Here is a 72,089-nt window from a genome sequence, read left to right as displayed (position 1 = left end):
AACGTGGCCTCCCCCACTCTTTTTTGACCCTAACGCCATTGATAGCTACGCGATGACTCGCCTGATGATGCGAGCCAACCTTCTACCTTCATTTTTCCTCGCTATTCTTGAAGACATGAGTGACAATCGGCTCACCCGCTGCAACCACCCATTCCTCTCCACCACCCCTCTCCAGGTTCGATTGAACCTTAATGGTTTCATGCGGAGCCGGTAATTTTTGAGTCGCTCCATTCAATTCCCTTCACCACCACCTTTCGATGGTGATGAGAACTAGCGATTAGCCACTGTCCAAATCCTGTACCTCAGCATGGCTATAAAATACATTTTTAAAAAAAGGAAAAAAAAAGCCCGCAACATGTCCACACGCAAGTCGCGGCATATAGCTCATAGTCACTGCATCTAGGGGTCCTCTAGTAGGCACATCCGGTGACCTCGATTGGCTGGCCCCGTTCCTAACCCCTAGCCCTTTTTGCCTCCCCACTTCACGCTTAGGGCACCCCAAGGGCAAGACACACCAAAGGACATTCATTACACTCGCTTATGGTTAGACTTGTCAACCTAAGCTACACACACCGTACCTCCCTTTGCACGAACAGGGTCCTCAAGTGTGGGACATTGCCCAGGCTTACCTAGGGTTAGACCCAACTCCCTATTCCACCATCACGAGCAACGAGCACTACACGGTGAGGTAGACACTCCCCTTAGGGTGAGCACTTTCTCCTTCCATGTACAACAAGATGCTGCAAACCACCAACTTCAGAGGCCCCCATCATCCATTCGACACAACTTGAGTCCTCCATCCAAATCATTACTGAAGCTTCCCAATCAAACGGGTCCCCCAACCTTGGCCCAAATTCCACCCTTCCACAATAGACACCTCGAAGTGCCATGGGACTGGCACCCGTCTCCGAGGGGGGTAATGTTAACCTCAGTTCAAGATTGTAGAAAAATGAATCAAAAAGCGGAAAAAGAATAGAAAAAGAGCAAAGGTGCAAAGGCGGCTCCTAAAAGCTAAGCTAAGGCAAAAGTGCAATTTTAAATAGAAAGTGCCTTAAAAACTCTAAAAACTCTTGTAAAAGAGTGCTAGGCTCCCTCTTATGCCATTTGTAAAGGAATAGACGGGTGTAGGCTTAAGGCATGAGGCAAGAAAAGGGAAATAGAAAAAAGGACCTTGCCACAAATGTCGATTATGTAAAAAGGGATTAGTGCCCATGGAAATCTAGGGCTTATATATAAAGTTCAAAAAGTGAATGGAAGCTCATTCTTTGGTGTGTGGCTAACAAGAGACCTCCCTTCTTTTCTTCTTCTCTTCTCTTTGTTTGTCTGTGTGCTCTTGAGAGAGGGAGTGTGAGAGTGTGAGGGAATGAGTGTGTGGGAGTGAGGGATCAAGAGGGTGAAGCTCTTCACCATCTCCTCTTCTCTTCTTCTCTTCTCTTCTCTTTTATCGCATACGTACGACTATGGAGGATGGAGCTTGATGGAGGAGGTTTGAGAATGCTTGAGCTAGCATCTAGGATCGTGGAGCTACCGGTGTGTGTGAAGGAGGAGGCAACTCATTTCGGCATCAAGGTAAGCTCACTACATTCTTAGGTTCGAGGGCGCGTTGGCTATGTGAGAGGTAGCCATTAGAGCTCGCTTGGAATGCTTGAAACAATAAGCTGTCTGTGGGTCTTGGCGATTGAGTGAGAGCTGCCATAGAGGCACCTGAATCCAAGATCAAGGTATGCATGTCATCATCCATATCTGCTACCAAGGCATGCGTATTGAAGAAAGAAGAGACAAGGAGTACATGACCACTGTCACTCTCATAGCTAACTACATTCACTTCTTCAATCTTGACACTGTTCTTCTTAGTTGGTCGACTATCCTTCTTCTCATCCTTGCTATCATCAATATTCTTACTCTTTCCTTTCTCTTTCTTCCACTTAAAGCATTCCTGCTCAAAGTGTCCTTTCTTGCCATAATGGTGGCACTCCACACCTTTCCCATGAGATTTACTATGTCCTTTGCTTTCAAATTTCCCCCTTTACTGAGACCTACCTCTAGTACGTAAAGCACTGGATGACTTGTTAGATGCATTGTTCTATCGATTCATCTCTTCCATAAGTAGAGAGCTCTCTACATTAGAGTACAATAGCATAGCATTCGAGTTGCTCATGGCTATCCTGAAAGTATCCTAGCTTTCAGGTAGACTATATAATAGAAAAGTAGCCTCAAACTCATCATCCATATTGAACTTCAAGGCAACCAGCTAGTTGAAAATGGAAATAAACTCACTGAGGTGTACAAACATCATTGTCCCCTCCATGCATAAATCCATCAATTTCTTTAGCCAATAGACTTTACTTGCAGCATTCTTCTGGGCATACAATTCCTCCAATTGCTTCCAAATGGTATAGACAGAATCGAGCCCTTCTATGTTGAATAACAAAGCATTGGAAATTGAAACCTCAATGGCCGAATGAGCCAGCTCATTCAATTTATCCCAATCCTCTTGCTCTATGTCTGTTGGTCATGCTCCTTTCAACTTAATAGGCTTAACCTATTTCTTTTACACCAAGAGATTGTAGCACTCCTTTTGCCAAATTGTAAAGTTACGTGCCCCTTTAAGCTTCTTGATGTGTATAAGATGATTACTATCATTGTTGCCAGCCATGATATTGACAAGCCAAATCTGTCAAAAAACAAGTGAGCAAGAAGAGATGCAAAGTGACCAACAAGATCTGCTATTCATTCAACCTAAAAATGAGTCATAAAGCATGTGCACCTAATGTCCAAGCATATATCAACAATATTAGTACCAAATTAGTACATAAGTACCTCAATGGGAACCATCCAATTGTCCAAAATGCCCTCTCTGTTATGGTACTTGCAAATTCTACTTTTCCAACCAAAGACAAAATGTCCCAAGCTCAAAGCATCCCCAAAATTATTCTCATGTATATGGCATCCAAGATAAGCATCTAGACAACACTTTGAGTACCTAGATAGTGCATGTATAACTAATAGGCATGTCATTCACAGACAAAATTGCATTTAGCCCCTACTATTAAAGCAGTGAATTTGCTATCAAAATGAGCAATTACAGTGCCAAATCCAGCTCCAAATTAGTATCAAATGGTAGCCATAACATCCCATGACAAGTAGGCATCCATTTGGGCACGTATAAGCATCAAACAACTAATGTTATTCAAGCATATGCATGAACTGTCAATGCTACCCTATAAACTATTTTGAATAGTCCAAGAAACTGAGTAAAATACTCCCAATGCCAATGCCAAGCTCAAGAGTGAGCTCTCAAGTATCCAATGATGGACTTGGAGTTGTCAATGATGAAGGAGATGATCAAGATAGTGGGCTGATTTGCCTGTAGCCAAGATCTGTATACACTGCCCTCAGAAAATAGCCATTGTATTGTCAATTTTAGACATACATACACTCCAAATCGGCTCACAGGCTCTTCTATAAAGTCATAGAGTCGAAGGATCTTTGTTTTCATAAAAAAGTGTTTGAATCTAAGTTTTCTAGCTCAAGTTATGAGCAAAATAGTGACATGTGGTCAATCTATCTAGAACTGAGATAGACTCATGACTAGTGATGTGATGGTCCCTAGCTAGTTGGGAGGGTTGGAAGGCTACAATGACTTAATGCTAATGTGGGGGGGAGGGTCCCAAATGACCCTCCCAAGCTCCCTCTTGAAGCTTAGAGGCAATGGTAATGCTTATGCTTCACGAGAAGCAAAGAGACATGGTTGTCCTATTTCCAACTTGAAGTGCTCTTCCAAAAGAGCTCAAGACAACTCAATAATGCCCCAGCTCTCCCCTAATGAGGTTCAGAGGTGCTCTGATACATCCCAAAGAAAATGAGATCAAGAGAAACCTCAATGAAGAGCTGCCATGGTTGCCATAGTTGCGAGCTTTCAAGCCAACAACTGCTCCCTTGCTATGCAAGCTCCTACTCTTGAATAACAAGCTCTAATACCAGTTTGAAGTGCGCAAATCAAAGAGAGAAAGGAGTTTCAATGGTGGATGCTATGTGAGAGAGAGAGAGAGAGAGAGAGAGAGAGAGAGGCACAATGTGTGGGTACAATAGTGTACCTCTTTTGGTTTTTTGGATAGGTATATAGTATGTAGAGTACAATACCGGGCAGTGGACACCAATGGCCAAGAACATTGCTCTTTGTTTCCAACAACAACAAGGGAGTAGCCCACACTAATAGTGGTAGCATAGATGGTGGAGGAGGTTATAGTAGCTAGAACTGGAATGCATCAACAACTTGATTTTAGAGGTGACAATATAATTTGGCAAGGAAATGAAAAAGAGATGGGAAAATGAGATTTGAGGAAGCAAACACCTCTCACATGCCAAAGCATAAAACTCAAAATCAACCTAGATGAAAGAGTACAAGAAACTTAAATTTAACCATCAAACCATGCAAGACCACTATCTCCAATTTCTTTAGAGGAAGTGGTGGTGGAGTCCAGACTTGCATACACCACTTGGCCCATAAGAAGCATTCCAACCCATATTTGTGACCAATGTCAAGGCTGCGGTTAGACAAGAAAAATGTAAGAAACCAATTAGAAACACAACACACAAGGCACTTGCACCTTCATTTTGGGGCATCATGGAGTGGTCAAACTCACGAGAAGATGCTAGTAACCAACATGGAATGTGGCGTCAATTCATGTGGTTTTGCAATGATAGTCTGGAAACACACATGAAACATATGTTCTTCCATTCAACGCATGCCACCTAAAGTCCCACAAATATGGCTAGTGGCCCATGGTACCATTTTGACTATAGAAGAAAATTGCATGTCACTGAGTGGTGGCTTTGTTTTGTATAAGGTAACATGACAAGTGGACATCAATGAAGGTTCACATAGATATGGGCAAAGTGTCTCTAAGGCTATAGGAAACAAGATAGATTCATCATCGACTCTAGATGCAATTGTGAAGGGTCACACTATGATGAAAACCTTAAAATTTGAGCTTTTCAAACTAAAGACACCCAATTCAAGTGTATTGCAAGAGGGTTATGATATGCACATTGCAAAGAACCCAACATGCATTTGTTGAGATTTCATGGACCAAGTTATAGAAGAGAAGGCATATTTGGCGTACAAGCACTTGTACTATGTGTACCTTTGAGTATTTAGAATGGATATAAATGTAAACATTTTTATACACTAATTCATGCTCTCATAAGAAAACTTGTCTCATTTTCGGAAGTAGACCTTTTCTAGCATCACCTGTTGTAATAAACCAGTTCTCACGGCAAATCAATTAATTGGAAATTCATGAAATATACCATTCTTTCAACTAATACAAGAAATAAAGCATGTTTGTAAAATAGCCATAGCCAAGATAGCTAAGCTTGAAGTAATATTGCCATGAAAGGCTAATAATCAAAGATGTAAGTTGCAACATGAATATTCACCTCATGTCAAGGTGGGACATGGTATGCACCCCATATCTTGGTGGCTAAGATCATGCACCCTCTTAGTTGGTGGGAGGAAGGAGCCTCAAAACATGTATTGTTGAAAACGACAAAAAGATACCTCACAAGTTTCATCTCCCCCTTTTATACTTAACCCTAGCCTCCTCTAGACTAAAGTGACTTATGATTTATTACAAGCCATCCCGGCCTAAAAGAGCTTTGTCCTCAAAGCTGAATTGGGAACAAATTACAAGGATGATTACAATGATACCTTGAAGCATTTGGAATTCATGCTGAAATAAAGCTTTGTGTTGATGAAGATCATGGAAGTTGATGAAGATTGACCACATAAATGGAACAAGCTGTTGTAAACTGTCCAAAACAGGATGTAGTACAAAAATGGATCATATTTTGAGCTAGAAGTGGCCATTTCCATGTTTGAGATATAGAAATATAGAGGATGACATGTAGTATCTAGGCATGCCTTCAAAATTGAAGTTTGAAGCCAATAAGACAATTTACTTTGTCACAGAAATTTAATACATCAAGTTGTTTACTACTCTGTTTATGAATTGTCCTCTTGTTGAAGCCATGGAAATTGTTCCAAATATAATGTTTGTCGCCATGAAGACTCTTCAATAGGCAGACCCTTCCATTTAATAAGGTATTCAACAAGAATACAGTTCCTTAGAACCTTCTCCCACTTGCCAATAATCTTCTCGGGCTCATAAATGATTAAACCATCATCCAAGGGAGTTAATTCTTCAAGAATTTGAAATTGAGGTCCCACATACTTTTTAAGTTGAGACACATGAAAGACATTATGGATTCTTGTGTTGGAAGGTAAGTCTAGTTGATAAGCAAATCCCCAACTCGCTTGATAATATGATAAGGGCCATAAAACCTATGAGCAAGTTTGTTGTGTCCTCCTTTAAGAGAAGCATAACGTGACTTGGGAACCTTCAAAAATACCCATTCATCTTCCTCAAACTCCACGTGTCTTCTTTTCTCGTCTGCATAGACCTTCATTGTCTCTTGAGCTTTGTGAATGTTGTCATTGCATTGCTTCATAAGGGCTTCCATCTTTTCCAACTCCTCACGAGCTTGTGGATTTACATCTTCATGAAACAATGCGGAAGGTACTTGTACTTTGTAGCCATATAAAGCTTCAAAAGGAGACATTCCAATGCTCATATGGTAAGTATTGTTGGAACAAAACTCCGCAAGATGGAGCCATTGGTCCCATGCATTTTGTGTCTCATGGCAAAAGTGTCTCAAATAAACATCTAGCCATTTGTTAACTCTTTCAGTTTTCCCATCCATTTGCAGATAATATGCGGTAGTAGGAGTCAAAAGGTCCCCATTGAAGAGAACAAACTTTTCCAAAAACTGCCCATAAACTTAGTGTCGCGATCGGACACAATCTTCATTGGCAAACCATGAAGCTTGAAAATACATTCCATAAATTGTTGAACCACTTGCTTTGCTATAAATTGAGCCTTTGTAGGGATGAAATGGGCTGATTTAGTCAACCGATCAACTACTACATAAATGCTATTCCACCCATGCTTAGTTGTAGGCAATCCCACAATGAAATCCATAGAAATATCAATGCACTTACCTTTAGGAATAGGAAGTGGCTGAAGTAAGCTGCCATGTAGAAGAGATGAGTCTTTATTTTGTTGACACAAAAGACATTGCATTACATAATCATTTACATCCCGCTAAATGCCCTTCCAATAGAAGCTCTTATGGATGTTGTCAAACATTTTGAACAACCCATGATGACCCGCTAAAAGTGAAGAATGCATCTCATGCAAAATACGGTCTTTGAAATAGGATTGTGGTGTCAATTAAAATTGGGATACTCTTCTCCTTTTCCTTGCTGAAATTCCTTCATCATCTTTGATTATTGCTCATCAAGCAAATATTCTTCTTAGATGTCATGAATCCAATCCTTATGTATGATTGAAATTGAGGATAAAGAACATGCCCACATACGTGATAAAGCATCCGTCACAACATTATCTTTTCTAGCCATGTAAGATATTTCAAAATTATAGCTTTGAAGAGTAGCTAACCACCTTCTTTGTTTAGGGGATAAATTTGGTTGGTAAGGGAAGTATTTCAACACACGATGATCACTTTTCACCTTGAAATGGCTACCATATATATAGTGATGCCACTTTTTGATAGCATAAAAATTTGCTAACATTTCTTGTCATAGCATGTAGTTGACATTCCTTGTCATCAAGCTTGTGACTTTCATAGGCTATAACTCCATGCTCTTGATACAAAATAGCCCCAACTCCTCGTCCACTAGCATCCGCACATATAATGAATTCCTCAGAGAAATCCGAGCATACAAGAATAGGTGCTGAAACTAATAGAGATTTCATCTCATTGAAACTCTTGTCGACTATGGAGTCCCAAAAGAAAGCTTCTTTCTTCAGCTTATCGATCAAAGGAGCTGCCACATGAGCATAATTTTTTATAAACCTTCTATATAAGGAAGATAATCCAGGGAAACCCCTTAAGGAAGTAGAATTCATAGGAGTAGGCCACTCTTTGGCACATTTCACCTTGTTAGGATCCACATGAATGCCTTGCTCTCCAACAATGTGACCCAAGTATTTCGCTTCATCTTCCATGAAAGAACTCTTTGACATTTTGGCAAAGAGTGTATGTCTTTTTAATGTGTCAAAGACCTCTCAAACATGCATCAAATGCTCAACTTTGGATTTACTATAGACGAGGATATCATCAAAGAATACAAGGATTGTTTTGAACAATAAAGGCTGTAATATCTTATTCATGAGTGCTTGAAAAGTAGAGAGTGCATTTGAAAGCCCAAATGGCATAACTAAGAAGTGATATAACCCTATTTCAGTCCTAAACGTTGTTTTATATTCATCCCCTTCCTTCATTCAAATTTGATAATAACCCGAATGAAGATCAATCTTAGTGAAAACCTTTGCATCTTTGAGCTCATCCAAAAGGTCATCAATGCGAGGAACCGGGTATCTATTCTTCACCATGGACTTGTTAAGCTTCCTATAATCAATGCACATATGAAAAGATCCTTTCTTCTTTACCATGAGCACAGGAGACGCAAACGGAGATTGACTTGGCTAAATTAAACCCATTTGCAACAATTCTTTAACTTGTTTTTCCACTTCTTCCCTTTCAAACTTTTACAGGCGATAAGGAGGTTTGTTGATGGGTTTTGTGTTGGGTAGCAAGTCAATAGGGTGGTCTACCTCTCTCTTTGGAGGCAAAGATGATGGTTATTGAAATAAATCTTTGTATTCTTCCAATAGCTTTTCCATTCTTGGATCCTTCTACTTTGAAGAAGATGATGGCTTATTTGATGACTACTCCATCCACTTTCGCAAGCAAAAGAGTGAATATGCATGATCGTGCATTGATTTCTTTACGCATCTTCTTCCTAGAGATGAGCTCCATTTGCTTTTGACCAATGCCCTTCAATATCATAGGTTGTCCATTCCATTGGAATTCCATTAGCATGTTTTGTAAATCCAAAGAAAACTTTCCAATGGTTTTTAGTCAATCGCAGCCAATGACAATATCTATGGGACCCATTTCCAAAGTGATCAAGTCCACTTCCATAACACATGAAGGAGATAGGGTAATAGGAGTGTGTAGGCATACTTCATTACTTGATTCATAAGCTCCATTATCAACTTGAATCTTCAATGATGCTTGCATTTGTTGAGAAAGCCGTCTCAATCTATGCAAAGATTTGGTATTAATGAAGCTATGGGTTCTGCACGTATCAATCAAAATATGAACTTTTCTATTATTGATCAGCCCTTCAAGTCTAAGGATATTTTCTCCTTTACAATCGGTCTAAGCATCATGAGAAATTGCACATACCACCCGGATCAAAAGGAAAACTGTCCACAATATCATAAAATTCATCATTATTTCCTTCCTCTTCATCATGCATTTCTTCAACCATAGGGTTTTCTTCTACCTAAAATACATTCCCCTCTTCACTTTCATCCTCATCGTCTCATCAATGATGACAAAGTTGAGCTTGCTATTTTTAGATTTGCATTTTAGCCTATGGTCTTGTGTGCACTTTTCTCCACACTTGAAGCATAACCCTTTTGCTCTCATGTCTCTAATTTGTTCATTTGCAATCATTTTGCTATAAGTGTTGTTTTGAAATCCCTTTTGTACATTTTCAGCCCTTGCAAAGCTATGTTTTGCTTCAGCCATTGGTCTATAACCATTTCCTCCACTTGGTTTTGATCCATAGACCGTTGGATATGTAGGCAACTTGCTATAATTACTGTTGTAGTTACTAGTTCCCTTGGTTTCTTGCTTATAAACATCCCTTTCCTGGCTGAAATGTGCTCCAATCTTTGAAGGTTGATTAGCTAATGAATATCCTGCACTTTTTGGTTGAACTCCCATTGAATCTCTTTTATATTTCTGCCCATACCTTTCAACATATAAAATGGCTTCATGAACTATCTTGGGCTGCATTGCACCTACTTCTGAAGAGAGGGTTGAATCTATTGAGCTGACCATAAAATGACTTATCTTTGTTGTTGGTGATATCATGAAATGACCTTCTTTTATTAAATCTTCCACTCTTATCATGAAACTCCAATTCTTTTTGCTTGATGGCAAATTGAGAGGGAAAAGATTTGTAGAAGGGGCCACATCCATGAAACTCCTCATTCTCCTCTCTTCTTATATCCTCCTCTTCTTTATAAGTAGCTTCACATCTTGGATTGAATTGAGGATGAGCATGGTGCTTTGATTATATTGGTGGCTAGTAATGAGTACTCCTCATTGTAGATGGCTCTCATTTCTCAAAGGTTGACATAATAGGCTGATCAATTCCCTTTCCTTTCATATTGGATGGCTGAACTGAAGTATTTTCAATATGAATAGTGGGTTCATTTGGTGTAGAAGATGTGGATTGAGTGTTCAAATCCTTGATGGCTGCTACTACATCCTCAAATCCACCTTTCATAAACTTGACTAGCTACTGAAGTCCTTCATCCACTTTGTTTGATGTATTCTCAATCTTCCCCAAGGATTTGGAAAGTTACTCATATTGATCATGCATCCCAATGTTCAACATACACATCTCTCTTGAAAGCATGTGCTCTTCAAAAAGATCGTGAGTCAAAGGATTTCCATCGTTACCCAACTGTGCACTATGGGCATCACCAACGCTTACATCATCATCTTGTTGGTCATGATTGAGGGCTTCATTAGTATTGTTTTGATCATTGATATATTCTCTAATATCTTCTTGAATGGTCTCCATGACTTGATCTTTTCTCTTGTGTTTGGCCATTAAGGATAGTTGCTATCAAAATGACTGTGGAGGAGAAAACTATCAATAACCTACTTAGTATTACACCAATGCCAATGATTTATTGACCTAAATGAAGCTTATATATCAGGGATATTCTAGATTTAGTAATATCTTAGCTTGCAATAGGGTATATAGGTAGAATGAACTCAAACAGTGTATCCAAGACAGCTTGTTTAGGTGCAGTCCACTATACCCCCTATCAGTAAATTGACCATAACTTTTGCTCTTGATGTCGATTACTAAATTTTTTAATTCAAATGAAAGCTTAATATCCCCTCTTTGAATCAAGCTATTAAGATCCCAATTTAGGTTATGATAGATTGTTTTGTAATAGGAATTGTGTACTTGTCCAGAGAATTCCTGCAACCTATTAACACCCTGTGGGAACCTTGTTTGACCCTGAAATGAAAATCATGTAGTACTTGTAGACCTCCAAAGCAATTAATAGACCTGTGATAGGCTGTAAGGCACCTATGAGTATCCAGTAAAAACATGCAACTGATAGATACCTGTGTGAAAAGACATGTAAATCTGCCCAATGATGTCACAAACTGCCCAAGTGGTCTTTCGTGGCCCACCACCTGTGGTGAGGGATAAAACGGTAGGACGGGCACCTAAATGAACTCTGAAACTCTGGAAGGTGTACAAAGTTCCTTCCGGGCCAGGTTGTACACCCCTACGAAGTCTTAAATATCAAGGGAGGGTCATCTCTCTTTAATCTTGCTATCTCATTCGACTTCGACCTTTTTCCTCGATCGGAATATACATGGCAGATCTAGTATTCTATCAATCAAAGTATGATATGCATGGTTGAATCAAGATCTTGCCCTTTCATGATATGTAAGAAAAAAATGGAATAGGAATGGATTGAAATGGATATGGGTAAGGATACCTACATCAGTGACTCACTGCTTTACAATTTAATTCCACTTACCGATTGATTCTTATTTTCAGGCATATTGCATTCCATCATAACAAGCCATTCAAGGTTAGGACTAGCACAATTTTTCCAACAAATGGAAGGGATTAACAACAATTGGCTGCTGATTTTTTCATTGGGTAGAATGAAAAGAATTCAACATGATATCATTCGGCCCTAAGTTGGGTCTACATACAATTCAAATGGTAATTCTTAGATGAGATTACTCTTAATTATCCCTTTTTAACAAATGGATGGCTTAAGCAATTAGAATTTTAAGGGATTAAGAGCAAAATTAAGAATTGCCTATTGTATTGTTGAAGTGGATGATTATGGAAGGTCCAATACCCATATGAGACTTGAAATTCTTGAACTCCCGCTTGACGTAGCCAAGAATACATTCAAATTGCAATTCCCATGATAAAATTGTAGCTCATAGATTCTAAATTATTTTCAAGAGAGTTCCAATATCCAAAATTTTGATATAAGTGACCCTTGTAGCCCAAATGTGGCTGGAATCTTGGAAAGAATTCAATGATGAGCATCCACAAAGGTAGAAGACTTCAATCCTTGATAAAAAACTCTTCCATTGAAGCTTTGAAGCTTGCATATGCTGTCCATACACTTGCAATGACAAGAAGAAGCCCTATTCTTGCAATATTGATGCAAGACCATGAATTCTTGATATAATTCCGTGCATAGAAGCTTTAGGATGCATCAAGAACCAAAACCCCCATCCTTCAAAGTCCAAGAATTCCAAAAATTCAAGTGGCTACCCTGTTTTTACTCCATAGCCACCATTCTTCGAAGCTTCAAGTTCAAGAATGCATCAATGTCGGTCCCTTGAGTGTTGAAGAAGCTCTAGGATACTTGTTAGAATAAAAGCCCATTGATCTGTGAAGAAATTTCAGAAAAAATCAATGCTGTCCTGAATTTGCCATAGCCAAGGTTTTGAAAGCTCAAGAATGATCAAGGAGTGTAAAGAAACCATGTATGCTTGTTGAAGACCTCTAGTAAAGGTTGCTGAAGCTTGGTATGCCTTGGCTTCAGCCAGACATGGCTAAAATTGTGGAGAAGTAGGGTTGGAAATTTAGCGCAAATTGCGCCAGCTGATCCTCCTATCCTAGAAGCTCCATTTCATTGATGCCAAGTGATAGGCTACTCTAGTTGAAGCTCATGGCACCATGAATCAAGCTTTAATGTCTCCTCAGTGGGAAATGGCCATTGGAAGAAGATTTCAGCAATTGAATCCATTGAGAGAAAGAAGAGAGAGAAATTATCCCCAAAAAGTAATCTCAGTTTAACCTATGTAACCCCACTTAGACTCCAGTTAGGGTCAAGAACTCTCAAAATGGACCTCCATTTGACCACGTCCTGCTATTTTGGCCAAGAACCTCCATCTTCCTCAAGATCTTCTTCAAGAAACCTCCAAAATTAGTCCCAACTTGTTGCAGAGATCTCTGACTTGTCACGGTTTGAACTGTACCAAACCCTGTGACCAAATCTTGGTGCTCCAATTAACTAGTTCATGTCCCAGTGACTAAATTCTCTATGAAAATGACTCTTCCCATGGATCAAAGTCCATGCTTTGATACGAATGTAATAAACCAATTCTCACAGCAAATCAATGAATTGGAAATTCATGAAATATGCCATTCTTTCAAGTAATACAAGAAATACACCATGTTTGTAAAATAGCCATAGCCAAGGTAGCTAAGCTTGAAGTAATATTGCCATGGAAGACTGAGAATCAAAGATGTAAGCTGCAACATGAATATTCACCTCATGTCAAGGTGGGACATGGTATGCACCCCATATCTTGGTGGCTAAGAGCATGCACCCTCTTAGTTGGTGGGAGGAAGGAGCCACAAAACATGTATTGTTGAAAATGGCAAAAAGATACCTCACAAGTTTCATCTCCCCCTTTCATACTTAACCCTAGCCTCCTCTAGACTAAAGTGACTTATGCTTTATTATACATGTAGTGTGACCAAGAAAAAATAAGAATTATGCTAGTTCTTTGCACAAATGTATTCTATTTTGTTAAGAAAAAACTCTAACAACTCATATTGTTAGTTGTGATGCAAAAATTGACAATCTTTTTGTATATTTCAATGTCTTAGTTTTTGGTATTGTAGTGTAAAATAAAATTTAAATCAAGCATATTTTATAAGATAGAAAGAACAGTTTTGATTTGTTGTAACACTCATTGTAAGATAATGGAATACAAATGCTATACATCTAGATCTAGAGAGCTCGCACAAATGCTTTTGTACACACACACACACCATATATATATATATATATATATATATATATATATATATATATATAGAGAGAGAGAGAGAGAGAGAGAGAGAGAGAGAGAGAGAGAGAGAGAGAGAGAGAGAGAGAGAGAGAGAGAGAGAGAGAGAGAGAGAGAGAGAGAGAGAGAGAGAGAGAGAGGGGGGGGGGGCAGGGGAGGGAAGGAGAAGGGGGAGAAGGTGGTAGTGACGGTGGAGCTAGTGGTGGTGGTGGAAGTGGAGGTGGTTACAACTAAGGGTGGAATAAGGAAACTATGTGGAAGAAAAATAGAGAGGTTGCCAAAAAACCTCACTCAAAAGCTCATTTCTTGCCCTTATCCCATTTGTAGATACCTTAAACCTTTTGAGGTATTAAAGCCCTATTATTGCTACCGCATAGATATTAAAGGAGCATTACTTAATTTCTTTATGTAGGTGAAATGTATAGTTTTTCCTAGGGCTTGGATCACCAATTTCTTTGTCATACGTGTCTACCCTTTTATGATTCAGGTGAATCTTAACCTCCATTGCTATTTTGATGGAGTGCGTGCCTTAATGTCCTAAGTTGAGATTTATTTGGACCACGGCCAACTAGAGTAGATATAATTATAGCAAGTTACTTTTTTTCAAAATATACATAATAGCCCCCCACAAGATAGGAGGGTATACATAATGGGCCCCCATAAGGTAGGAGGATGCCCAATGTGTGTACACCTTAATTGGCACGCGAGGCAATAAGATTTTGGCCCATGGTAGCCACCCCATCACTTATGCATGATAGTTCCCTTCTACAAAAATGCAATGACCATGTAGTTTGCTATAGAGTGGATCCTTATTCATCCACCAATGTCTCCATGCTAGGAGATTAAGAAGGGGCTTATAAAGAATGTGCATACTTTCTTAGCAAATAGTGCATGTCTATTACATGGTGAGATTTTTGAATATGTGTTCACTCATCATTTGGTATGGACAACACCTAATTGAGCTTTAATGGGAATCTAGTGTGAGTTCAATGGTTAGAGTCACAATCAAGCAACTCGAGGTGACATCTTCACTTAGGGGCAAGTTATAGCCTAATGGGTGAATGAATGTGGAATATCCCCGTAAATAATAAAATCTAGTTGTAAGGCCTTTGCATTTAAAAAAACATGATTAGATATCAAAACATCCATAAGGCAACACAAAACTAGTAGAATGAGTTTCTATTCTCAAGCTTCTAACCACCCTTATTCAAGCTTTTGATCTATGTGTCAATGTAGGAATAGTGGTTGTCCATAGGATGATGCACAAATAGTAAGAGATTACTTTCAACTTTTTGGTGCTAATTTGATGGCTTAGTATTGTTATCGATCCTTAATTTCTTCTTCTTATTAAAGGGTAGGGTCTAAGAGACCCTCTACTTTCTTCTTCTTATTAAAGGGTATGGTCCAAGAGACATGGGTTCCAAATCTTTTTTCATGGCAAAGGCATGTCTCTAATATCAATAGATACTCTTGTTTCCGCATCTCTTATTAACCAAGCTTTTAGAAAGCCTTTTTGTAAAAATTCCATTAATATTAAGAGATTACACATTGCTTTAAAGAGGCCCTTGTGATTACATTACCTTGTTTTTAAGGTAGAACAAATGTCATGCTTTTCTCCATAATAAAGTAGTTAATTGACCACGGTACATTTGCCATATGTAACCAAAAATGTAATGATCATTGAATATTGCCACAATTGATAGCCTTTTGTGATAAAGCCTTGTGATACACATGCATTATCTCTACATTTGCCTAATCTCACACCGTGCATAATACCATATATAGTAGCTTCAGATCTCCCACATCCTAAGGCATTATCATGCGAGGCCAACAACAATGGCATCACGCAATGACCAAATTGCCATTGCATTTGTAATCACTACCCACCACATTGCTGTATTGGTGCCATGTGTACCATCCATGGTTTCACACATGCACTATTGCCATCATGTAATGCATGTATCTAGTCCAACACAAGCACAATAAGTTTTTGGCAATTTCATATATTGGAAAAGAGGTTCTTATTTTCCCTCATGTTCCCTTTCAATGTTCAACGTGAGGTCCTTCCAATCTCACTAGCTAGGTGTGTAGTGCTTGGAAGTAGGCTAGAAGGTGATGATGTGGGAATTCATAATGTTGGGACTATAGTGGGAATTTGTCTAAAACTTATTGTGTACCAGCTCGGATGCCAGGCAGTAATAGTTTAGCCTACTAAGAACTTGTCCAGGGAAGTTGAGTACATTTGAAGGTGCTAACGGAGCTGAGAGAGAGAGAGAGAGAGAGAGAGAGAGAGAGAGAGTATGTTGTGTGTCTAGAGGAGTTTACATTTGAATGTGCTACGAGAGAGAGAGAGAGAGAGTGTGTGTGTGAGAGAGAGAGAGAGAGAGAGTGTGTGTGTGTGTGTGTGTGTGTGTGTGTGTGTGTGAGGGGGGCATGAAGTCTTTGCGGCTGTCTCTACTCCTAACACTGGCCGTGTCAGCTTGGTTGGCAGCTTCGCTTATTTACTCCATTGCCATCTCAGGGAGAGGAAGAGGTGAGTGCTGTGCATGCTACTATCATCATCATCATCATCCATTCGCACTCGTCTGTCACTCACGAGCTTGGCCTCTTGCAGGATACTTTTCTTCCCCATCGGTGTCGCCCGGAGATCGATCGGCTCTCATCACACTTCATAAGGCTTTTCAGCAATGTGTGGTGAGATGCACCTTGCTCGATTTGTTCTTCGGTAGCGTTCTCAAGCGCAACTAAATTGCAGCATATCTTCTGTTTGCCATACAGTCTTCTTGTTGCTGCTTTTTGATCAGTTAAAGTTGGTTAGTCGTCCCTGTTCTCACATTCCGTGGCTGCGCAGAAATCGAATGGCTTCGGGCTACATGCAGAATTCGAAGGACTCTGTCACTTGTCTATGAGTTTTCCTGCCGATACAGTGCCGAAATGGGTAATTTCACTGGCTTGCAGCTTCCTTACAGTTTTCGATTGGTACAAGTGTACGGATCCTCAGCTACCGGTTGCTGATCCTGTGAACCAGACCAACCCGAAAACAGGACAGCTAGAAGGCCTATCTTATGACTTCAACATCTGTGAAGCCCTAACCATGTGGGAGCAGGTTGTGACCTTCCTTTCTTCCTCTTTTCCTTTTTCCCATCACTATCCACGTATTCTGATGATGAAGCCACTAGGCATACAGTTGAGAATATGGGGTGATTTAGGATGCACGTTAGGATGGGTTTGGAACTTCCACTCCGCTAGTGTTTTGGTCTTCCGATAATAAAAATGTGACACGGAGAAGATATGTTTTCTATGTCCAGCAAGTGGCTTGCCATGTATGATGTCGGTAGAATGCTTTTGAGCATGCCTATAAAACATAAAAGAATGCACAAAATATAAAAGAAAGCCCTGCAACGCTGCACGTTGTATCATCCGTAATCTGTATATGATTTTGTCACAGGTTCGCAATACGAGCACGGTCTTGACGAGGGAGTACATCGATGCCTTGCCAAATGGTTGGAGCACCTATGCTTGGAAGAGAATCAACAAGGGTGTTCATCTGTACGTCTCTAACATCCTATGCCAAGCATTTTAACAAACGAAATTTATAGTTGATGAACTTCTTCAAAAATTCTCAAGGCAAAATCAATAGTGTGCTTATGTATAAAAACCTGTTCATTAAGACAGTCAGTTCAATGTTCATGGTGATCACTTTAGGGAAAACATCACCAATGTATTCAGAATGGTAAACTCAGGTAGAGAGCTGGATCTCTTGGTAGAGTGGCACTTGTGTTGCTAGAAATATAAACAAAGCAATTACTTATTATTGCTGCTTGTGTCCTGAAGTTGAAGACTTTGGTATTCATGGCCTTGTACCTTAGGAAGGGGATCAAGGACTTACGTTTCTACCATATATAATGTCTTCTTCTCACTCATGAACCGCCCCACCATGAAGCTAAAACACTTTGATATTTAAGGTTCAATACTTTAGGAGAGGGATCGATTATTGTCTTGCAACTCTGACATGGTAGCATCTTCCTTGGCAAGACATACACTTTTTGGTGATAGAAAGAGTCAAAACCTTGTTTGAAATGTTCTTAGACCATAGAGATATAATTAGTCAAAGACTTGGATATTCAAAATGGTGCAAGATGCCCATTTTAACGGTTAAAGAGTGGGATTTAATGATTTGGCGACTTTGTAATTATTTTCAAAGTTTGGCCTACTTTATAATTTAAAGCAACTCTTGGTCCTTAATGAGAAATCAATATCATTAGCATCAAGTCTTCTCTCCTCTTCAACATATCTGATCTAGAGTGATAGAGATCATCTTTTGGTGAGCCATCAAGGAGATTGCAAGTGCGGGATTGCACAAGCATGAGAGAGTGGTTTGAGAAGCATGGATTAGAATATAGAGTGATTGTGGCTGCATGAGAATGAGTGAAGGCTGATTGAGATTAATCATGATTGTCTTGGATTGGATAGGGATGTGCTTTGCAAATATGGAGTAGGGAGTGTGTTGGATAGTGCACGACTTCGGCTCTTAGAGCATGTACCTTGTATCTCTATCTATTACTACTATAATAGAAGACTTGGTTCTGCTATTTCCTCTTAAGTTGTGCATTTAGGATCTAGTGTCTCATAGTTGGTAGTAGAGCCAATTCTTGACAGTTGGTGAGGAGTGATTGGAGTCAGAGGAATCTAAAATATTTGGTTCTTCTCTTCAGTAGATTACAAGGATCCCCCCAACCCCCCCAAAAGAAAAGAAAAGAAAAGAAAGTAGACTTTGTATAAAGAGCTCATGATGGAGGTGGACCCATAGCATTTGCTGTGGGAGAGGTGACATGCTTGGAGGTGATATCATGTTGCTAAGAGCTTCAAAGATAAATGACTTCTTCTTGATTGATGGTCTCCTAGCTTTGAGGAAAGGTCATCTACATGGGGGCAATGGTTGGAGGGATTGGTGGTCCTTAACTCAATAGACGAAGAGTTTAGTGCAGCAAGCACTCATCTCGACACCAGGCCACCTAGCAATGAGAGGCCTAACAACACTTGAGTGTTCCCATCCCAAGTACGTGTGGAGGATTGGAATGGGCCAAGTGGGAGAGCTCACCTACCTCTACTCATATTTTAACTTCGTTTGGTCTTTCTCCATGGAGTGTCTTTGTTAGAGATTTGGTCACCTCTAGGATGGGCACATGCATGCATATGGCAGTTTAGGACAGATCATGTAGTTGTACCATGTTTAGGATCAAATCAATTAACAATTATGTAGTCGCTAGGGGTTTGGGTAGGATTTTGGGCACGCTAGATAGGGTGGACAGTTTATGCCACATGGTAGGTGTGTGAGTGCACAATCAAAGAAGGATTAGGAATGCACAGAGAGAGAGAGTCAACATGAAAAAAAGAAAAGAAATCTACACGAAACAAGGAAGAAATGCTGACTAGACTACAGAAGGAGGATTGATGAGTCCTTGCATGCAGCCCACAGCCAGCCTACCACAGATTGTTCGGAGCTGATTTCAGCCTATTGACTGTTGCTGTTGGTTTTTCCTGCCGTTGCTAGTCTGCCACATCATCAACCAGTCTGTCTATGTTTCCTGTCTAGAGCTGCCACTTGCACAGTTTTCTCTCCTCTCACTTGCGTTTTTTGTCTCTCTCTCTTCTCACCTGTGTTTTTAGTACTTCTCTCTCCTCATTGCCGTCTACATTAGATCCACCCTTCCTTGGTTGTGTTTACTGGTATTAAACACTCGAAGGCTGCCTTGCTGTGTTTTGGGATCCTTTCCAAGTACGACAATCTCCAGCTCATTACCCCTGCCCCAATCCTCGAGATATAGGAGTTTGTGGTATAGTATTCACTCTCTGCATAGTGTGTTTGCTGTATGAGCATTGTATATTCAGCAATCATTCACTTCATTATTATTTATTGTGTTCATTGTCTCTAAGTTACTCTAATCCTAATTGTGTTCTATGTTATCAGTTTTTGCTTTGTTGTACGATTGATATTGTGTTTTTGTGTTTAGAGCATCTGGTTACATTCTCTACCTTTTTCGAGATTTTTTTGAGCCCATATGGCATTTTTACCAGAATTAAATGTTGGTCGGCCACTTTTTTGGCCCAAATTGCTGGTTGGCCAATCTTGGGACTATTTGGCTATTTATAGCCTCCCCCACTCACTTGGCACATAATCTTCATTTTTCCTTGGTAGGTGCACACTCGGACTTCATCATCTTCCTCCATCTTCGGTGTTGCTCTCATCATTAGCTTGATTCAATGCCCTCACTAAATAGGCACCAGACTGTTGTAGACAGCAATGGCCAGCATGGACCGTGATATCCTCTGCGCATGGGGTAAAGGCAACAAGGTGAAAGACATGAAATCTGCAAAAACGAGATTGAGGAAGAGTGGTGGACTGCTGGTCTATTTATAGAGAGTTTGGGGCACCCAAATTAGGGTTTTGCATGTGGGACACAATAACTCTCTAGGATTACGTTTCTTTTTAAAATAAAAGGTTTTCTTCATTAATTAAGCACGTTTTGGGCTGTTTAAGTCAAGCTAATGCACTTTTTGCTCAATATTCACTCTTAAGCCCAAAATAAAGACGAGAAATAAGTTCTTAGCATATATAGCCTTTGAACTCAAGATGTTTCACCCCAAAGCAGCTAGGGCATTGGGCAAAGGGTGCACGTTAGTTGCCCAATGATCTACCAAGAGTACAAAGGTGATGGCTATCTTACCGAACAAGGGAGTCCAAGTGATCATCCCAGAGAGAGCAGGGCATCGATCCAAGGATGCGCATCGGTTGCCCAGGGGCCTACAAAGTCTTGCAAAGGTAGATGGAATTAGCAATGGACTCTTTTTTGTTTTTTGTCTTTTTGAAAGAGCAGCTGGTTTGATTTTTCCAAAAGATTTAGCATTGAGGGTTTGAAATCAATTTTCGTCCTATTGAGGGTTCAATCTTTCCAGAAGATTTAGTAGTGAGGGTTTGAAATCAGTTTTTGTTCTATTGAGTCACTTTGCTCCGAAGTACAAGAAAATAAGGATGGGTGATACCACTACTGTCATACAACAAGCAAAGCAATCCCACATACTACTAGGATAAATGTCTAGGGATACTGAAGTGTATGTGCGCCGGTCAAATGGAGAATATGTAGGGAGGCAAAAAGGATGATGGTGAGCTTAGCAGGACAAGCAAAGCAAGCAAGCAAGCAAGCATGGGAAAACTATCAGGGAGAATTACCATCTGCAATGCCACAAATATGGTGGATCCAGAGTCGACCACTCATGAAAGACCAAAATTTACATGAACAGAATACCAATGCACGGGAATGCAAAGGGTTATGCAAGTTGTTATGCTCATGCAGAATGCGATGCAACAGTACCATTGGACAGTGCTCTCGTAGGGGAATTATTTAGTTGTCCAAGTGCCCTTTTATAATCATGTCATCCTGACAGTGTGGATGAAGGCACAAATGTCCTCAAGTACAATACAGAGAATAAATATCTGAAATGTCTAAAGCTAAACTGTAAACATCATCATTGTCACTGAGCAAGAGAAGAAACCACCCCCTCTTAAACTAGAGGGAGAAGCAAGAAGGAAACACTCTCTCCATCAATCTGAAGAAGTAGAGGAGGGTAGACACACGTCAATCCGAGGCAAGATGTACTGTAGGATTGGCCGACTTATCGCTTTGGTCAAAATGTCTGCAAAATTGTCGCTTGAAGTCACAAACTCTAGGCAAATAGTGCTTAGCTCAACTTGCTCTCTAGAGAAGTGGAAGTGGACTCTCATATGTTGCATCTGAGGGCTGATGATCGGATTGCTCGCAAGGCTAATGGCACCTTGGTTTGTTGTAGTAGATAACTGTAGGAGAAACATAGGGGAACTAAAGCGTAGCCAGAAAGCTCCTCATATAGATGGTCTTAGTGGTACCATCAAAGAGAGCCCTATACTCAGCCTCTATTGTGGAAGCTGCCATCGTCTCTTGCTTATGGCTTGACCTAGAAATGGGAGCCGTGCCTAGGGAAAAGAGGTAACTGCTATGGGAATGCCAGGTGTCAAGATCTTTGGCCTAGTCAGAATTGGTGTAACCCTGCGAGTATAAACCATGTCCATAAGTAAGTTCATAATGAAAAGTACATCGTAAATATCTCAACACACAATGACAAGTAATCCAATGTGACATCCTAGGTGCTGAAAAATATTGATTTAGGACACTAAGTATGCTAAATTTGGCCTAGTATGAATCAACCAAAGAAGCTTCCCTATAATAGATCGATAGGTGTGTGCATTGAAGGGTTGACCTAGGATATCCTTCGACAATTGGACAGTGGAATCAAGAGGAGTGGCCATAGGTCGTGTTTGATCCGTGCAACACTGTTCCACTAGCTGAAGGGCATACTTTTGCTGTAAGACATAAATACTTCTCCTAAAATGAACTACCTCAATCGCCAAGAAATGAGATAATAGACTGAGGTCAGTCATCTCAAAGGTAGAACAAAGCATGGCCTTAATTTTTTCTACAGCAGTAAAATTTGAGCTGGTGATAAGTAAGTTATCGACGTATAGTAGGCTATAGTTGGCCCCATGCATGTAGTGCGCACATAGAAATTTAGATCATAGGGGGTAGAATGGTATCCATGAGTCTGTAAGAACTCGTCTATCCTTTGGAACCAAGACCTCGGAGCTTGCCTTAGCCGATAAAAAGCTTTTTGTAAACGGAATACCTTATCTAGACAGTCAGTAGAAGAAAACTTGGGTGGCTGCTCCACAAAGACTTCCTTTTTCAAATAATCATTCAAAAAGGTGCCCTTGATATCCATTTAGTATAGCGGCTAACTGTGATGAGTGGTAAGTGCAACTAGCAAATGGAAAGATATTATCTGAGCAGTGGGTGCAAAGGTCTCCTCGTAATTAATACCTTACTTCTGACGAAAACCTTGCACGACAAGGCGAGCCTTGTACTTGTCTAGTCCCATTAGCCTTCAGCTTGGTTCTAAAAATCCACTTCGTATTAATGAACTTCTTGTAACTAGGACGATCCACCAAGGTCCAAGTCTCATTCTGGTCAATACTATCCAGTTTGTGCTCGATGGCCTCACGCCATAGAGGATTCTGGAGAGCCTCTTGCCAATTGTCCGTTCCCAATTGTCCGGCTTGGAATGTACAATGTAATCAGCCATAAAGACATAAGTATATGAAGTCTAAGGGGCAAGCTGAGCAGATCTTCTAGGGTCCACCGAAGAGCAATAATCCGATGGAAGGATCCTTGAATCCTGTATAGTTTGGTGGTACCAGCGAGGTAGTGGGTCTCGCAGAGGGGGCTTGGGAATGAAGGAATCTACAGGAAGGTGAGGATTGGGCAGTAGACCTGGCTTAGAAGGCCCTGTTGAGATATCGAGCTCCACTCGTGATATGCCAGGGTGACCGTTGTGCATTTATGTCACCGACTTGTCAGTTGTAGATATGGTTGGTACACCGCCTATGAATAATAGCTAGATGACAGCTATCCTTATCTACTCTAGTTCGTGGCTCAGTTAGTATGCCTCCTTAGTTAGTTATCTTTTGTTTGAGACCCATATATAGGGTTATTCTATTTCTTTGTAAGAGACTTATTTTTGGCTTACACAACTAAGAAGAGGAAAACTGTTTTCAGCCTCCACATTTGTGTGTATTCCCCCACTGTGCAAGCAAGAAAGCTACAAGTGAGACTCCTTCCTTTTCTCCCACAATCTTGACATGGTATCAGAGCCTTGTTCGTGGTAAGGAGCTCAAGAAAGCAAGCCAAGCTCGCGGTGTTCTGGTTGAGACGCCCTTCGCGGTGAAGCAAGAGAGCAGTATATGTTGCGGGAGAGGGCTTTAGCCCATGGCGACCCTGTTTTTTTGATTTGAGGCCATTTCGGGGCCTGTTTTGGAGGTGGAAGTTTTCTGCACGCACTCAGGAAAAGGCCCAGTTGTATGCTGTGCAGCCACTGTTCTACAGGTCGGTGAAAAGTTACTGTAGAAATTGCATCGTATGCCTGTGCGCAGAGACATTGGGAGTTACAGAATTATCCTTGTTGCCTGTTGATGCAAAATTGTTACTAGGAAGTGACCGTGTGGTTAAATACCACTTTCGTCAGTTTTGCAGATTTGCCCTTGTGAGACTGAAGCTGTGTTTTCTGCAGTGACAGAAATTTTTGCAGTATTCTGTAATGGCGTCTGATTCTCTTTCACAGATTGTAACTGAAAAGCTTGACAAGAACAACTTCCAAGCATGGAAGTTTAGAATGACGAATTTCCTTATGGAAAAAGGATGTTGGGAATTTATTGCAGGAAATGAAGAAGAACCAGTTCTTCCTGATGTTTCCAATCAACAGCAAATACAGGCATTCAAAGCATGGCATGAGAGAGCCAGGAAAGTTATGTATTGGCTCTCTATCAGTATTTCAGACTATGATTGTGCATATTCAGGATGCAAGTATGCCAAAGGAGGCATGGAATACTTTGTTAAAAATGTATAGCACAAATACGTAAGCCAGGAAAATGCAGCTCAAGCAAGAGTTGCATAATGTGCAAAGAGAAAGTATGAGCATCAATGACTACCACATGAAGGTGAAGAAGATTGCAGATGCACTTGCTTTCTTTGGGTCGCCTGTGGAAGATGATTTAGTTTCTGTGACCTTGAATGGTCTAGGAAAGGATTATGCACAGTTTCGGACATCCATTTCAGTTCGTGAAAGATTTCCTGATTTTGAGGAGTTGATTGCTCTTCTAATTTCTAAGGAGCAGAGAAATGGTGGTGCATCTTCTTCAGGAGGAACTTCAAAAGAAACTGTCTTCTACTCAAATGCTGGAAAAGGTAGAGGCAAAGGTAGAGGAGGCCGATTTGGAGACCGTGGCAGAAATCAGAATATGCAGCAAACTTAAGAAAACCAGTTCTATGGAGGAGGACGTGGTAACTCTAGAGGTAGGGGGAGCCAAAGAGGTCGTGGTGGATGGCAAAGAGGCCAAAATGCAAACAGCAATGTTGAATGCTACTACTGTGGTAAAATGGGTCATATGGCTAAAGACTGCTATAAAAAGCAGAATGACATTATGAATGGGACATTGCAATAAGGGAATTATGCATCTTCTAGTAGATAGGGTGATGACAGAAATGAGCATTTGTTTATGGTGCAGCACATGAACAATTCTGTGGTAAGTGCAGAAGAAAGCAACAATGTGTGGTATGTTGACTGAGGTGCATCAAACCACATGATAGGTCATGCAGAATGGATGGAGGATGCAAGGAAAATGGAAAAACCAAGATTTGTGGAGGTTGGTGATGATACTGTACATCCTATTGTGCAGATTGGAAAAATTCATTTGTCTATGCAGGATGGGAAAAAGAAATACCTGTCTGATGTATTTCATGTCCCGAATATCACCAAGAATCTGGTTTCTGTTGGTCAAATGGTTGAGCAAGGCTTGCAGGTCAGATTTAATCCTCATGGATACTTTGTTGAGGATATGAAAAATAAAGGTCGCTTGATAGCAAAAGGAAAAAAGGACAGAATGTTTACGTTGGATGCAGACATGTCTGAATTGAGTGCAACAATGTTTGCACATGGGACCGGTGTAGTTGCAGATATTGATATCTAGCATAAACGCATTGGTCATGTTAATGTACAGCGACTTAAATTAATGCAGGCCCAAAATATTGTTGCAGGATTGCCTAAAGTCAAGGTTGCAGAAATGCATAAGGTATGTGAAGCCTGTCAATTTGGAAAACAGGCAAGGAAACCATTTCCTAGATATGTTCAAGAGAGTGAGAAGCCATTGGAATTAATCCACTCTGATGTGTGGACTACTAAAACTGCATCTCTTGGAGGCTGTCATTATTTTGTCACTTTTATTGATGACTATAGCAGAAAAGTTTGGGTGTATTTTATGAAAAATAAAAGTGAAGTTTTTGGGCATTTCAAAACTCTTAAAGCTATGGTTGAAAAAGAAACATGCCTGCAAATAAAATGCCTAAGGTCAGATGGAGGGGGAGAGTACCTCTCAAATGAGTTTGCAAGGTTCTTGCAGGAGCATGGCATTAAGCAATAATATTCATGCAGTCATACCCCACAACAAAATGGAATTGCAGAAAGGAAAAGCATGCATATTGCAGAGGTATCTCGTGCCATGCTCAATGAAAAAGACCTGCCAGATTTTTATTGGGCAGAGGCGGTTGCTTTAGCAGTCTACATAATGAACAGGACTTCCACTGCTGCAATACATGGGATGACTCAAGAGGAGAGGTATACTGGTAGGAAACCAAATATTTCTCATTTAAAAATTTTTGGTTGCATTGCCTATGTTCATTTGCCAGATGAGTTGAGATCCAAGTTGAATCCAAAAGTTGAGAAATGCATCTTTATTGGTTACTCTCTGCAGCAGAAAGGGTATAGATGCTATAACCCTTCTACTCGTAAGTTTACAGTGAGCAGAGATGTTGTTTTTGATGAGATGAGAAGCTGGTATAAACCAGTAAATGTGATTGATGATGTAGATGCACAAAATGGTAATGTTGCACAGAATTCACAGCAGCAGTCACAAAATATTAGTGGACCTGGAGTATCCTCTAGCAGTGGTTCATATTCTTCGCCATGGACAGGCAGATTGAGATCATGAGAATCTCCTCAAAACAATGCAGATAGTGGTATGTAGGTTTCACGAAAAGGAAAAGAGAAGGTAGATCAGCCCATGTTTGATATGAATGCAGGTCACTCTTATGTGGATGGTGAATCCAGTGGCTCAGAACAGGGCATTGATGATGAGTTGGGTATTCCTTCTATTGTTACACCTGGAGTAAGGAAGACCAGGGATGTTTTGAGAGCACCTGGGAGTGAATCTACTTTGCGCAGGTCTACCAGAGCTAGGTATCCTGTGGATAGGCTGAAATATGATGGATTTACAGCCATTCACTATGCATATATGGTCAAAGTGATACAGGAACCAGAACCCACTTCTTTTGAGCAAGCCATGGGAAAAGATAAATGGGAGAAAGCCATGGATGAAGAAATGGATGCCTTGGAAGCAAATGCTATATGGGAGTTAGTACCTTTGCCTAAAGGTAAGAATGCAGTTGGCTGTAAGTGGGTTTATAAGGTGAAGCACAATGCAGATGGTTCTGTGAACAGATACAAGGCAAGATTAGTAGTCAAGGGGTATGCACAAACATATGGCATTGACTATGAAGAAACATTCAGTCCGGTTGCAAGGATGGCAATCGTAAGAGCAGTCATTGTTATGGCTGCATCAAAGGGATGGTCTTTACATCAGATGGATGTAAAGAATGCCTTCTTGCATGGTGATTTGCAAGAAGAGGTCTATATGGAGCTGCCACCAGGTTATGTGCATGCTGTTCATCCTGAGTTTGTTTGCAGGTTGAAGAAAGCCTTGTATGGCTTGAAGCAAGCACCTAGAGCATGGTCTGACAAGATAGGACAGTATCTTGTCACTATTGGCTTTCAGATTTCCAAGGCAGATTTCTCACTTTATGTGAGAAAAACAGAGAAAGGTATTATGCTACTTGTCATTTATGTTGATGATTTGATTATGACAGGTGATAGTGATGAAGATATCCTTCATGTGAAAATGCTATTGAAGCAGAAGTTTGAGATGAAGGATTTGGGAGAGCTGCGTTATTTCTTGGGCATTGAGGTGATTAGATCACCAAGTGAGATACAGCTCTTGCAGAGGCAGTATGGATTGGACATGCTGTTCAAATATGGGATGACAGGCTGTAAGCCTATTTCAGTTTCTTTGGAGCAGAATGTGAAGCTGAGCACAGATGCAGGTGAGCTTCTGGAAGACCCTACTATGTACAGACGCATAGTCGGAAGTTTGATTTATATGACTATTACCGGGCTAGATTTGAGCTATGCTGTTGGATTGGTAAGTCAGTTTGTGCAGGCTCCAAGGAAACCGCATTTGGATGCGGCTAGACGCATACTCAGGTATGTGAAGTCCACATTGCAGTATGGACTATTTTATGAGACTGGGGTTTAGATACAGCTGCATGGATACACTGATGCTGATTGGGCTGGTAGTATTTTTGATAGACAATCTACTAGTGGATATGTGTTCTCTTTTGGGAGTGCTGCAGTCATTTGGAGCAGCAAGAAATTGTTAGCAGTCATGTTTGTCATGCCTTGTCATCTCCTGCTTGTGAGCCTCAGTCTGAGTCAGACGAGGACATTAGGAGCTCTGACATGTCTGTCATGTGTTATGATGGGGGAGGCTAGTCACTCTTGACTGGCTGTCTTAGGTTGTGTATTTCTTTTTGGCCTCTTTTAGTGGGCAGCCACTGGCTGCCCAGCCACCTTTTTGGTCACTGTTGTGGGGCGCCCATTTTAGGGCACTTTTAGGGTTTGCGCCCATTTTAGGGTTAGGGTTAGGGTTTGTCTGTTGCCTATATATTGGCAGCCCCCCTCCCCACTTGGTCAGTTGTCTTCTTGCAGATTCCGACACTCCTCCCCCGTGGTGGTGCTGCCATCGTCATCAGCCTGATCTGGTGCCCTCACTGACGCTGTGGGCTGCGTGCAGGGACTGATCAGTCCATTTCAGTGTATTCAGCATTCATTTCAGTCAGTGCAGATTTCTCTTCCTTATTTTCTGCTTTCTCGCTCTCTCTCTCCCTCCGTGTTCGTATTTCCTCTTCCGTTGCGCACTCTCATATGGTATCATCACCAAACTGAGAGTACACGGAGCTGAGTTTTATGCGGGAGAACACCCACAACTCTGCGTTTGCTGGTCAAGACGTCTCCAACAGCTGAGGCGTCATCCTCTGCATCATCTCCTTGATCAGGGCGGCCTGTTTTGGTGTCAACAAATTTGCGTTTGCTGCTGGCGCCTTCTCCAGTGGCTGCCACGTCATCACCTACCTCTTCCTGCTTGCGTTTTCAGCCGGGGCGGCCCTCCAACGGCTGGGCGACACTCCTCCAGCCTGCGCCTTGCTGTTTTGGCGGTTGTTCCATCGTCCGGCGGCTCTTTTCCTGCTGGCGACTTATTCCCAGGCTGCGTTTTCAGGCAGGCGGCCGTTTTTCTGTGGTGCTTGCATCATCAGCATTTGCGTTTGACATCATCCTTGCGTTTTGTGCAAGGCGGCCAGCTCAGGAGCTTCTGGTGTTTGTGTTTCGGCACCGGCAACCTTCCCTTGTTGTGTTTTGGTATTTTGCAGATTGGAAGATGTCTTCTCATCAGTTTACAGGTTTTGATGACTCAGATGATGAGCTTTTGTCTCGACATTCATCTGAACGGAGGCGTGATTTCTATCGCGAGGATCGTCATATGGAGTCTCTTCCTCGTTCCCGTCCCCCTTCTATTCATGTATCTCGGCGATCCCCTTCCAGTGGGCCGAAGATGCAGCCTTTGGTACCCCCTGTACAGGTACCCGTACTTCCTCAGCTGCCCAAAGAGGACCGGTTGGATGGCTCCAACTTTTCTCTATGGTCCTGCAAGGTGGAGTGTATCTTGGACTCCTTCGATCTTTGGGAGCTTGTTTCTGTTCCTATTCCCCGGCCTATGGTGGATCCCTCAGATGGGACATCTATGGATCGTGCAGCCTTATGGGATCGGCTCAATTCTAGAGCCCGATCTTTCCTCTTTCTGAGTTTGCAGGATTCTGTCCTTATTCATGTTCACAAGTTGAAGACTGCAGCGGATATGTGGCAGAAGCTAGCGTCTCTCTATCAGCAGAAGACGTTTGCCCACCGGATATCTCTTGAAAAGAAGTTGCAGATGCTCGCTATTGATGATAGTCCTTCCATGAAGGACCACATCAACAGATTACAGGATATGAGGGATGAGCTTGCATCCCTCGGTCGGACGATATCTTCTGAAGACATGGCTATGATTCTTTTGACTCAGCTTCCATCGCCTCGGTTTGATGTCTTCTACACCAGCCTACTTACATCGAGGACCCGTGAGAAGCTTCTATGGGAGGAGCTATCCCCGCTTGTCTTGGAGCATGACGAGCGACTCAGAGAGGTCAGTGCTAGTGGATCTGACTCCACTAGAGCCTTTGTTGCAGGTTCGGGAGGACAGAAGAAGAAGAAGAAGTCAAAGGCTAAGAAGAAGGACAGTTCTTCAGGCTCTGACTCAGATTCAGAGAGACCGAAGTGCCCACACTGTGGGAAAGGGACACATCCCGAGGAGAAATGCTGGAAGAAGTACCCTCACCTTCGTCCGGGAGCGAAGGATGGATCTATATCGGAGCCTTCTTCTACCTCTACACCAGCTGTTACCCATGAGTCAGTGTTCCTTCATATCCATGCTTTGGAGGAGGATCCTTCTTCTGTGGCTGTAGTGTCTTCTGCGCAGCCTTGGTTAGTGGACAATGGTGCTTCGAGTCATATGACTCCCCGAGGTGATTTGTTACAGGATCTCCGTCCATCAAAGGGTTCAGTCACTGTTGGTGACATTTTATCGGTGCCTATTAGTGGTGTTGGCACATTGCCTTTGTTTACAGACTGACCTACGAGCTTCCTTTCACAGGCCCTACATGTTTCGGACTTGGGCCTTCCCCTCCTCTCAGTTTATGGCCTTACGAGGCTTGGCACACGAGTGATCTTCACCGAGCATGCCGTTGTTATTGAGGATTCTTTTACAGGAGCTGTCTTATCTATAGGTTGGCAGGAGAGCGGGCTTTACAGGCTCCATTCCCCTTCTTTGATGCAGGGTCCTCCGAGGCAGTCTATTGCTACACCCGTTCCCGCTTGTGCACCTTCTATTCCACAGGTTCCTTCCCATCCCCCACCTTCTCCTCCGGTGGTTCCCTCGTACCCCCCATCCCTTTCAGAGGGGGACGATCTCGGTGATGCGGCTGTGGATTCCCTGGCCCCTAGTGTTTTAGAGGGGGCTTTCCAGGATCGTGAGGAGCTCCTTCAGCGGCAGTCTACATCGACAGACTTCATCGACATTGGCATTCCTCTTGCCACCCCAAGATCTATTTCCTCTTCGGTCTTCAGCCACATCCAGGATTTGAGAGGGGGTGTTAGCAGTCATGTTTGTCATGCCTTGTCATCTCCTGCCTGTGAGCCTCAGTCTGAGTCAGACGAGGACATTAGGAGCTCTGACATGTCTGTCATGTGTTATGATGGGGGAGGCTAGTCACTCTTGACTGGCTGTCTTAGGTTGTGTATTTCTTTTTGGCCTCTTTTAGTGGGCAGCCACTGGCTGCCCGGCCACCTTTTTGGTCACTGTTGTGGGGCGCCCATTTTAGGGCACTTTTAGGGTTTGCGCCCATTTTAGGGTTTGCGCCCATTTTAGGGTTAGGGTTAGGGTTTGTCCGTTGCCTATATATTGGCAGCCCCCCCTCCCCACTTGGTCAGTTGTCTTCTTGCAGATTCCGACACTCCTCCCCCGTGGTGGTGCTGCCATCGTCACCAGCCTGATCTGGTGCCCTCACTGACACTGTGGGCTGCGTGCAGGGACTGATCAGTCCATTTCAGTGTATTCAGCATTCATTTCAGTCAGTGCAGATTTCTCTTCCTTATTTTCTGCTCTCTCTCTCTCTCTCTCCCTCCGTGTTCGTATTTCCTCTTCCGTTGCACACTCTCACAGAAATAGCCTACAGTTGCCTTATCGAGCACATAGGCCGAGTACAGGGGTGCAGTAATAGCTGCATGTGAGGTAGCTTGGTTGCTTAAGCTACTTTATGATATGCATCAGCCTACAGATGGGCCAGTTGTCATTTATTGTGACAACATGAGCAGTATACACTTGGCAAATAACCCAGTCTATCATGCTAGAACAAAGCACATTGAGGTGCATTATCACTATGTGCGGGAGAGGGTTTTACTAGGTCTTATTGATCTAGTTTATGTCAGCACAGAGGATCATGTAGCTGACATATTTACGAAGGCATTGGGCACAGAGAAGCTGCGCAAGTTCAGAGACTTGCTTGGTGTGCAGGAATTGGGATTGAGCTCGAGGGGGAGTGTTGAGATATCGAGCTCCACTCGTGATATGCCAGGGTGACCGTTGTGCATTAATGTCACCGACTTGTCAGTTGTAGATGCGGTTGGTACACCGCCCATGAATAATAGCTAGATGACAGCTATTCTTATCTACTCTAGTTCGCGGCTCAGTTAGTATGCCACCTTAGTTAGTTGTCTTTTGTTTGAGACCCATATATAGGGTTCTTCTATTTCTTTGTAAGAGACTTCTTTTTGGCTTGCACAACTAAGAAGAGGAAAACTGTTTTCAGCCTCCACCTTTGTGTGTATTCCCCCATTGTGTAAGCAAGAAAGCTACAAGTGAGACTCCTTCCTTCTCTCCCACAATCTTGACAGGCCCAATGTCAGATGATGTGGGCTGAGGTAAGGACTTAGAGTCCTTTGTATAAGATTGTACTATGTCCCTCTCATCAAAGATGACATCATGCCTAACGATTGCCTTGTTTGCTTGAGGATCAAACAAAGGATAGGGTTTTTCTTCGGAAAAATAATCCACAAAGATCAATAGATCATCTCGGGGAGTGAGCTTTCCTATCTTGTTGTTAGGCATGTGTGTGTATGCACGACTCTCGAAGACTTTGAAGTGGGAAATAACATGCCTCTCGCCAAAGAATCCCTTGTAGGGAGTCCGTTGAGGGATTGCCACGGTCGGGCATTGGTTGATGAGGATGTACACTGTGCTAATAGCCTCAACCCATAGATGATTGGAAAGCTTTGTTGTGAACAACATAGAGGGTGCCATGTTCAAAACTGTCCAGTTCCTATGCTCTATGACACCATTTTGGGAAGGGGAGTTAGTAGAGGTAAAAAATAACAAGTATGCTTCGATATCATGTCAAAAATAAGTGACAATGCAAAGAGACAGTAGGGTTTGTGGGGAGTAACAAAGTGTGTACGACAAACATTGAGAGAGGAGAAACTTGGAAACAAGAACACGATGATGATGCTTTGAATCATGCTGTGAGAAGAAAAGGTGTTGCAGTGAGGTCGAAGCTCAAAAGATAACCACATTGTCTTGTTTGAATTAGGCGGTATCACCTGTGGGAAATCTGCACAGTGAAGGGAGCGAAATGTAGTCCTCCGGGTAGTGGGCTATCGAAGTAATCATTGGATGGTGAAAGACATCTATAAAGGGTGTGAACGGCAGTCCTCAAATGCCGTCGGAGATGTGGAAGATGATCACCAAGTGTCGAGGGAGCGAATTGCTATCCTCTGATGCTAGGGAGTGACCTGGGCAGCAAAACACAAATCCAAGAGTGTTGGAGCTGTCAAGTGCAATGAGAGCAGCCTAGATGCTGACACTAGGTGGATAATGATGATTCTAGATGATGGAGGATGAGTCGGGGAGTGGACGACAGTCCTCAAATGTCGTCGGAGATATGGAAGATGATCACCAAGTGTCGAGGGAGCGAATTGCTGTCCTCTGATGCTAGGGAGTGACCTGGGCAGCAAAACATAAATCCAAGAGTGTTGGAGCTGTCAAGTGCAATGAGAGCAGCCTAGATGCTGACACTAGGTGGATAATGATGATTCTAGATGATGGAGGATGAGTCGGGCTTGAAAAACGTAGGTCCTAGCAGCCTCTTTGATAGATGAGTGACGACAAGTGATAGAGGAGGAGCCAATTGCAAAAACGCGGGTCGCAGCAGCCTTGTGATAGACAAGTGATGGCAAGTGATGGAGGAGGAGCCAAGCTGCAAAAACGTAGGTTCTAGTAGCCCCAATGATGGACGAGCGATAAAATCACTAATGCTCGATGATGGAGATTGTTGCTAGAGGCTAGGATGTTGGGCCAAGCTAGAGATGAGGACGCCAGCCAAGGAGAAGATCTCCACATTGAAAAATGTAGGCGGAGATGGTGATGCCAAGCAAATGATGGTGACACCAAGTGGAAGATGCTCCAAACATAGCCTGATGCTGGAATAGGGCGCCTGAAGTAGAAGAAGGGTGAAGGCAGCCATGAGCCACGAACTACAACTTGTAAAGAGAGTTGTATCCAAACTATCCTAAGCGGTAACGCCAAAGAAGCTCATTGCTCGAGGGCTCCCGTGTAGTGGCTAAAGCTTGGAAGTGATGGAACTCGGAGTTCCTGGTTGTCCGCATGGTAAGAAAGTGTCTGATAGAGGTCGTTAGGCTGTGCCTTGCCGTGAGCAACGAATAAACCAGTCTTCTCATCAATGACTTCGACTGCAATTGATGTAAAGAAGATTGCACGTTCCAACTGATAAAGCTGTTGAACAAACAATAAGTTCACCCCAAGCTGGGGGAGATGATAAATGTCATCCAGTGTAGCGTGATCCTAACCCTCATCAACGACAAAACTGATGCAACCACAAGCCTAGATCTTGAACAAGGAGTTGTTTCCTATTGTGACTCTCCTAGTTGTAGGATGTCTAGCAAGAAAAATGTCATCTATAGGGGTCATGTGATGAGTAGAAAGATTCTCAAAAAGTTGTGTCTTTTACTAGATAATTTAATGCCTCTTTTGGTTGTGAAGATTATATAGAAAAAATCAAAGATTAAGATTGTTAAAATGCATTTGAGGGATGTCACTTTAAATTGGTGGCTCAAAGTTGTTCAAGAGGGAAAGAAGCCTCTTGGAAAGAGTTTAAGGAGATATTCAACAAGAAGTTTTTGCCTTCATCCTTTGAAGTCAATGTGTAACAAGAATGGGATGAGCTGAAGCAAAGCCATGGAGACAATGTTGAAACATGTATCAATAGATTTGTGGCTGTTTCTCTTAAATTTACATCTCTTAATGCAGTTTTGTCCAATATGGAGAAATAAAGTTTATTCATGGATAACATCTAATGGTACGATGAGTTGTCAAGATGACAAAGCTTGATACTTTAGAAGCAGCCCAAGATGTGGCCTTAGAAGCTAAAGGACTACATATATTGGGGATGCTTTATAAAGCCTCAATAGAAGCACTGAAAAGAAAGAAGACCAAGATATTTGATTAAAAGAATTCAAATAAATAAAAACCAAAGCATAAGATTGGAGGAACACCACCTTCTCATCCAAAAGAAGCTAACATATTAACAATTAGTAGAATATACAAGAGAAGGATGATGTTTTTCTTGTGGAGAAAGAGGACACATGGCTAGACAATATCCTAATAAGGCAAAGAAGGAAAACCAGCCCCAACAGACACCTCAAGCAAATGCTATACCTAAGGAATCCTTGCAATAGGATGAAACTCCGTCAAAGAAAAGGAAGCTTTTTATGGCTTAGGGTAAGATTACAAATCAACTTGTTCTCATTCATTTTGATACACGGGCTACATATCATTCTATCCATTCTCAGATTGTTGAAGCTCTACATCTACCAAAGGAGAGATTTGGAACACAAAAAATGTTAGGTGTTGTTTTTCAAGGAACGGAGTTCGAAGTTACTCTCATTCTTGGAAAAGTGCAAATTGAGATAGGAGATTATATAGATCATGAGAATTTTATCATGGGAGATCTTGGTCATTGTGATATTGTACTAGACATACCTTGACATAGAAAAATAGATTGAGGGTAAAAATGTATCTTCTCATTTGGGAGTGGAAGGAAACTCTATTCCCATCTTATTCTATATATAAATTTGTAAAGCAATGAAAAAGTCTAATTTCTCGTACTTGATTTTTATCAAAGATTGTGACAAAGAGTCTAGAAGTGAAAAGTGCATCTTAGATATGAACGAGGAGCGAATGAGTTTTTGAAATGAGTATGAGGATTGTTTTGTAGACACTTTACCTGATGAGTTACCACTAAAGAGGCTAGAAGATCATTACATTGATATTATTTTTGGGAGCTGTAGAAGAAAGACGAATCTTGATATATGTGTGAATTATAGGATCCTCAACAATCAGAATTCAAAATAGGTTTTTCTTTTCAAGAATTGATGATATCTTGGATAGATCCACAATATTCAGGTGAATTGACTTGAAGAGCGGCTACTATCATATAAGGATTGCTTTCCAAGCTATTCATAAAACGATAATTAGGACAACTTTTGGTTTGTATAAGTTTTTTGTGTTACCATTTTGTCTCACCAATACCCTTGTAACCTTTAATAGAATGTTTGAAAGAATCTTTAGAGCACACTAGAAGTTTATAAGTACTTTCTTTGATGATATTTCGGTTCATTCAAAAGATGAAGAAGAGCATAAGCAACACTTGAAAATAGTATTTTAAAAACTTTGCAAACACAAACTCTATTTGAATGGTGAAAAGTGTGAATTTTTCCCGGAAGAGATTCACTACTTGGGCTATATTATATCCAAAGATGGGATTTGGATGGATCCAGAAAAAGTCAAGACTATTGTAGAATGGCTAGAATTGACTAGTGTATATGAAGTTTGAAGTTTCTTGGAACTATGTTGTTATTATAGGAGATTGATTAAATGGTTTGTGGTGGTTTGTTGGACCATGGTATGATCTAACAAAAAAAGTAGTGGCATTCCAATCGATCATACTAAAGAAGGAAGCTTTTGAAGCTCTAAAGTTCTATATGAGCAAAGGATTTGTTTTGATTGTATTTAATTTGTCAAATCTTTTCTTTGTGGAATGTGATGCTTTAGGATACTGCATTAGTGTAGTCTTAAACCAAGAAGGGTATGCAATTGCTTATCTAAGCAAAAGGTTGCAAAAGGTAGAAAATAATGCTACTACCTATGAAAAGCGATTAGTGCCCATCATTCAAGCTTTAAAAGATTGGAGACGATATCTTTTAGATTAAAATTTTTTGATCAAGACGGACCATGACAACAGTCTAAGATATTTTCTTAACCATCGAAAGATTTTTGAGAAGTATGATTGGTCAATTATTTAGCTTAATTTAACTTTCAAATATTGCATATTCTTAGGAAGCAAAATAAGGTAGTCGATGTTCTGTCAAAAAGACCTTAGATTCATGTAGTGTCCACGATTAATCATATAGATTTCACTAGTATGAGGGACATGTATGCTTCCGATGAAGATTTTAAAATCATTTGGGAGAGTATTATGTAGGGACCAATTAGGCACGGAGATCAAGGCAGACAATCGTTCCGCGTAGTGAGAGACAGAGAGAGTGTCAGAGAGCAGAGTAGAGAGTGAGCACGTTTTTTGGTACAATAACAAGTGTGTATCTTCAAGTTTTTAGATAGATATATATCTGTAAGTACAAGTGCTAAGGGTGTGTTCACACCCGAGCACATTTAAAAGGCACGAACAACCTTCCACCTAAAGGCAATGTGCCTTAAGAGGAGAAAAGATTCAGCTAAGTCTAGGTATGTACAAAGCTGAAATACATATATCTATCCAACTCCCATCATCTGTCGGCAATGAGTAAACCGCTCTGCTGGAAGATCTTTCGTGAGAAGGCCTGCAGGGTTATCATCTGTATGCACTTTGACAAGCTCAATGCTCTTGCTGTTAAGTACATCTCTAATGAAGTGGTACTTCACCTGTATGTGCTTTGTCTTTGCATGAAAGACAGGATTCCGTGCTAGCATGATAGCACTCTGACTATCACAATGGAGAACAGGTAACTCTGTGATGCCAAGCTCTTCCACCAGACGTGAAAGCCATAAAGCCTCCTTGCATGCCTCAGTGGCAGCTACATACTGTGCATCTGTAGTAGACAATGCAACACACTTTTGTAGCTTGGAGATCCAAGAGATTGCTCCTCCTGTGAAAGTAAACACATATCCAGAAGTGGACTTCTTGTAGTCCGCATGACCAGCATAGTGTGCATCCATAAAGCCAACAATAGATGCCTTTTGCTTTCCAAAGCAGATGCACAACTCCTTTGTGCCTTTGAGGTATCTCATAATACCTTTCACTACATCCCAATGTTTCTTGCCAGGGATTGCCATGTATCTGCTAACCACTCTCCTTGCAAAGGCAATGTCAGGACGTGTAGCAACCATAGCATACATCAAACTGCCAACAGCTAAAGCATATGGTATCTTGGCTATTTCAGCCTTCTCATCATCAGATGTAGGGCTGTCCTCTCCACTAAGTTTCACATATGGAGACAATGGAATCCCAATTGTTTTCCCCCCCGTATATTGAAACGCTGCAAAACTTTGGAGATATACTCCTGCTGAGATAGATAGAGTAAGTTTGTCGATCTATCTTTGAGTATTTGCATGCCAAGAATATGATTTGCATCACCAAGATCCTTCATGTCAAAGCTGCCATGAAGACTTTACTTCAATGAATCCAAGGCATGAGTATCCCTGCCAGCAATCAGTATGTCATCAACATACAAAACCAAGATAACTAGACTGCCATTTGTTGCCTTCTTGGTGTACAAGCAGTGATCCACTTGACTTCTATGAAAGCCTTGGGACAGCATGAATGTATCAAACTTATGATACCATTCTCTTGGTCCTTGTTTCAGCCCATACAAACTCCTTTTGAGTTTACATACCATTTTTTCTTTCCCTTGTTCTTACCCTTTAGGTTGCTGCATACATATGTCTTCATGCAGATCACCATGTAAAAACGCAGTCTTTACATCCATCCGTATGAGCTCCATATCCTCAATTGCAACCAAGCCCAAAATGGTTCTCAATGTAGTCATCTTGACTACAGGAGAGAAAATCTCATCAAATTCAATTCCATGCTCTTCCTTGTACCCCTTTGCAACCAACCTTGCTTTGTACTTTGGTGAGGAACGAGAAGTGACCTTCATCTTTTAAACCCATTCGCATGGAAGGGTTTTCTGCCCTTTAGGCTCAAGTTTGCAGGATCCTAAGAAAATGGGGTATAGATTGTGGGGTATAGATTGTGGGATCCTAGGAAAATGCATTTATAGGACTTTGGCTCAAGTTTGCTGCGTATTTCTTTACGAATGTGCACAAAGGCCTTGCAGCCAAATAGTTTCAGATGAGTATATGAAGGTGGCTTGCTCGACCACGCTTCTTGGGGAACTCCCCTTCCCCAAAGACCTGTTTGGTGATTGATTAATTAAGTGAACGGCTGTCATAACAGCCTCTGCCCAAAAACCATGGGGTAATGCAGCATGAGACAACATTGTACAGACCTTATCTTGTATGGTCCGATTCATACGCTGTGCAACTCCATTTTGGGGCGGATTATTGGGGACAGTGAGCTCCCTCTTTATCCCTTTGCTGTCACAAAATGCTTGAAAGGCCTTGGACACATATTCCCCACCATTGTCAGAGCGAAGACACTTAAGTGTCTTATCTGTTTGATTTTCAGCCAATGCCAAGAATTTTTTAAATTTATCAAGCGCTTCATCCTTGCTACGAATGGTATAAACCCATACCTTGCATGTAGTATCATCAACAAAGGTGACAAAATATTTCTTTTCCCCTAAAGATAATCCTGGCATTTGACATACATCGGAATTTACTAACTCCAGAGGAGAAGGTTTCAAAGAAAGAGACTTTTTGTGAGACATCTGTGCATGTTTGCCATAAATGCAATGATCACAATGCTCAAAATCAGCATAACGAAGACAAGGCAAGTAACCCAAACGAGAAAGCACTTTCATTCATGTTTGACTTATGTGTTCCAACCGGCCATGCCACAAAGAAACGCTTGGCTGCTCATTCACGGCAACAACATGTACGCACACTAGATACATGAAGTGGATACAAAGTATCACTCTTGCAACCTCTGGCAATAACCCTAGATTCCTTATAGATCTTCCATTTTCAATCACCGAAGGTGGTATGAAAACCATCATCATCTAGCTGCCCTGTGCTAATCAAGCTCTTTTTGAGTTGAGGTACTTGCCGTACATGCTGAAGTGTAAAGACAGAGCCATGCTGAAACTGTAATTGCACACTGCCAATACCTGCAATCTCACATGCATAGTTGTCCCCAAGATGGACAACACCATGTCGACTCCCTGTATAGGCGGAAAACCACTCACGATAAGTGAGGGGTGACATGAAAGGAAGCACCTGAATCAAGAATCTAGGTATACATGTCATCATTTGTATCTGGAAGTAAAGCATGTGCACCAAAGTGTGAAGAGACAAAGAGTACATTTCTCCCACTGTCACTGTCATGAGTGACTACATTCACCTCTTCGATTTTTACACTCCATGTATAGGCGGAAAACCACTCACGATAAGTGAGGGGTGACATGAAAGGAAGCATCTGAATCAAGAATCTAGGTATACATGTCATCATTTGTATCTGGAAGTAAAGCATTTGCACCAAAGTGTGAAGAGACAGAGTACATTACTCCCACTGTCACTGTCATGAGTGACTACATTCACCTCTTCGATTTTTACACTGCTCTTCTTAGGCTGACTGTCCTTCTTCTCTTCCTTGCTATGATCTCTCTTCTTGTCTTTTCCTTTCTCTTTCTTTCATTTGTAGCAGTCACGTTTAAAGTGACCCTTCTTTCCACAATGGTGGCATTCAACATCTTTGCCACGGGATTTACTGCGTCCCTTGCCATCATATTTGCCCTTTTGTTGTGATCTGCCCCTAGTATGCAAAGCATTGAAAGACTTGCTGGATGCATTGCTCTGCCGATTCATCTCTTCCATAAGTAGAGCACTCTCTACATCAGCATACAACAGGATTACATTAGAATTGCTCATAGCAGTCCTAAATATATCCCAACTCTCTGGTAGAGTCCAAAGTAAGAAAGTAGCCTTAAATTCCTCATCAATCTTGAACTTCAAGGCAACCAGCTGGCTGAAAATGGAGTTAAACTCACTCAAGTGAGTAGACATTGATGTACTCTCTTTCATACGTAAATCCATAAGCTTTTTCAGCCAATACACTTTGCTTGCAGCACTCTTTTGTGCATACAGTTCTTCCAGTCTAGTCTATATAGCATATGTAGAATCCAAACCTTCAATGTTGAAGAGCAAGGCATAAAAAATCAATAGCTCTATGGTTGAGCGTGCAAGCTCATTCAACTCATCCCAATCGTCCTGATCCATGTCCATGGGCTTTGCTCCTTTGGTTTTGATCGGTTTTGGTTGCTTCTTTTGTAACAGGATATTGTAGCATTGCTTTTGCCCAAACTACAAAAGCCTCAAATTGCACGGGGTCCAATGTGCCTCAATGTTGAAAAATTGGGTTAATTTCAGCCCAATTTATGCATGTACATGAAAAGCCCCAAATCTCAGGGACAAAATGTGACAATTCCTGCAATTTCCGAGGCAGATATCACTGTTGCATCTTGCTCGCACCAAATCTGGACAAATCCCCAAATTTTCCAAGTCCTGCATGTACTAATTTCAGTGAAATTGAATTTCACTAAAATGTGAAAAGCCCTAAAATTCTCGGGCAAATGTACACCGACTTTGTGATTTCTGAGTCAGATTGTCCAATTCTGTGTTGAGATTCCCAAGTTCTGGAAAAGGCCCAAATTTCTAGCTTAATTTTGCACAGGTTTGCATACTATGCTTGCGCGCACAAACGCCTGAAGGAGAGGAGGCAAAAGTAAAATCAAATGTTTTTGAAAAAAAAAACAAGAGGAAAATTGCAGGTCAACGGGCCGTTCAGGTCCGTGACTTGTCATGCTTGCAAAGTTGGTATCCGTTGGTCGCCAGACTTGCGTTACTTGGAAAAAGACCCCCGTCGACTGTCGCAATAACCGGAGTTTGAGACCCCGTTGACCTGCCTGCGACGTGACTGGAGCCTGCAATCGCGTTGCAGAAAAAATGCCACCTGATGCCACGCCTACAGCTCCCGCCAGTTAGTTGCTGTTGTCACCTGGTTGTCAAGACATGAAACGACTTGTCATCTGCCTATCAGGTTAAAAACGACCTGTTGCCTGTGTAGAGTTTGGGTTTCCAGATTGTCGAGTGATAGTGCAGCACACACATATGTCTAAAATTAGTGGCGACCTGAAGATTTCGCGCGAGCGAAACACTAGAGATGTCCAACACGGACTCTGAGGAGCGCGAACACATTAGTTGAAGCTTTGATACCAGTTTGTAGGGATCGATTAGGCACGGAGATCGAGGCAGACAGTCGTTCCGCGTAGTGAGAGATAGAGTGTGAGAGAGCAGAGTAGAGAGTGAGCACGTTTTTAGGTACAATAACGGGTGTGTACCTTTAGGTTTTTAGATAGATATATATGTGTAAGTATAAGTGCTAAGGGTGTGTTCACACTTGAGCACATTTAAAAGGCACGAGCCCTTTATTGCCAACATATTACAACTTAGTAAAAGGGTAAGCTCTTATGTTACCAAAGATAGATTTCTTTTGATAGAGAATAAGCTATGCATTACTAAAGATTTCAAGTCTAAAATAGTGGAAGAAAGTCATGCGGCTCCTTATATGCCTCGTCGTGGTATTTTGGCCACAACCAAGGCACTTGAAATGTATTTCTTTTGGTTTAGTCTTCGATGAGACATTAAACAATTTGTCAAATAATATATTGTGTACTAAAAGATTAAGTTTGATTAGCAAAAGGTTTTAGGGCTTTTGCAATTATTGCCAATTTTGAGACAACCTTGGGAAATCATTGTTATGTTTTATTTTATTTTTGGCTTGTCAAAATTAGCAAACGGCAGTGATAGCATATATACTATTATTGACAGGTTTAGCAAACATGTTTATTTCATTCTAGTCAAGAAGGCTATCAATTCTCAACATATGACTAGAATATTTGTTCAATATATCTCTAAATATCATGGGTTACCATAAATCATCATGGATGACAGAGATCTACAAACCACTAGTCTCTTTTGGGGGGCTCTTTCAGAGCATTGGAGAATTCACAATGCATTTTATATGTACCTTTTAAAGTCTTATGAAGAGCCTCCACCATTCAAACCTGTAATAGAGAATCTACATGAAGCAGATGAATAGGATGAGATACTTCAACCAAAGCAAATAGTCTTTTATATAATCAAGAAACAAAGAAGAAAAATTATTAGAAAATTCAATCTAAAATTTAAAAATTACTCTAATTTAGATTATAAACGGATGCCTTAAGAGTATTTTAAAGACTATCTAGAAATACTTGTAGATTATAAAGAAGTTGTAGGATAAAAAATACTTCAAGGAATGTCTTGAGAACAAGACAGGTTTTAAGAGCAAGCGATTGTCAATCGTTACTAAGATATATTGGCTCAATGATTCCAAATTAATTTGATGCTCATGTACTTTGAAAGGCGATTTTTATTCTTTAGGTGTTTCAAAATATGCTTAAATATTTATCTTTCTATTGAAAGGTGGTTAATGGCTAGAACACTCTAAAAAATATGAGGAAGTAAGTATAATGGCTAGAACACTCTAAAAAATATGAGGAAGTAAGTATAATGGCTAGAACACTCTAAAAAATATTTATTTTTCTATTGAAAGGTGGTTAATGGCTAGAACACTCTAAAAAATATAAGTAAGTATAATTTACTTAGCTTGATCTAATCCAAGCACTAAATAAGAAAATTAGCTCGTTGCCCGGAGCTTATAGAAATTAGGGTTTCAAGACTTTAATTTTTAGAATTGTAGCAAATTCCAAGCATTTTTTCAAGAATTTTTAGAATTGTAGCAAATTAGGGTTTCTATAAATTCTTGGAAAGGGGGAGGGGTCGATTCCCCTCTCAATGTGATGTTGACATTTCTCTCTCTCTATCTTCGAATTTTCACGGTGATAATTTATGAAGTTGGTTAAGTTCAAATATTGTCATTCTCACATTCTTCTCCACGCTTACATTATTAAGGCTAAATGAGCCTTTGTTAAGGCTTATACCTTTAAGGAAAAAATAAAACATGAATAGGGCATGAACTATTACAAATCCCATATTTTTGAATGAAGCCTTCGATATATCGTTTTTTAGGTTGGACATGCTCTATAAAAAGATTATTTTCCTATAAAATCATAAGATTGCAAATGATTATTATTATTTATTGATCTCTGAAATTTAAGGATTGCTATGATATATGAAAAGGTATGAAAAGAAGGGCAAGCAATAATTATATTAATTATTTATGACTCCCTTAGGGGTCACGAGCAAATAATATAGGTTTATGTTAAGAATATGAAATTCTTTATAACTCCCTAAGGACTCATAAGTAAATAATATTTATTCAAGATAAAATTTTGAAAAGCAATCAAATAATAAATTTAAAACTTGAAAGTACACGTACTATTTTGATAGCTTAAATATTACTATTAAGATAAATAATTAACATTTAATTTTAAATATTAAATAGATAACTATAATTATAGTTTAAAAATATTAAAATAAAAGAAAAAATCTTGAATAATTAGCATGTAGCAAAATGATATTTGAGAAATCAAAGAAAACTTGAACTTGTTGAAAGTCATAAGCCTAGACAGCCACATGAAGTTTCTAGTACCAATTGCGCTTACCCTCGGATATTGTCTTGGATAAAATTCCCACAAGCTATTTGTTGGTACTCTCCACTTGTGCATTCGCTTGGGGATCATAGGGGGTGGTTCTATTGTGTTTGATTTTTAGCATTTCCATCAAGGCTTCTATAACCTTGTTTAGAAAGTGTGTCCCATGATTAAAGACAAACTCTTTCGGTGGACCAAAACGGCAGACCATTTGTTCCATGATAAAACTAGCTGTCTCCTTGGTATTATCCTTGATCGTAGCTTGAGTTTCAGACCACTTTGTAAAGTAATCGATCACCACAATGATATATGGCTTCTGCATAGTCGACGAAGGATGTATAGGTCTAACACAATTGATGGCCCACTTCTCAAATGGTAGAGAGAGAGAGAGAGAGAGAGAGAGAGAGAGAGAGAGAGGGAGTGTGTGTGTGTTTTTGGGGGGGGGGGGGGTGAGGGGGCATGAAGTCTTTGCGGATGTCTCTACTCCTAACACTAGTCATGCCAATTTGGTTGGCAGCTTCACTTATTTGCTCCATCGCCATTTCAACGAGAGGAAGACGTGAGCATTGTGGATGCTACTATCATCATCATCATCCATGCGTGCCTATCTGTCTCTCATAAGTTTGACCTCTTGCAAGGTACTTTTCTTCCCCATTGGTGTCACCGTAAGATCGATCAGCTTTCATCACACTTCATAAGGCTTTCCAGCAATGTGTGGTGAGATGCACCTTGCTCAATTTGTTCTTTAGTAGCGTTCTCAAACTTGTAACTAGATTGTGGCATCTCTTCTGCTTTTCATACAGTCTTCTTGGTACTGGCTTTTGATCATTTAAAGTTGGTTAGTTGTCCTTGTTTTTTTCACACGTTCAGTGGCTGCATAGAAAGCGAATGCTCTTGGGCTACATGTAGAATTCGAAGGACTCCCACCCTCTCCTTCGGCGATTCCCTTGAACCTCCCATTCCTTTCAAAGGGGGATGATATTGGTGATGTGGCTGTGGATTCCTTGGCTCGTAGTGTTTCAAAGGGGGGTTCCTAGGATTGTGAGGAGTTTCTTCATCAATGGTCTACATTGATAGACTTTATCAGTATTGGCACTCTTCTTGTCACCCTTGAATTCGTATTTTCCTTGGCCTTTAGCCACAGCCAGGATTTGAGAGGGGGTGCTAGTAGTCGTATTTGTCATGCACCGTCATCTCTTGCATGTGAGTCTCAGTTTGAGTTAGACGGGGACATTAGGAGCTCTGACATGTCTATCATTTATTTTGACGGAGGAGGCAGCTCTTTCTAGAGCATACATTTTTTTGTTAGTCAGTTTAGGTGTGTTCACATTGTGCATGCAGCCAGTTCTCAGCCGTTGCAGTGGCCAGCAGTTAGTTTGTGTGCATTTGGAGCCAAGCATTGCATTTTGCAGAGGGTGGCAGCATTTTGTGCATTTGTTGGGACTGGTTGGCAAGTTTTTAACTGGCTGACTGCATGTTTTAGGCCCTAGGCAGCTGCCCACTTTGAGGCAGATCATTGTCTTCTTCCTCGTGCAGGGGCATGCTCCAACATGGCCATTCTTCTTCATCGATTGCAAGGACTGCGCGTTGCACAATCCATCTCTGTCACCATTTTTGGTGCTGTCATAATTTTCCAGCCTGATTGGGTGCCCTTATTAATGCTTTGGGCTGCGTGCAAGGACTGATCAGTCCTCCATTGTATTCAGCATTCATTTCAGATTCAGTGCAGATTTCTTTTCTCTTCCTGTTGTATTTTCTCTTCTCTTCTCTTTGTGTTTGAGTTCCTCTTCCGTTGCGCACCCTCATAGCATCTATGTGACAATTTGAGGGGTTTAAGATGCTTCATGTGCAGAAGAGGCTATGGGATGGAGTGTGTTTTTGGTGGGAGTTGTACCTTAAGGCCCATGCACTAAGCACTTGGCTAAGATGCATTCGACTATCTTAATACTTTACTCCAACAAAGTGCAAGTTGTAGCAAGGAAAGACTAGGAATTTTTTTATTAGAAGCATGAGGAGAATGTGGAGGCATGCTTCATCAAACTGCTACTCTTGTGTCCTTTCTTTCTCTCGAACGATAAAGTTGTTTTCAAGTTTTTGGACAGCTTTATACCTCTATTTCAACCAATGTAGAGGTGCAATGTCTAGACTCCTTGTATGGGGCCATATGGTTGGCTAAGAACTTTGCGGGGTGGGAGAAGCATAGAAAACTGGATAATTGGTGAATTTGCTATTGCGAAAGACAAAGTTAAGGGCAAGTTTGAGAGTAGTGAAGAGACACTTCTATAGAGACAATTGCTGTGATGCTAAACGATGGTTGTGGGAGGAGAACATGTGATTCTAGTGTAAGGAAAAGGGTCATAGGCATTGTGAGTGTCCTCAATGGAGGTGATCAAATACGATTTTGTTGGATGGGTCAGATTACGGAAGTGATAGTGACTTGGTATGGGGAGTTTGGTAATGACTAGGACATTGCAACATAGAGTTTGAAATCCGTTGCTTGGGGATTTGTAGTTTTGGCATCGTTAATGTTTATGTTGGAATCAGGAATTGCCATAGTTTGAGAGAAGCAACTAGAAGCTTCAGTTCAAGGTATGCCTTCATAAAGTCACCCATAGGAAGTGGGAGAATGACGACATGTTAGTGACATGGGATTGGAAGTGTTGTGACATTGCTTTTGTTTGACATAAATTGCCCTCAGGATGGATGTCCTATGTAGTATTCAGCTTGCTCACAAGGAATATGATGTTGATAGACACATAGATGTGGAATTTGCATCTCTTGTAGGTATACAAGTGGCGGAAGATGGCCTTTTTAAGGGTGTGCTTTCCCCTAGTGGAGATGACCGGGACTTGGTTGAGCCAGCCATGGAGGAGTGTTAGTAGGAAGACCATGTGTGCGCCTTGGAGGTGAGATCTCTAATCCACAATTGTAGGCATCTATTTGGAGTGGACCTTGACAAGATGCAATGTTGATTTGCAAATTGGTTGGTTTCTAGTATGTGGTTCAAAGCATCTTTTGGGGCATGTGGTTGATGTCACATGGATGACTTGTTAAGTTCTATATTTGCTTAGAGGAGTGCAAGCACAGGAGCAAACATGTACAACAAAGCCTTGTCCATATGCAGTAAGCCCTAGTATATCGATAGTATTCACATTTACCCCTTAATTGTGCCATAAAATTAGGAGCTTGCACCACATGCAATTTGCTTGGAGTAAACCCCCATGTAAATTAGAGCTCCCATAATCTTTAATGGGTTGTAACAACTTGACCTATTATTCATAGTTATACTGGCCTATATTCTTCTACACGAATGAAGAATCACAACAGAACAGCAACACTAGCATGAGCGTTAGATTGATCTATTGGCTCTTATACATCTCCTTCATGGTCAGGCTAATAATTTTTAATTTACAGATACTACTATTGATTGGATATAGGGAGGGCTTCTATTCAACACATCAAGAACTCTGCTCTCCCAATCTCAAACTAGTGAGAGTGCAACCATTCGATAAGTTGTAGGGGCATAACTATTTGGATGGAGCTTGAATATATTTTAGTGCCTGGTGGGTTAATCCAGATCTGAACTCTTGCCCAATCAAGTATGCCACTACTTGCACAATGCATGCACCATAGTGGCCATCAGTCAATTGCTGAAGTTTTGGCCCCTTCCTTTTCCTGCTCTCATAGTCTTGACTCCATTACTTTGCAAGGGTCTTGTTTGTTTGGTTGAGCCACGCAGTCTTTGTCCTTTCTGTTGCATAAAGTGCTGAAGAGTTCTTTCAGGTTTTAAAATGTTTTGTTCCTCTGAGCAAGTATTTTTCTGAATTTCAGCAACAATTGTGAGAACAAAAGCTTGTGTGAGGAGAAGCTGTCACTAGTATTGCCTCAGACCCCACCATATGTTCCTCGGCAGTATGGCAGATGTGCCATTGTTGGTAATTCTGGGGATCTTTTGAAAATGCAAGTTGGAAAAGAGATCGATAGTTATGATGCTGTGGTGCGCAATAATGGAGCACCTATTGAGGTATTATCTTCTCTGTGATTTCAGTTGTGAAGGATGGTCTTATACCCTAATAATGTTTTTAGTGTGATCTCCGTAGTGAAGAATGGTTTTGTGTCCTAATAACGCTTCTTTAGACTTGCTGCTATTTGTCTTATTATGCAGAATTACACGGAGTATGTGGGAACAAAAACAACTTTTCGTCTTCTTAATCGAGGTTCAGCCAAAGCTCTGGATAAAGTTGCTGCTTTGGATGGTTAGTGGTTCTTTAATGGTTTATGGTTTGAGGGTCAGAGATATAGCAACTGTTCATGCTTGTTCCTGTTGGATGCAATGCCAGGTACTGGGAATGAAGCAGCCCTGATAATAAAGACAACAATCCATGATGTCATGAACAAGATGATTAGAGTAAAAATTTATGCTCATGGTTGATAATGGGTTTTTGTTAGCCATGTTTTTGTAGCAATGGGGATGGTTGTATCAGTCTAAGTGGTCTAATATTTTTATGGAAATTGTTGTTTGCTGTACGTAAGAGTAGGATGTGCCAATAGAGAATCCAGTTTACCTAATGCTGGGGATGCCACTAGGATCTTCGGCAAAGGGCACTGGTCTTAAAGCTGTTGAGTTTGCTCTTTCAAAGTGTGAAACGGTTCATATATATGGTTTCACCGTAGATCCTGGATACACAGAATGGTATGTCTCTATTCTTACCAGTATGACATGAACCTTGTGGTCCCATGATAAGTGGCTGACTCTCTGAGCTTTGCTTGTGTGCTTTCAGGACTCGGTACTTCTCAGAATCTCGTGGTGGCCACACACCGTTGCAAGGGAGAGCATACTATCAAATGATGGAGTGCTTAGGGGTTAGATTCTATATATCTTATATTTAGAGTTTTATCGATGTTCACAATCTTTGTTTGTATGTATTGGCAATCATTGCCTCTGAAAAAATTAGCCTTTTTTGTGTTGGGGGGAGGGGAGGGGGTTTGGTGAACTTGGTCAATGACAAGTAATAGATCAATTAGCCTACCCAATCAGAGATGGGCTCTTTTAGGACCTATGCAGCAAGGGGTGGCTTCCGCATATCAGATTACAGGAGATCTTTCAAATGGGTGAGTACATAGAGCATTTGCTAGTGTTCCTTGCTCCTCTTGAGCATTTATTGCACAATGCAGACACTAGAAATAAAGTTGAGTTGAGTGATTATCACAATATATCTATCTCAATGCAAGATCAGCCTGAACAGCCTGCTTAGCCCTAGCAGTGTGTGGAGTTTCTGAGCATCCCTTCAGTGGTTTCTTCAATCACACAGTACCCAAGTTGTGAGTCAATACTTGTTTCTGATTTTTTTCAGTTTGAAGTGCCTTAATAGCCAAAAATTGGAAAGCTTCTCAGAAGTTGGTGTTGATTTTTCTCCATGTAGCAGTGTAACTGTCGGAAAGTATTTTAACATCCAATAGGGCCAGTTCCTCACGGAACAAAGGGGTGCGGCTTAGTTCTTTATCTAGAAGAAGGCACAAGGTTCATGCTTCTGAGTAATGAAATCCCAATGTAGCTATAAATGCTATCTATATTTAGCTTCACAGCTGGATGTGGCCACTAGACTGTTTGTCGCTTAGCCAAATGTTGCATGAATCATATATGAAGCAATTTCCACTTATGGACACTCTAGTGTGAGAACACTCAGCCCAATGACTATTTATGAAAGCATGCAAGTGGGAGTGCCTCAAGGATAGAGAAGGCCCAATGACTGAGTGCTTTTGAGATAAAGAGGGACATGTTCAACTGCTTGTCAATGCCTAGTGCCAAGATTGTGTATGAATTGTGCTAACTGAGATACCCCAAACTTTTGGTCTTGTGTTGCAGAAATAGGGTAGGCAGCCAATAGCCGTCTGATAGAGAGAGGTTCAAGTGCAAATCTGTGGCCTGTTCAACAGTTGTGAAGATGAGCTTGCAGTCTTGCATCTGATAACACTCAAGTTGTCCAATGTACATGGGCTGTTTCATGACAAAGCCCCCCTTAATGGTAGCAAAATGTGTACAAAGATAATAGTGTGAACGACCAAGATCAGTGACATCAAATGAGTGCTGCAATTCAGCCTTTAAGCCTGCAATATGTGACTAATGGGGACTAGTCAAAAGTTTGTCGTCCACATAAATAATAAATTATTGGCATCTTGTGGACATAAAGCATGCTTCTAGTTGGTGATCTGTTGAAACCAAGAGCAACCAAATGAATACATATCTTTTTTGCCCTAGGTGCTTGCTTCGAGCCATGTCATACCTTATGTAAATGGCACACCTTGCTCTTAGATCCTTTCTAAGCAAAACTTGGAGATTGTGTGACATAAACCTCTTCATGTAAATCATTGTTTGGAATAGAAATCTTCACATCCAATTGATATACATATAAATCAGGATGAGCAGCCAAAGCAATGATATTACGAATGGCAATTAAAGGTGAAGTGGGGGGAATATTTGCGCCAGAGGACGATAAGTTGTCTTCTATCTGTAACCTCTCACCTCTAGTAGGTGGTCACTTGGGTGTTGGTGGGTCTTTGTGTTTAAGATGACATCCCTCTCTATGAAGGTCTCCCAAAATAGGCCTACATCATTCCTCATGACTCCATTGTAGTTCCACATTGCGAATCTCAAGTGTCTCGTAAGCAGTGGCTCGTCATGGGTGCCTCTCTATGATGATGATCCGATCATTTCTATAAACTGCCCATTTGCTCACCTTGTTGGCCTCCATGACCTTTGGCATGCATTCTTGTTGATGGGCTACTTATGCTGGGGTGAGGTTATCTTCATGGTAGACATTCTTCCCCTTGAGGGCTTTCGTTTGGAGGGAGAGTCTCTTTGTGTCTCCAAATGAGAAAACTTGAGGATTAGGGGTTGATTCTTGGTTGAGTTGTTGCCAACTCACCATGCACTCTCAACAATAGAAGTGTTAGGTACCCCTAGTTTCCAACATAGACTTTTGGCATCTTCTAATGTATTGTCAAACTACACGGAGATGCAAGGCTCTACTTTTTCTTCTCTCCTCCTTTTCTAGCTTCTAGTGTAGCGTTTATAGTTCGGTGGAGCCTTTCCACCACTTCTGGAGCCTTTCCACCACTTCAATGCATTTGAATTTTTCTGCTATATCATCTTGGGCCTTCTTTGCTATTGCTGCCTATGCATTGAGTTCCTTCTGCATGTGTGTTTTCAGCTTATTAATTTCAGTTTGCATCTTTTCCGACACAGTCTTTGTGCTTGCCCTTCCCTTGTTTGAAGAGGTCAAGTTAGACTTCTAGGTGGCTACCTTGTGTTTAAGCCTCTCAATTGTGAAAAAATACCCTAACATAGAAACACAAATAACACCGCATGACAAAGCATAGACTCATAGAAGAACACAATTAGGGTTAGGGTAACTCAAAGATAATGAACACAGAGAATGAATGAAGTGATATGACTACTGAATATACAATGCTCATGCAACAAACACACTATGTAGTAAATGAATATTGAACCTTGAACTCTTATATCTCACTGATCAGGGCAGGGGTACAAACTCTTGTACCTCAAGGATCAGGGCAGGGGTAATGAGTTGGAGAGGTGTCATACTCTGAACAGATCCCAAATCGCAATAAGGCAGCCTCCGAGAGTTAAACAACAGTAAATGTAGCCTATGTGTAGATTGACCTGATGTAGATGACAGTCTAGAGAGAGAGTGTGTTGTAAACATAGGCCGAGGAGAGAGACCATTTGCAAACATAGATTGAGGTGATGATGGCGACAACTGGAGGAGAGAAAAGTGCAAAACGAAGCAAAGAGAGAGAAAATGGCAACGACAGTTGAGAGGAGAGAGTAAATTGGTAGGGCGGAAACTAGGGCCCATAAAATGTAGCAGTATGCCGATATGGCAAATTGTATGATAGCTGGATGGGTGAAGGACAGCAGTTGCTTGGCTGAAAATAGCAGCAAAATAATGATGGAGGGCTAGAAATAGGTGCCAGATGAGTGAAGACTGCAATGGATAGCTTGAATTGTGATGTGCTCCACGAACAGGATATGGGTAGCAAGCTGAAAACACCTGAAACTTGCAAAAACGAGATTTAAGGCTGGATGGACGACAACATACCTATTTATAGAAAGTTTGGGCCCTTCCAAGTAGGTTTGTGCTTATGGGATCTAGACACTCTCTAGAAATGCATTTTTTTTAAAGAAACAAGGTTTCTTCCTTAATTAAGTATGTTTTGGGACTGTTTAAGTGAAGCTTGTGCATTTTTAGCTCAACACTCCCTCTCAAGTCCAAGAAGTAGGACAACCAAGCCCTTTAAAAGAAATAAAATCTTTTATACCAAAGTATCCTATCCCAAAGCAGCCAAAGTAGTGGACAAAGGATACATGTCGGCTGTCCAATGGTCTACTAAGCATAGCAACTAAGAAACGCGTTTCTTTGAATTTGAAACTTACGAAATGTTTCTTAAAGTACGGAACGTTTCTGAGAGTAAAAAATGTGAATGTTTTTATTTTTATTTTTTAATTTTTTGGTAAGTTGAAACCCAAAACAAGGTTTTTTTGACAAAAACTATTAGGCAATGTTAAACATGATGATGATGATGTGTAATAACTCGTGAGGGCTCAAGATTTTGGATAAGAGAATGATTTTTTAATGATTTTGTTTAGTTATTGGAGTTTGTCAATCTAGTATTTATTATTGTCTTGAGATTTGAATATCATATGACTTTAGTCTCATTTATGAGTTATTTATGATATATTACGATTCATTCTCGATTTTGACATTTTCTCAGTTTGTTTTGAAATGAGAATCATGATGTTGTAACTTGACTCAGTCCATATTATAGATAGACTATTTACATGTTAATTTCAATTTTCTTTGTATGATATGTATGAATCATAATGTTTGAGTTCTAAACCATAGTATAGCTTGCTAACTTTGACATAAGTGAATAGTCAATAATGGATTATGGATATGTAACGTATAATGTATTATTCTCAATTGACTCTATTATCACTAAAGCTCAATTAGCCATTCTTTGTTTAAGAGAGAGTTCCATAGAAGTTTAGAACCTCTTTCCCCAGTCAAAACTATTAAAAATCCCTATATAAAAAAACCCACATTTCTAATTTTACCCCCTCTTGAAAGAAACTTACGAAACACATTTCTGACATTTCGTTTTTAAATGTTTTTAATGTTTTTGGCTGCTATGCTACTAAGACTATAAAGGTGATGATTATCTTACCAAGGAAGCCCAAGTGATCAATCTAGAGAGGCCAAGGTATTGGACAAAGGGTGCACGATAGCTGCCCAGTGGGCTACCAAATCATACAAAGGTGAATGGAATCAGCCATGGACTTTTTTATGAGGGCTTTGTTGTTTTGATAGATTTAACATTAAGCGAGGGTTTCAAATCAGTTTTCGTTCTATTAAGTATCCGTGTCCCAAAGAGAAGAGTGATAAGGGATGGTCAGACCCAAGACCTTCACAAAACAAGCATATTATCCCTACCATTACTGGATATCGGTGAAGAAGAAAAATGGCTAGGTTGTGGGTGGCACAAATGTAGCAAAGATGTGAAGCAAGTAAGTAAGCTAGGGAGAAACGCCTTAGAGTTTGTCATATGCAATGCCATGAATATGGTGGATCTAGAGTCAACCATTTCAACAGACCAAAAAGGGATAAATACGCATAGATGTATGTTTACATGAACAAAATGCCAATGCATGGGAAAATGCAAAGGGAGATGTAAGATGTCATTCTCACGCAAAATGCAATGCAACGGTGCTACTTGGACAGTGTCATCACAGGAGAATTGTTGACTTGCCTAAGTGTCATTTTACAATCATGTCATCTTGACAGTGTGGATGAAGTTACAAATGTTCATAAGTACAATACAAAAGAATAAATGAATGAATTAATGGCTAGCATCATCACTGTCACTATTAAGAGAAGTAGCCATTTTCTCTTAAAGTAGAAGATCAAACCAAGAGGGAAGTACCTCAATGTGAAGAAGTAGAGGAGGATGTATCCAAGCCGATCTTGGGTAAAACGTACTAAAGAATTAGTCGGTTGACTGCTTTGGTCAAAATGTGTGTAAAATTGTCTGATAAATGCACACTCTAGGCGAATAGTACCTAGCTCAACCTGCGCTTTGGAAAAGTGAAAGTGGATTCCCATATGTTGCACCTGTGGTGTGATGATTGAATTGTCCACAAGAGTAATGGTGCTTTGCTTGTTGTAGTAGACAATGGTGGGAGAGTCACAAGGGAAGTGAAGCTCCGGTTGTAAGCTCCTTAGGTAGATGGCTTTGGCGGTGCCATCGAAGAGACCTCTATACTCAGGCTCGGCCATGGAAGTCGCCACTGTCTCTTGCTTACGACTGGCGGGCATCGGTTGAGGATGTACATTGTAGTGTTAGAGCCTCAACCCAAAGGTGCTCAGGAAGCTCTACTGTGAATAGCATAAAGTGTGTCATTTCCATGACTATCCAGTTCTTATGCTCTACGACTTTATTTTGAGAGGGGGAGTTGGTAGAGATGAGCTAGCGAGAGATGCCATGTTAATGTAGAAACTCGGGAAACTCGTGGGAGATGAAATCACCACCGCTATCACTCATGATACCAATATGACGACTCGTTTGGTTATCAATCAATAGTACCAAAGTAGAGAAATATGTGAAAGTATCAGACTTATGATTGAGAAAGTACACTCACATGTCTCTCGAATGATCATCCACAATCAGAAAGAAATACAATGCGTCGTTCAAGGCAGTAATTATATTGGCCCACAAAGATCGACACGAATCAATCTAAGAGGCGTCTCAGCTCTATGTGTAGATTGCTGAGGGAATGGGGTACGGTGCTATTTTTTCGAGCTGACATGCTTTACAGACATCTCGAGCTAGCTTCAGGCGAGGAAGGCCCTTAACCATCTCACGATGGGACAACTCATAAAGAGAATCATAGCCAAGATGTTCTAGGTAGAAATGCCAAAGATGCTCATTATTCCTAGGCTTTCGAGATGTGGCTAATGCATAAACGCATCTTTCAAGGTAGTAGTAATGTTGGCCCACAAAGATCAATATGAATCAATCTAAGAGGTGCTTCAACTCTATGTGTAGACTGTTGAGGGAATGAGATATAGTGCTATTTTTTCGAGTTGACATGCTTTACAGATATCTCGAGCTAGCTTCAGGCGAGGAAGACCCTTAACCATCTCTCGATGGGACAACTCATAAAGAGAGTCATAGCCAAGATGCCCTAGGCAGAAATGTCAAGGATGCTCATTATTCCTAGGCTTCCAGGATGTGGCTAATGCATGGAAGCTATGGAACACAAAGCCCTCAGCTGTTGGCTCAGTAAGAAAATGAGTCATGTGGTGTAGGCCATTAGGCTGTCCTTACCGCAAGTAATCGCTAAACTTGTCAGAGAGCTAAATCTATTGAGGAACGAGTCAGAGTGGGCCTCACGGCTTGCTTCACAAGCTCCCGACATGGCCAGACAGACAATGGACTACCATGGAGTTCTATGACCTTATGAAATCACTATAGCTGAGTACAATTTTATTCTGATGCATAGAGGCCAACTAGCAAATAAAAGGAAAGTTTGAATTTCACCCTTTAGATTCGGTACACCGATCTACTGACCATGCAGGAAGGGCGGAATCTCCACTTGGGACTGGCGATTCGTAAGTGGAAATTGGGATAGAGTATACTTCATTGTCTTTATACTTATTCTCTTCGACATGAGGTATGTCTACCATTTCAGATTCTGTTAACGATGATTCCCCTTTTTCTATTGGTATGATTGATTTTCATGATGAAGGACGTATGCAAAATAATTTTTGGTTTATAAGCAATAAGGATGACATAAATTTCTTTATGAACTCAAGACTTGGTAAGCAGTTGAAACAAGAAACTATGAGTACTCATTTTTCTTCTTTTCCTCTAAACAAATTTGTTTTCAAATGTTAAAATGAAGTAGGTGCATCTTCATCATCATCATTTTAATTTAATGCATTTTAATGAACAAAAGGAAGCCATATTATTTTCCACATCTATACCTAACACAAATCCATCTAATCTCCCTTCCATCCCATCCTCTTATTCTTCTGCCACATCCTTTCAATCTCCATTAAGTGCATTGCATGTTGCGTCTCATGTAGGATTACATGTGTTTTCATTCACCACACCGGGGGGTTATTCAAACTTAGGCACAGCTGTTAGGATCTCATCTCTTCCTCACCCGAGTGGTATTCCACATTTTTCTCACACTTTCGGTATCATTGCAGCCGGGGTATTCCCCCCAGTCTCTCTTGAGTGTGGATCAGCTGGTGCCATAGTTTGCCTCCATCTTCACTGGTACATGTCCCAGTGTCTCCATCTTCACTGGTACCTTATGGAAACATTCATGTCACAGCGCCTCCGTATCAATCGCCAATCATTGGACACTCACAGTCTATTTCTGCCTACCCATCTCTTTCCTCTCCTCCTTATCAGACTTTCCACCACCACCACCACCACCACCACCACCACCTTATTCTCCACATCCATCTTACCCCACATTTCTTACACCTAATGGTTTTACCTTATCTTCTGCCAAGCATGCATTCAATGACAATACTCATTTTAATGGGTCAAACTTTATAACTTGGTTGAACTTCATGAGACATGTCCTTGACTCACAGAACCTATGGGATCTTGTACAGGGGTTGAAGGTCCAATCGATTCCACACTTGTTCCATACGAGATCATTTGCTCATGGAAGACTAGGAATGTCTCCGCTATTGTCGAGATGATGTAGGGCTTATTGCCTGAGTCTCATTCTCAGCTTCAGCATTTTCACTTAGCGTCAGAGCAATGGGTACACTTGATTGACCGCCATGCGGCTTGGGATAGGACCCGTTAAATAAATCTTGACGATGAGCTTAAGAACTTTAAATACTCTCATTGGGATGACTTGAAAGTCAAGTTGGTTGAGTATCGGCATCTCCTTGCTGAATTCTCCACTACAGGGACTATTAAGTTCTTTGACGATCAGGTCACATTGTTTATTAACAAGTTGTCGTGCAAATATTTCAATTTTGTGCAACAAGTAGTTTCTCTGTCCAATTTATCCATATTCTATGAATTTGAGTATTAGCTATTGCGTTTTGCACGGCTATTTGATCAATTTCATATGAATAATTCCTCAGAGGGGCTCTTGTTGCTAATTTTGAGAAGGGGAAGCAAGGAAAGGGTAAACAAAATCAAACTTCAAAGTAAAATCAAAATTAAAATAAAAAACAAGTAGGGGAATCAAAAGAAAACTCCCAGTCTCAACTCAAACCTAGGTGGCAGAATGTACCTAAGAAGAATAGGTATTGTTAACATTGTCAAAAGGTTGGCCATTTTGATTATGAGTGTCGATCAAAGGTAAGAGTCACAACGCCAAAATCCAAGTCATAGAGCTCCACCCCTTAGTTGGGCAATCCCCATCAGGTGAGACAGGGTGATGGCAAGGGGCAGTGGAAAGGTTAGATTCACACTGCTACTGGTCAATCATCTCAGTCAACAATGTTTTCAACTCCAAAGAGCTTGTTTGGTTGGTGTGCATAGGTCCATATTGCCTCTGTAGAGACGTCCGATATGAGTCTTGTCCACATCTGAGCTGCCTTCCAACGACGTTACCGCAGAGGCCTACTCGTCATAGCCGAGCTCATTAGTACTTGTTTGGATTATGGACGATGGAGCTACACATCACATGACTCCTATAGAGGATATTTGTCATACTCAAGCACCTGCAGTTGAGCGGGTCCGCATAGAAAACTCCTCCTCAGTCAAGATCCATGCTCAAGGTTGCGTCGGTTTTGTCATCGACAAGGGTTCGGATTTGGCTTCGTTGGACAATGTATACTATGTCCCTTAGCTTGGGGTGAACTTGTTATTTGCTTAGTAGCTTTGTCTCTTGGGGCGAGCAGTTTTCTTTACAATAACCACAATCAAGGTCCTTGACTCTTTGATGGTTCAATGATTGCTTGCGGTGAGGCACATCCTAATGGCCTATACTAGTTGACCCATTTTCTTACCATGCCAAAAGCCAAGGGCTTTGTGTTCCATCGCTTCCAGGCATTAGCTACATCTCGGGAGCCTACGAACAATGAGCGTCTTTGGGATTTCTGCCCAAGGAATCTTGGCTATGACTCTCTTTATGAGTTGGAAGCAACACCGTATCCCATTCCCTCAACAATCTACATATAGAGCTGAGGCGCCTCTTAGATTGATTCACATTGATCTTTGTGGGCCAACATCCATTGTCGCCTTGAACAATGCGTTGTACTTCTTTTTGATAGTGGATGATCATTTGAGATACATGTAGGTGTATTTTCTTAAGTTCGATTCTTTCATATATTTGTCTACTTTGGTGCCGTTGGTTTATAACCAGACGGGTTGTCATATTGGCTGCATGAGGAGTGATAGTGGTGGTGAGTTCGTCTTTCACGAGTTTTTTGAGTTTCTACAATAGCATGGCATCTCTCCCCAACTCATCTCTACTAATTCTCCCTCTCTGAATGGAGTCATAGAGCGTAGGAACCAGACAGTCATGGACATGGCACTCTCTATGCTATTTGTAGCAGAGCTCCTTGAGTGCCTTTGGGTTGAGGCTACTAACACTGTGGTGTACATCCCTCAACTGGTATCCGATTTCTACTCTTTCTCAAAAGACCTCGTATAAGGCGTTTTTTAGCTCTCGGCCTGTCATATCCCACTTCAGTGTCTTCGAGTGTTGTGTATGCACACACGCTTGATGATAAAATAGGAAAGCTCACTCCTCGAGCTGATCTCCTTATCTTTGTTGAATATTCCTTCGAAGTGAAAGCCTACCGTTTGTTTGATCGTCGGACGAACAAGGTGATTGTTAGAAGGGATATCATCTTTGACGAGAGGGATATTGTGCAGTCCTCTACACCGGATTCCAATCCGATTTCTCCTTCCATATCATTGGAGATCGTGCCTACTGAGCATGGTCTACTACTTGCTCTCGCCCTACATGTAGATTCTTTAGCTTCTAGGTTTGCTTTGTAAGATCCGTTGCTGGTACCAACAGATCATATGGTATTTGGGGATCTTACCACCAGATTCCACCTTGGAGAGACCTAGAAGATATATCCAGCTTGCACCTCAGGCATTATTTGCGTCGCTGTTTACAGCTGATTACATAGGACATTTTGAGCCGGATACATGGTAGGAGACTCTTCAGCACGCTCAATGGCGAGAGGCCATGGAGAAGGTGCTAGAGAGTATTGACCGAAATGAGACTTGGACATTGGTTAATTGTCCGAGCCACAAGAAAGTCATTGGGACGAAATGGATTTTTATAACCAAGCTAAAGGCTGATGGGACTTTAGACAAGTACAAGGCTCGCCTTGTTGTGCAAGGATTTCAACAGAAGCATAGTATTGATTGTGAAGAGACCTTGGCACCTACTACGTAGTTGACATCTTTTCACTTATTACACGTGCTAGCCACTCACCACGGTTGGCCGATACGTTAGATGGATATGAAGAGTACCTTCTTGAATGGTTATATGGAGGAGAAAGTTTATGTGGAGCAATCACCAGAATTTCCTTTTGTGAATCCAAGGGATAAGATATTCAGCTTGTAAAAAGCTCTTTATGGGCTGAAGCAAGCATCGTGTTCTTGGTTCCATAGGATGGATGAGCTTTTATAGACTCACGGATACCATTCTACTCCTTATGACCGGAACTTATACGTTTGATCTACTATGGAGGGGTCAGCTAAATCTTGCCATACATTGATGACTTACTCATCATAGGCTTAGATTTTGTTGCCATAGCAAAAATCAAGGCAAAGCTTAGTGCTACATTTGAGATAATAGACCTCGGTTTGTTGTCTTACTTCTTGGGGATAGAGGTAGTTCAATCTGGGGGTTGTGCTTTTGTGTCACATTAGAAGTATATACTTCAGCTCGTGCAATAGTCCGCTACGGATTATACATGGCCAGTGGCCATGCCTCTCAATTCTACTGTCTACTTGTTGAAGAATACCCTAGGTCAGCCCTTAGATCCATATACCCATAAGCATGAACCCTTAAGCATATTTGTATCCCATAAGCATAAACCCACTTGAGAGGGCCCGAACTTTCTATAAATGGGTATGTTGCCCTCCATTTAGTCTCAATCTCGTTTTTGTAGGTTTCAAGTGTTTTCAACTTGCTACCCACACCCTATCCATGGAGGACATCACAGTCCCAGCTATCCACTGCAGTCTTCACTCATCTGGTGCCTATTTCCAGCCCTCTATCATCAATTTGCTGCTGTTTCCAGCCGGGCGACCGCTGCTGTCCGTCATCGAGTTGTTGTATAGCCTGCCATGTCCGCATACTAGTGCATTTGCAAGCCCCAATTGTTGTTTTGGAGTTTTTCTCTCCCATCCAATTGTCACCATTATCTCCTCAGCCTGTCGCTGCTGTTCTTCTCTCCTGCAACTTGCATTTGCTGTTTTCTCTCTCCTCACCTGTGTTTTTAGTCTTTTTCTCCTTGGCTGTGTTTTTAGTCTTTCTCTCTTCTACATTGCCATCTACATCAGATCGAGCCTTCCTCGGTTGCGTGTGCTGGTGTTTTAACACTCTGAGGCTGCCTTGCTGCAATTCGGGATCCATCCAGAGTAGGACACACTCTATAGCTCATTACCTTTTCCCTAATCCTTGAGATACAGGAGTTGGAGGTACAATATTCATTCACTGCATAGTGTGTTTGCTACATGAGCATTGTATATTCACTAGTCATATCATTTCATTCATTCTCTCTGTTCATTGTCTTTGAGTTACCCTAACCCTAACTGTGTTCTTCTATCAGTTTGTGCTTTGTCGAACAGTGTTATTTGTGTTTCTATGTTAGGGTATTTTCTTCACCCCGGGGAGGTAGCTTTAGATAGTGCGGCAGGGTCTTGCGCTCTCCGACATCCCTTTGAGAAGGATTAGAGTCACAAGTTTTCAAGGGAAGTCATAGTTAGATTGACACATAGAATGGTCAAATATCTAGGAGTGGTGACTTTGGATATGGGAGGGTAGGGCCTTGGATAGTGTGGATTCGAACCTAGGAGAGTTGTGTGGGTTTGCCTCGGCAATTGCCTAGGAAGTTAGTGGGCTTACTCACCTACACAACACAGACTGGCAGACAGATCTTGATGTAGGATGACATGGATTGGATCCCATGACACATTAGACATCTAGTAAGCATAGCATCACATAAGTTTTTGCCAGACCGTTTGTTGATGCTTGTGGGATACGTGGCAGCTGAGAAGAGTTTTCTACTTGCTATAATTTGTGGTGCATAGGGGTCTAGTTGTCAATCGTTAGTTGGCCCAAATGCAATAGGACAGAGTCCACCAATGATGCCCACTACAACACCTGAACATTCTGAAGCACTTCCTATGGAGGTGGGACAAGTGGCATGGAGAGGTGCCTGTCAAGTACTTTGCCGAGTAGAGCTCAGCCAGAGGTGTATCTCATGGGGGGTCTTTTTTTGGCAAGCAATTGGTATGAGGCAGAGATGTAGGATAGGATCTTCAACATTGAGGCTGGCTCTTGCATGGTGGTGGGCCTTGAGGGTTTTCCCAGCTCTCAGGTGCTGGATCCTACTGCGTGTGATCCTAGGTATGGGAGATCATTGGAGCCTCACAGGGTGACAGATTTGGGAGGTACACTGGTAGTTGATTTTCAGTGGGGCAAGAGCCTTTCAATGTATGCCACCTTGGCAGAGCTTTGGTTATCCATTCCCTTTGTGGTCACTGGAAGTAGCTAACATTGATAGGAGGTTCAGTAGCAATTTCTTCACACTTTGGGTGGCCATGGCCTATTGTTCACTTTATAGGGTGGCAAACCCTGGTGCCATACTCTAGCATGGCTTCTATTTCCCATGCCCCCCTAGACCACCCTGAGAGGCCTTGTATATTTGATTTGATTTGATCAGCTTCAGCTAGACTGTTGAGCTATTGTACTTTTATATTTCTCTTTTGAGTAATATAATCAGCTACACCTTTTGCAAAATTTAAAAAAAGGCTAGAGCTGCCATTTTGCAGAGAGCATATTTGTTTGTGAATGATCAGTTGTTACACCTGCCAAAAAAATATTTGTGAATGTCTAGGATTTTGCATGAAGTCAAGCAACATGCTCAATACATACAGGCCACTATTTCAGACGGTGTCCATGTTCCTATGGAGGCAGATAGGCAGCCACTTTCAGGTGAGCTGGTGGAGTTTCACGATAATCATTCAGGAGGAACACCATGGGTAGATGTCAGGATGAGGACAACTCAACAGCTTGTCAGGTCCACAACATGTTGCAGCTCCAAATTTCACGTGTTCATCAAAAGAGGAAAGAATAAAGAAGTGCCCATTCATAAAGGGTGTACAGATACACAAGGCATATTGGCAGAGCTGCCCTAGCCTCATTATCCTAGACAAAGTCTGAATCAGTAGAAGGTCAAACGATCTTGTCTTTGTCATTTCATGCCCTAGGCAGACCTGTGACATTACGGAACATTTTGGTGCTCTGCCAAATGCCTTGCCTTCTAAAAACTTCAGGATGGGGGTCCAGGAGGGAGATTTTATAAGGCTCTTAGAATGCAGATTGAGAGATTTGAAGCAGGCAACCAGATACTGGAGTGCTTGGACCTTTGGCAGGTGTAAATGTTGGCCTTTTAACACCTTCTGGCCGATTGATACTTGAGAGAAAGGGGTCATTGTAGTAGTAAATGTGATAAAGCACTAGAATGGTGGTGGCTGGTTTAGAGAGTGGGCTCATTACAGATTGAGAGATTTGAAGCAGGCAAGCAAATACTGGAGTGCTTGGACCTTTGGCAGGTGTAAATGTTGGTCTTTTAACACCTTCTGACTGATTGATACTTGAGAGAAAGGGGTCATTGTAGTAGTAAATGTGATAAAACACTAGAATGGTGGTGGCTGGTTTAGAGAGTGGGCTCATTACAATTCTACATGTGAAAGATCACCTAGAATGGGAGGCTGACATTTATACTTTGCATACTGATATCAAGAATCAAAGTGTGATTCTCTAAATACTCTGGCTCTTTGGATAACACCACATCAGATTGAGTGATTATGCTTACTTCCTGTCTTGGATGTGCTACATTGCACTTCGGACAAGTTGGACATTTTGCAACCATGTGGTCTACTGCTCAGATGTTCGACATGGATCGACGCACTATTTAACTTTCAACAATCACTGAGGCATAGAGTGGGGTTCAGCCTCTCAGATTTGGTTCATTTGCAAATCAGATGGGGAGCGCCTGTGAACTAGTGAACGGGTTGAACTGTCAATTTAGAATGCGTTTGTGATCTTTTATGTCAGCAGATGTTTTCATGGAAAAGCATTCAAGGTCTTCTAGATGTTTTCAAAATTCAATGATGTTTCCATTAATTATAGTCTTTTAAAGGCCATCTTATGTTCAAAAGTCGTCAGTTAATAATATCAGGGTTCCAAGACCTCACGCCACAAGATTTGTGATTTTTTCAGCTCATTACTATCCATTCTCCAATGCGGGCGGTTTCAGGCAACATCCCTCGGGACATTCCTGAGAAGAAAGTATTGGATGATGCAAGGATTGCTGCTGAACGGATGTGGGGGTATTCTTCACTTTATGTTATTGTTTCTAAATCGTCGTGTCTTGCATGATTTTCCTGTCTAACATTGAAATCACCTTGTCGTACTGCTGAGTACAACAGATTTGCTGGAAATGGAGATCCCCTGGGTGCTTGTAAGTCATGGTCGAAAAGAACACAAGAAATAAAGCGTTCCAAACCTATGAGTAAAGCTGCTGAGAAGCATTACCGGGCTGTTGGTGGTGTGACACTGTATCCTTTAGAAGAGACTAACAGGGAGCTGCTTTGTATCAAGCCTGCAGGAGCTTCAGGTCACTGATGCACACCTGGATTTCATGGGCCAACTTGATAGTTGCTGTCATGCATGCAAGACGTTTGTATGCACAAAATATTCAAATGTGATCGGACTGATTCCTGGGATATAAATGCCATAAAGCTAGCTATTTTGCTTATTTAAAAGCCATGCTCAAAAAAGGTGCGCTCGTTATAGGCACAAGTCATCCCACTCTGATCCTACTTCTGATAGCATTCTATCAATTCTTCTGCTTCCGTATCTGCTAAAGAGCCGGTTCCAATGAAACCATCACTGGCATCGTTGCGAGCTTCTTCTCTTCTCAAAAATTTCCGTCTATAGGATTTGGCTTCTTCACAATTTTCTACCTATAGCAATTGATTATGAAAAGTTAGCGCACTGAAGGAGGGTAATGGGCAGTTTGGCTATGAAACAAGCTGGCTGGCTGGCTGGCTGAGGGTCCATCTATTGGCATTTTTCTGCAACAACCATCCATTTGAATAAGCCTTTGAAAGAGCGTCTGTAAGTTAATGAGGCATTGATCTATGGTAAGATCAAAATCTGGTCCAATATGAGAATGGAAGGGAATGCGAGAATTAATCAATGCACAATAACTACACCATAAAATGAGAGGCAACGACTTAATGAATGAGAATGACTACAACACTCAAGGTGACCCTAATCAATAATGCTGTACTTAACTGCTAGTGATGCACAAAGTGGCTTTTTATATAATAAATTCTATCCCTAGATGGCCTAACCGTCATAGAGAACCCTAATCTTAGTGTCACGTAGAGTCAAGGACACTAAGGCATAGCAACTATGTTTACATGACAATTTGATTGTCTAGGGATATCAGATTATGGATCAAAGAGTATTCAGTAAGCGCAGGAGTTATTTGGTACACATGAAGATTTGCAAATAACTTGCAGTTATGAATACAATTGAAATAAATTGTCAACATGTATATGTTAGTTAAATCAGTTTGTCATCACCTAGTTGTGAGCTATTGTTAGAGTTTGATGGAAACATAGAGCTTTGGTTGTTTATGTGCATTTTTTTAATTTGTCGATTGGTGTGCATTCTTAGGTCAATTAATGCTTTCTATAGTTTGTTTGCACTCGTTAAACATTGTCATTGTCATCTTAGATTCTTTTGAGATTACCTTTATTTTTTAAGTATTTTATTTTTTAGCGACTAGTATTTATGGCTTCTTCGTGTAGTTTTGCTAGATTTGGGCATTTATGGCTGGCATTATTCCATCTTTAGTCTTTTCTTTGAAGGTGTATACTTTGATGCTCTGACTCTTCATGCTTGGTGTTGCCAATATCATCAACTTGATTTGGTGCTTGCAGGTGCTTTGGACTATGTGCAATGATCTATCATCATTGTATCAGCATTCTTCAATTAGTGTAGTATTCTTTCTTTATCTTATGGTTTCTCTCTTTCTCTTTTTGCTTCGCTTTATATTCGTGTTTCTCTTTTGTTGTGCACTCTCATGTGGTATCATCGCTTAGGTGGGGGGACAGTTTGGAGATTTTTTTAAACAGAAAAGCAGGTTTTCATTGTAGAGGAGTAGCTTAGATCTTCAAAACATAGATTTTTAGCTTCTGTTTATTGCGCTTACAACATGTATAAGTGGTCCATTGCTAGTTCGGCCTTCTTGATAGCCAAGCAATAGCCTCCAGGATCCAAGTAGTAATATCAAAGCATCAAAGGAAATCTATTTCTATGTTTTGTAGCAAACACAAATTTGCATTTTATTGATGATCTCTTGGTGCAGGCAATAGCATATTGTTATAGTCGGTGAGAGGAGTTTCGTATTCACACTTGTCTTCCATCTATTTTTCTTTCATAGAAGGCTCCACTCTTAGTGAACATATCACCCTCAACACCTTGGATACAGATACTTTTGAGAGCACATAAACTCTCCAAAGTTAATCATAGATGAAGGGTCATCATCCCTGTGGACACATGCCAGACAGAGTCTCAAGAGAGTATACAGTCTCAGTGAAGCGGAAGACTGACATACGACTGTAGCATCAACCATAAAGCATAGTGAACGTGCATCAAGAGTCTAGAGAGATGTGTCTCATAGAAGATAGCATGATGGTTGTGTATGACTTGCTGGGCATCCAAATCCCATAACCTGTAAGCTTGAAAGTCACCATCTCCAAAACCAAGGAGAATACATCTATGTGACATAGATATATTTGGCATACACACAAATGCCTAGCAGCCAAACATCCTCAAGTAATCATAGGAGGATCTCATGCCACTCCATGCCTCGTGTGGTGTAATAGCATCCAAACTCAGACACGACGTCCTATTAAGCAAGTAGAGTGCCGTCATAAGGGCCTTATCTCAAAAGCCATAAGATAACCCAGTTGTGGTAAGCACAGAAGCAACCTTTGCCTGTAGAATGAGGCACATGCCATGAGCAATCCCGTAATACAGTGGGCATAGCAAATCAATGTCAGACTGGTGATGATAGGGCTGAAAGCTGGGAAAGATAGCATGACTCATAATCCATCTGCAAGCACCTAGACCTGCAACAACCAGCAAAATCCATAAACTTGTCAAGCATAACTGCAACATCCTCAATCCGTACCCAGGGAAAAGCCCAGACACGGTGGGTAGCATGATCCACAAAGGTCACAAAATGTGAAGCTCCACCAAGTGACTAGGTAGACATAGGTTCATAAATTGCACAATGGGCAAGATCTAGAGGATCATGCCTCACAATCACCATGAGCCAAAGAGGCTCTGCAAGGACTATAAGAACAATCAGGGCAAGCATCAAGATCTACATGTGACAAAGGAGGCAATGTGGAGTCTAAATGAGACAAGGTCTTCATCTCTTTGTGGGGCATATGGCCTAGGCGATAATGCCATAACAATGAATGTGGTATCCGGATAACTGCAACCATAGAATCTCCCACATGAGAGACATGCACTGGGTAATGAGAACCAACTCTAGAACATTTTGTAAAAACCAAGCAACCATGATAGATCTTCCATGACCTATCCTGAAGAGAAATAGAGTAACCTGCGTCATGCAACTAACAGATTGATATCAAGCTCTTACTAAACATAGGAACATATAATACATCATGAAGCACAAGAGAAGTCCCATCAGGCAAAGCTAGGTGTATGTCCCCTATACCAATAATAGCATAAATCTGCTCAAGGCCCACATCAATACATTTGTCAACCTCCTTGTAAGAAGAGAACCATGCTCTATGAGGGGTAACATGACAAGATGCCATAGAATCCAATAGCCAATCTGAGATGTAGGCTGTATCACATTGAGCAATAAAGTTGTAGGGAAACTAGATGACAGGAGGATGTACTCAACGGTATCATCATGGGTAACTGCATGTACCTCACCACTAGAAAGAGTAGTAACACATGTTGCATCACTGACTCCACTCATGTCGAGTCCGCCTCTATCTCTACTGTTCTCTAATCCGTCTAAAACATTTTCTTTTAACATGCCCAAGCTTTCCACAATGGAAGCATATAACATTTGTAACTAAAGAACTTATAGAAGACTACGAGGAATCCAAGCCATCATGAATAGGGTTATCCATAGCATCCACAGAGCTCAAGGAGTTGAGGGTTGTCCCAATAGAGGGAACCTACTCATAAAGACAATCATCTACAAGTACATCAGTGGTAGAAGCATGTTGCAAAGGCTCATGAAATCTCAATGCACAGGAGGACATAAAGGCATCAACCAAGGATGCAAAATCTCCCACATGAAGAAGAGTCATAGCCAACTGCATGACATAACCAACAACATTAAGATAAAGCATAAGACATCTGTCGTAAGAGCATATGATATTCAGCCATGAAATCAACCCATAACCATACGCATGTGCATAGCTCTGCAGTATATCATGCCACCTAGGAACATCCAAGTCAAGTGGCAAAGCATCCTACAACAGTCAACCTCCGAGAGAAGCCTAAACACTTGTACAACATCATCCATACAAGTGGCTTTGTAAGGCATACAACAATAGACCATGAGCATAGACGGGTAAGCATCAAGAGCAACTACTCTCTGACTTGTATGGGCAAAAGTAACCCAACTAGCATAGAAACTAGGCAACACAGAAGCAATAAAGCCATAACTGCTAAATCCAAGCACTATCAAGAAGTCCACTGATTAAGGAGTAACCCGTAAAGAACCGAGCATCAATGAGCAATGAAAGCTGTTGGGGATAAAATGACCTCTACCTAGCCGCTCGTGTATTACTACACTGACAGTACTCGCCACTACACACTGCAGGTGGCAGATTCTCGTCACCGTCACTTTATTCTTGATTCTTTTGGTGATGGTTTGAATAAAGGAAGGCCCGATTACACATTGTGACTATTGGAGTTCCCATTTGTGTCTCTCTCTCTTCTTACTCTTGCTCTCCGCCATAGCTCATTTCCAAGCAAGTTTCAATCCTTCTCACCTTTCAATCGGTATCAAAGTGAGGCTTCTCGACTTCCCAAGCTTGGTTCGTGGCATTCGTAGCTTCCATTCAAACACATACATCATTGGGTCTTGTTCATGGCAACCATAACCGACCTTCCCGAGCTCCCGTCACTCCTCGGCTTTTATTCAATTCTCATGTTGTAGTTAATCATGGCAGTCATAGCTCAAACCCTTGGAGCTTGGATCTTGCTCTCTCTTGCATTTGGGCTCTTAAGGCTTGTTGTGAGTCTCCCGGGGCACCCCTTGGAGCCTCTAACCACTACCATTGAGGCCACGTGGATGCATAGGAGCAGAAGAAGAGATCAGCAAATTCGCGCCATTTTTTTGGTTGATCTGGACAACACACTACAACAACTCACCTACTCCTCATTGATGGCTATGTCATGCTTCTTCGGGCTTGGCAATGCACTTGGCAATGATCTCTAACATGTATTGAAGCCTCCTTGAGCCTTGGCATAAGATTTGGGTCTAATTTTACATTCCCAGGACTGTTTACAGCAATCCCACTATCATGTTATGTAGAAGTAACATTGACATCTAATGCTATGCTTGTTTGGGCACTTCTACTTAACTGGTTTGGTACCTATTGATGCCTGAATGTTTGGGGGATGCAAGGCACATGTTATGTCATCATTTTGGATTGATTTTCTTACTGAAAATACTCCATTTTGAACAGTAAATCAGTGTTGTACCATGATGGGCTGAAGCCTATTATCTCATGTTTGGTTATGCCTATTGGTTTTGGGCTATGTCTTTGGGATATGCAATGAAGTATTGACCTTCGGGGTACAACATCGAGCTTGTCTTTGGTTTTGGATCTTTATTTGCATCTGGCTTCTCAAAACTTACTTGGGATATTTCTTGGCTTGCCAGAGTTGTATTTGGGATACAGTTGATGTCTATGGATACTATACTTGGAGGCTACATAGCCTATATACTCATGGTGTCTTATTGATGTCTAGTCTTGGATCTTTTGTTACTTGTGCTCTCATATGCCTTTCTTGAGCTTCTTGGCTTGATCCATACGACTTTTGTGCCAGTGGGAGGATCGTTGGATGTTTGACAGACATTGAGCAAGTGGTTTATGCTATTGAGCTTTGAGTCTTCTGAGACTGCGATCTTTTGCACTTGGATATTGCATGGTTGATATGCCGTGGTCCACATACATGTACTTGGGTTGATTTGGGCTTCGCACTTACTGAGCATACACCTCTTTGTGTCAGGTCTTGCTAGTATTGTGTACACTTTGTCATATTACACAGGGGGTGTGTCGGCTTACTAACAGATTTGTTTGACATGCTTGGGTGTTTGCTCAATGTCCGTATGGCTGTCGTATGTTGATTTATGTCCACTTGATGCTAGTTATGCTTTGACAGTGCGTGGTTGACTTGGTGCATTGATTTTACCTACAATTTTTGCTCTCATTGTACTTGGCTGTAATTTATTACAGCAAGCAGTTGTGTACGGACTGATGTGGAATTTTCTTGTTAAATCATCCTAATTTTATGTACTTTTGATGGTACTTGGTAGGCAGCATCATTAGCTCTCAGTTCATGGTCATTTTGCCTTGGTTTTGGTGGTATTTTGATTGTTTACAGTAGAAAACAGCAAGCAGTTTTGAACTGCCTACACTGTTTTGGATTGCATTATGGATTATTATTCCATTGACAGTGCTATCTTCAACATTACTAAGCTTGATGGTATGAATGATTCCTATTGGAAGAGCCAATTTTGGCAGGTATTGGTACAGAAATCGCAAATAAAGCCACTAAGAATGCATGGCGAGCAGCTTGAAACTATGACAGATGATGAATGGGATGACCTTGATGAGTTATAGAAGTCCACCCTCATATTGTCTCTCACTGAACATGTGCATTACAATGTGGTTGAGGAATTACACAGTGCTTGGCAGCTTTGGGATAAAATTAAAAACGTCTATGACAAGAAAAGTCCAGTAAGTCAGATGTATTGGCTGAAGCAGCTTATGGACCTGCGTATGAAGGAGAATATGACAATGTCTGCTCATTTGAGTCATTTTATGCTATTCTCAAGAACTTGACTTCGTAGGGTATTACCTTTAATGATGAGATTACTTCATTGTTTTTGCTTGGGACTTTGAGTGAGTCATGGGATGTATTCCGCACTGTCTTATGTACCCCTGCTACTATTTTGAACTTACCTAATGTAGAGAGTGCTCTTCTGCAAGAAGAGATCAACCATAAGAACTTGGATGTCTCTCATGTGTCGCATGCTTTGATTGTTGGAGGTAGAGATGGTAATGGCAAGAATGACTGTGGGAATGGCCGTGGCAGAGACTTGCAGACATCTAGGTCTAAGTCGTGTGGTAAGTCACGTAGCAAGTCTCGTGGGAGAAATGCTAATGTGATATGTCACCATTGTGGCAAGGAGGATCATATACGCCCACAGTGTCATGAGTTGCACAATGAGAAGGGAAAAGATAGTACAGGAAAAGTCCTCTGATCGTAGCATTATGTGTGTGAAATCCAGTGTGAAAATCGAGGAGATAAATGTCATGCAGATTGATAACTCCGATAGTGAGTACATACTTGCATCTAGTTTTTGTGATGCTACATCATTGATCGATGTTCACACTATGTATGCGCAATGCTGGCTTTTGGATTCTAGTGCTTCATTTCACGTTACACCATGTCGTGAGTGGTTCCACTCCTACCACACTGTCTTTGGTTCAGTTCGCTTGGGTGATAACAGGTCACTTGCTATTGTTGGCATTGGGAATGTACGGCTGCAATTCTCTACTGGTAGTACTTTTCTATTACAAGATATACATCATGTACCTGCGCTTACACGCAGTCTTATATGTCTGCAGGGAAACTTGATAATGCTGGGTTTCATGTTTCTTTTGGGGATTCTGCGTGGAAGATCACTCGTGGAAAACTTGTACTTGCTAGAGGTGCCAAAGCTGACAACCTTTATCCTCTTGTAGTTGATGGGTCCTCTATTGACCATGTTTTGTTAGTGGGTTTCATCCCACATGTATCTCTTTGGCATGTCCATTTAGGCCATATGTCCTTGAAGGGAATGAAAATGCTTTCTGGTTTTGTAGTACTTACCGTACCTTCACTACGCATGTTTTGATCCATGTGAGTATTGTTTTTATGGCAGATAGACTAGAAATACGCATAAGAAGTCTGGTAGGACACGCATGAGTGAGCCCTTGGTATTGGTACATTCGGATGTCTGTGGGCCCGTGCCTTGTCAGTCTATGGGTGGTACAAAGTATTTTGTGATGTTCATTGACGATTTTTTGCGTAAAGTTTAGGCCTACCCTATTAAGCTTAAGTCTGAAGTCTTAGCTGTGTTTCAGAGATGGCTTGCATTGGTTGAGAACCAGAGTGGACATAGGTTAAAATGCCTTAGGACTGACAA

The 72,089-nt window shown here is 41.2% G+C and overlaps 1 protein-coding gene across 3 annotated transcripts; it reads left to right on the top strand.

The window, feature by feature from the left end:
- The first annotated feature begins 16,269 nt into the window (after positions 1-16,269).
- Positions 16,270-65,117, top strand: LOC148027502 (Glycosyltransferase family 29 (sialyltransferase) family protein). Of its 3 annotated transcripts, none has more exons than XM_087689230.1 (12): positions 16,270-16,561; positions 16,643-16,722; positions 16,880-16,966; positions 17,057-17,134; positions 17,477-17,577; positions 48,106-48,298; positions 48,440-48,530; positions 48,615-48,682; positions 48,813-48,967; positions 49,056-49,137; positions 63,815-63,918; positions 64,024-65,117. In XM_087689230.1, exons 1-12 carry the CDS (start codon positions 16,462-16,464, stop codon positions 64,217-64,219), a joined length of 1,335 nt encoding a protein of 444 aa, XP_087545356.1. In that variant the 5' UTR covers positions 16,270-16,461; the 3' UTR covers positions 64,220-65,117. The 3 variants fall into 3 exon arrangements, with proteins under 3 accessions (XP_087545356.1, XP_087545355.1, XP_087545357.1); XM_087689229.1 differs by having other exon boundaries at positions 16,271-16,561; positions 63,815-63,924; positions 64,024-65,115; XM_087689231.1 differs by lacking the exon at positions 16,270-16,561 and having other exon boundaries at positions 16,643-16,753; positions 63,815-63,924; positions 64,024-65,115.
- Positions 65,118-72,089: the final 6,972 nt, after the last annotated feature.

Source organism: Lygodium microphyllum, chromosome 12 (genome assembly GCF_053477565.2).
Source record: "Lygodium microphyllum isolate KBCC chromosome 12, Lygodium_microphyllum_v1.1.10, whole genome shotgun sequence".
Classification (NCBI taxonomy): Eukaryota; Viridiplantae; Streptophyta; class Polypodiopsida; order Schizaeales; family Lygodiaceae; genus Lygodium; species Lygodium microphyllum.
Note: the sequence above shows the minus strand (reverse complement) of the source record. Positions and strands in the feature narration are given on the sequence as shown.

Bases quoted from the DNA above. Each gene is read 5' to 3' on its own strand.
- LOC148027502 (XM_087689229.1), top strand. From the start codon at position 16,462: ATGAAGTCTTTGCGGCTGTCTCTACTCCTAACACTGGCCGTGTCAGCT. The intron at 48,531-48,614 runs GTTAGTGGTTCT...ATGCAATGCCAG, and splicing joins TAAAGTTGCTGCTTTGGATG to GTACTGGGAATGAAGCAGCC. The intron at 48,968-49,055 runs GTATGTCTCTAT...GTGTGCTTTCAG, and splicing joins GATCCTGGATACACAGAATG to GACTCGGTACTTCTCAGAAT.